Genomic DNA, 72,089 nt, shown 5'->3' with positions numbered 1-72,089 from the left:
TTAAGTATCATCAAAAAATATTTTTAGGTACGTAAATAATTAGAATATCCAAACGGAATTTGGAAAAAAAATAGGAGTGGGAGCTCCCTTATCATCCTCATGCATGCAGATGATCGGGGGGCTTCTGTCTCCATTTTTTTCCCCCAAAATTTTAGATTTATACTTTCCTACCGGTCCTCAATAGAGCTTGTGCATTCTTTTTTCTTTTTTCAAAATTTGGATTCATACCTTCCAATGGGTTTTGATGGAGCTTTTGCATCTTTAAAAAAAAGGGGGGGGGGGGGGGGGAGGGGGGCTCCCTATTATTTGCGTGTGCGTGGATGATGGGGAGGCTCTGATTCCCCCCTTTTAATCTGATAAATATCTACTAAGCTGTATCTCTACTCTCTCTCTCTCTCTCTCTCTCTCTCTCTCTCTCTCTCTCTCTCCAGCCCCCCCCCCCCCCCCCAAATATCTCCACTTATTTTTTTGTGAAATAAAGGTGATGGCCAAAAGCCCTCCCATGGTCCACATGCGCGCGGATGATGGGGGGCTCTTGGCCCTACCTTTTTTTTGCAAGCAGAGAGAGATAGAGAGAAACAAAATGTTATATCAGCCGTGCGCTTTTTTTGCAACCAGAGAGAGAGAGAGAGAGAGAGAGAGAGAGAGAGAGAGAGAGAGGGGGGGGGGGGGGAGTAAATGAAATGCTATATTTAACATCTTCAAAAGGCCAAAATGACCAATGAGACCAACTGATATAATCTTGGTGGATCTAACACAATGTTTGGGTACAAGATAAAAATAAAAATGAACTAAAGTGAATAATGAAAATCATCATCATCATCAATTTTCGAGGTGTTGTCCGAGAAAGTATTGGATCGACCTTTGAAGAGCATCATCAATGTTTGCCTATGTAAATAGTTGGACGGCTCCCATGCTAGGATAGTTCTCATCCTCTGATAAAGCGAGAGAGAAATGCAATGAACACAGAGCAAATAGGAAAACACAATTTCAAAAAAAAAGACAACACTTAGGTTACTTTTTTATTTTAAAAAAAGGGAGGGCCAAGAGCATTCCCACACGCGGACGATGGGGGGGGTCTTGGCCCTCCCTTTTTTTATGCGCTCCAGTTTACAATATTCAACGTGGTGTTTGGAGGCATATTGTGAGTAGGTAGCAGGAGTGGGGGAGATCCAGAGGCGGTAGCTCCATAGGTAACTCCACAGACGGTAGCTCCATAGGTAACTCCACAGAGAGCACGAACATCAGACTCCATAGGTTAACAATGGTGGTGGGTAGCAGCAATTGGACGGCACTAGCGGCCATCGACGTATAGTGGAGGTCGGGGGCAGGCTTCAAAAACCTACAAGGCAATGACAATGTCCTTTAGCAACTGTAGTAGGCGGCACAAGGCAGTGCAAAGACAGCATGGTAGCAGATGACGGTTTAGCACTTTGTAGGGAACGACGGCAGTGCTGCAGGGTGTTATAGGTATCCAGGGTGACGCTTGTGGATGCAACAATGATGGGCGGCAAAAACCTTCAAGCGCTAGTGCAAACAGGGAGGTGACCATGGCGAGCGACACTTGACAGTGAAGGGAGATGACCAGAGTAGTGGGTGTGCCAACGACAAGGAGAGAGAGAGAGAGAGAGAGAGCTTGAGTGTCCGATTAAAAGACTTCTCCCTTCATGCTATGGTGCTTCTCCCCTCTTCAACTCGATCTTCCTAGGCAGATTCCCCTTATCCTCGACATAATAATTGGGTGGATTAAAGTAGAAGTGGCACATTCACATGTGAAATGCGACCAAAATAATTGATACAAATGCTACATCTAAGTAATGCTACTACGGGCATGCTACCACTAGAGCGTTACGTCATTATGCTCACCACCCAGTCTATGAGAGAATGAGTGCCCGTCATCCCCATACTCGTATTTATAGTGTGGCCTGCCTATCCACATATGTTTGACCATCTAAGCACTATGGTCGGGTAGTCTCCCCTTGAAGCACGCCTTTCCGGCTCTACAATTGGAAGGCGGTCGATCTAGACATAGTCATTACAGGCTATATGACACTTTCTCTCTCTTTCTCTGAGTTTGTGTGAGAAATTCTCTCTCTCTCTCTCTCTCTCTCTCTCTCTCTCTCTCTCTCTCTCACACACACACACACACATACACACATACACGTTGTTAGCGGGTCGCCATGCGATGGACGTCCACAGTATAGCTTTTTGGTACTAACATAATGTAAATATGCAAGGAATCAACTCGAGATGGGGCACGGAGACTTAATGAGAGTGTCAATCTCACCAAAGTCAACTTAGACGGCTATTCATACAACGACAAAAGTAAATCAACCACTTTCTAGTCAAAAAATCAGTCTATGTCCGATCTCACCGCTCTAGGTTATCATGCCTTTTTGGCATCCAAATGAATTCGGAATGCAACAAAACTTAAGGAGAGGTATTACAACACCTAAGGATACAATCCTACCAAGCTCTACAGACATCTGGGAAGGTACATAAATCACAATCCACCACAAAAAATGTGCAAAATATTGAAATAGAACTATACGAAAAGGTCTCCCTTAAGCATAGAAAAACTTATCCAAGGTCAAAACATAAAAAAACAACCATTTAGACCTCAAATCAATACATTTAACTCACAAGAAAGACTTCGTGAACCACAGCAAAATCGAGAATGATTACACTTAGATTGTAGAGCAAGAGACAATGAACACAATGTGCTATTCAGAAATGAATTCTAATTACCAGACAAGGAGAAAAGTGGATTACAAATTGTAGCAACAAGAGGTTCTCATAGTGGATGTCTTATACTCCTCCAAGCTAATGATATTGTTTTTAACTAAGGGTTTTGACTTAAGAGCTAAGGGGACTTTCTCGCGGCCATTCGGCCACTTACAAGGGGTGTAGACTAAGAGAGACTAAGAGGGCATGACAAAATATATTACAATTGCGAATCCTCATTAGCTAGATTACACCCCTTCTTTCAAAAAATAAGCGAGTACTACAAGGTTTGGTGTACATTCGCCTTTTGCATGTCATTCCACTGTGTCCATCAAACATTCCCCCCTTCTTATTCGTTGCACGTCCTCGTGAAATCTGTCTTTGAGTGTCTTCTAGTAGTTGATCGGTCTTTTTTCTAGCATTGCAATGAGGTGCCTGAACTTTTGTGCCCTTGCCTCGATCTCCACTTTTGTCGCCAACTCTTTGAAAGAATTATTGCTGAGAGTGCTCTAATAGGCTATATGTCAAGCTAGCAGATCTTTGGTCATGGGATTATATATGGAGGAGTCTACCTCAAAGAATCCGGTCATGAATGCCTCCTCAAAAGTCTGCATGTAGTGGGAGGATAGGAACATGACTCTCGCATAGAATCCCATGATGACATTTTTGCTTCGAATTTTTGTCTCCATATTCTAGCAGAGCCCTATTGTGCCTTCCACAAAACCTGCCAGGGATGCTCTGCTGCCTCTATATCATTGAATGTCGTTATGTAGGTGATTAGCATCTTGGTTATTTTCACGAGCATTTGGCATGCAAGATCTGGGATCTCCTTCATCATGTTGACGACCCCTTTGAGCGTTTGAACCATGTTCTTCTCTGATGGAGTTGTTATTGATTGGCTTTGTTATAACCGGGTAGTTCAATACTATCGGTCTTTTGCTTTTCCAAGAGTAAAAGATGTCCCAGGATCGTCGTCTGTTTGATAGGACAGTAAGTTGGGTCGATCCTGAGATGCTGCGGAGCATTCCTATACTATGTTTCATCTGTTGGTTGTTTCTCAAATCATTTCTTTTTCCAGAGGGGTTGATTGTCAATGATATTATGAATTTGTATTGCAGTGACAGGAACATCTCTATAGTCCCTTCTATCGTTTGGCTCAGGATAGGTAGCATTTTTTGTTTCCATAATCTGGCCTCTTGCCGCATCAGTGGCAGTGCGATCATCTCATGGCCAAGGTTTTGCACTACTTCATCTGGAGTGATCATGAGCAAAGTAGCCGATTCCAACACTTTCACTTCATATTGTAGATATTCTTTGTGTGAAGGGTCTTTGACTTCTGAGATCTAGTGCTAAATTTCTTCCTTGGCAGAATTCGATATGGATGTCATGGTTGGATCTTCAGATTCCTACGTTACTTTTCTTGTGCTTGTACTTGGCACATCTGTATCGTGAGCTTCAAAAGTGTAATGCCCATATCCTCTTGTTTGCTCAAATTCCATTGGGGCTATTTGTTCAAGCTTTGCTTGGGTTGCCCTTAGAGCCTCCAAATATCCCAGGGCCTCTCCCAACTGCTTTCTCAAATCTTCAATCTCCTCGTCTTTGGCTTTTTGTAGTGCTCTATGACCTGCTATCATGAATTGTCTGTCATATTTTCCTGAGCAAGGGCCTCCTTTAGATCTTGGAACTCTTTGTTCAGGGAGGTTGAGAGGTTGATCTAGCTGTCAATCTTGAGGAGATCAATGTCTCTTGTAGGGCTAAAAGCTCGGTCAGAGTCTTGTTGACCATTGCATAGGACTCTTGCATCTTTTCCCTCTGCTCTCTTTCTCTAGTTATCTCCTCCTCTTGTCGTTTTTTCTCAATCGACTTGCAGAGTAGTGTTGGCCTCATTAAATTGTTGGACTTCTTTGTAGTAATAGGCTGCCATTTTCTTGTTCTCTTTGCAACTCTGATTGGAGTTGTAGCTGAACTTTTTGCAACTCCTCTATTTTGTCTTGTAGTTGTAGAGTGTTTTTGCCTCCTTCTTGGTGTCTTCTAGCTCTAGCTTGCGCAAGTTGCAAAGAATTTTTTGGCATTGGAATTGGATCTTAATATGTTCTAAATAGGCATCAATGTCGAATGACCTGATCATTTTCTCCCTCCTCTACCATAGCTTGCGAACGAGGAAATCTTGGCTTTCTCTGACTTGTTTGGCCTTGATCCGATGTTCCACCCTCTTCAGTCGTTCTTTCCTTTGTTTTTAGTACTTTAGTAGCAGCTGGAACTGTAGTAGTTTATGGCTATGCTATCTCTTTTTCTTGATCCGCCTTCTCTTGTGACATCACCTTAGCTGCCCCTTGTTGTGGAAGGTCTACAGCTTCTTCTCTTTTTTTTGTTCCAACCTCTAAAGGTACCTCTTTGTCTTTTGGAGATTCAAAATCATAACCTTGCTGGTCTACTGTGCTCCACTCTCCCTTGTCTTATTCGTTATCATCTTCTTTCTTGGCCTTCATAGATTCGTCGTCGGATGATTCAAAATCATTGACGCGTGGCCGCTTTGCCTCTTCTCTTTCTCTTTGCTCCATCTTTCGTTTGAGCTCATTCTAAATCCGTTGTTGCATGTTGCTAGCAATATTCAGATTCTCCTCCGCTTTTTGTCTTTTACGTTGTTTGATCCGTTCAAGGGTTGTTGCCTGCTTGCATAGCAAAGGGATGTCTTCTTCTTGCTCTTTCTCTTTTTCATTGTACACTTCTGCTCCCTGATTTCTTTTCTCTTTGTGCTTCTGTTGTTGGATTCTTTCTCTTAGCACTTGCACTTCTTCCATTGTTCTTATGGCTTGGGTAATTGGGATGGAATCTGCCGCCCAAGCTGTTCTCTTTTTTAGTCATGTATATCTCATGGAAAACTCACTCCCCTGCTTCTCATATGAAGACTGGTATTCTAAAGGGGTATCTCTTTCCTTAGACCCCGCTTCTTCGCTATTCGGTGCATCCGACTCTGTCTTCTCACTGCCAGTGTCCGTTCTTCTCTGCCTTGTTTGTTTAACCTCTGGTCTTGGCCTTGTGGATGGTCCTGCTCTACTGGTTTTACTGCTCTTTTGGATTTTTGGATCAAATCTATTCGTGCTTCTGCAGTGGTACATCTTTAATCATTCCCAATGCTTGGTAGGGATTCAAGTTAGCACTGGTCCTGCATTCATGTAGGTCTTGCTCTTTTGGCTCCCCTTAAGATTTTCTTCTACTATGTGGTCGAGGAGATAGTTGCCGAAGTCACATCTGGCCACTCTTCTTTCGGTTAAGCCCATTGCCACTACTACTGCCATGTGCAATAGCGGTTCAGTGTATCTTGGTGTCTTCTATACGTTGATATGTTGTGATATGAGGTGCAACGGCAATTTTGTTTTTTAGTAGATCAAATCTTGATATGTTAGCTTGTGTCCTCTTTGCTTCAGAAAGGCTTCGACTCCATCTAGTGTAGGTTGTTCCTGGCCACATGGGGATGCTACTGTACAACTTTTTTTGGTTTTAGGGTTTGAGGAACATGGATCGCAATCCATGTTCCACCACCTTTTACACATGTTTTTGTACCCATTGATTTTTCGAGTTACCAGGGATCTGCTGATGAAAAGTTTTTGGTTTTGGATGAGTTTTGAAGTTCCTCATTGGCCTTGACAGTTTGCAGATTTTGCGACTTTGATTTGCTATGATCTGTTGTTTTTGTATTGTTTGTGCAATATGGGGCATACACAAATGTTCTTGTAGGGTTAATGATCATACATGTTGAATCTGATGTAGTAAGAGCTACTGAGGTAGTCACAGCAGGCAAAAACAAAACGGAAAACCCTATGCTTCTGTGGCTCTCTCTGTCTCTCTTTCTAAATGCAAATGAGCTTATGTTGTCCCATTTGGCTATATGTTCCCAATCTACCCGGAATGCCCCATTCATACTTACGTCCATTGATCATATCTTGCTATTCATACCACCTACAGTTTGAATCATTCTTCATTTGGATATTCAATCGACAAATGGCCTTCAATCTGTATTTTTGATCCTTTAGAAGTTGGCTCAAAATCCGTCATGTGCCGAATCGTTCCATATTTGTCATGTTCGAAGCCCTTGCTTTGAAGTTTTGGCGTTTGCTATCAAAAGTCAATTCCGACTTTCCTGGCTCAACTTATTAATTTTTGTTGATTATTTGTCATTTTTAGCTTTTTAGTAAAGAAAAATTAGTTGTAATTATTATTAGTTGGCCAAAATTTTACCAAAATTAGTGTAATCTCTCATACATACATATTCTTAATCTGGCATTTAGATGGTTTCAATATGGCTCGTGATTATGCCTGCTAAGAGTTAAAAAGTTTTGAAAATTTGTTAAAGGAAAAGAAAAGAAAAATAATGATGCTAATATGTGCAAAATGATGATCTTGCTGCATTTTCCCCCCTTCCTAGAGTGAGTCACCCCAAACGAACATGTGTCAGAGTGCATGGGAACGAAGTATGTGTCTATGCGTAGCCACATATTGTGGCTCTATGATGCGAATTGAGGATATGCATGCGGTAACCAAATGTTGTACAAGAGATGGGTTTTGAACAATAAGTTCAGTGGTTTTTGATGGGGTGAGGTTATGTTGAAGCTGCGTGGTCCAAACATAAGTAATTGTAGAAAACGCACCAGTTGTTGGATAGTGGCCTTTAGAAGTTGTGACCCTACCTTGTCTTGTGATTGAGGGCTCTGTTTTGGTCGCCACTAAAATTTCTTGGATGTGGTCTTCATTGTCAAGGCATCAGTGAGCTAGTCTATTTTGGTTTCCATACCCACTTGACTTTTTTTGGTTGTCAATGTTGAGATTGGATTAGCCTAGGTTTCTTGACAAAAGCCTTGGGTGGTTTGGTGAGGTCGGGTTTCTCTTGATGCACTGTAGGTGGGCTAGCATTGCCGTGTCGCTTGGGTATCCATAATTTCTTCGGACTGGTTTGCGTTATGGACTTTTTTTCCCATATTGTTTTTACTATCATTGGAGAACATCTGTGGATTGGATCAGGTGTTGATTGAAGAGGTTTCGATACATAGTTTTTTGTAGTCCGTGCATTATTTTTCTGTGTTGCCTTTGCTTCCACCCATTTAGTCATGTAATATGTTGCTACTATGATGTGTTATCCGTGCAACCTATATGAAGGAGGTATAATGGGGCCAATAAAGTTGATGCCGCATTTGGCAAAAGTGCGTACTCCCATCATTGGCCTTAATGGCATTTCATCTCTTTTGTAGGGGTGGTTTTGTGCATTGACATTCATCACATCATTTGACATAGGCCAACATCCCCAAATAGGGTTGGCCACCATATGCCTGAGTGAAGTACTAGCTTCACCATTTTATCAGCAGAGAAATGTCCCCCTAGCTGGCCCAAGTGTGCTTGTTCTAGGATAACGTAATATTCGCTTTTCATAGCACACAATCATAGTTGTTCATCCTTTCCCTGCCTATACAGTTGGTTTGTGATTAGCAGATAATGTTTTGCTTCTTCTTCTATAATTCTCATTCTTGCCTAGCCTCATCCCTCTAGGAAGGTATTGTTTCTTAAGTGAGTACTCCATTTGGGTGCTTGTGCTACTCGAAACAGGTTCGCATGTTCCACTAGAGGTTGTTTTGTACAGATATTACATAATTTTACATAAGTATGGATATGTGTTCCATGTTTTTCCAATAGACTCCTAGTCTCTTTAGCCTTTGGTATGATTGTGTTTCCCCATTGTGAAACCCCGAATGTTGTATGTGAGCCTGTTTGAGGTAGTATCCGTATTCGTTTGGTTGTACACATAGTCTCAAAATACCATCCTTAACATGCTTGTACAGTCATCGTGCTAAAAGCTGGAGATTTCTTGTTTGGTGTATTATTGGTGGTTGTCTTTCCACGTGTAATGATTTGATCATGAGTAAAGGGATGACCTCTTAACTCCACCTTGGAACCATTTCAATGTTAAACAGACATGAATCTGGAATATCATCGTCAATACCTTGAGGTGCTTCCCCATGGAACATTCTCAAAAGATGCTCAGCTCATGTGTGTGTGTGTGTGTGTGTGTGTGTGTGTGTGTAGTCCCCTTTTTTATGTCTACTGTAAAATCAAAGTCAAGCAATAGTATAAAACAGTGAACAATCCTTCCAGTGTTGCAAGGTTTGTTTACCAGATATAACAATGCTTGGTGATCTATGAAGAAAACAAACTTGTTTGCAAGAAGGTAGTGTCTAAATTTTTTGATAGTATATATCATTCCTAGACCTTCTCTTTCCGTAGTGGTATAATTTTTCTCCACGTTTTTCAGCTGCCGACTAGAGTAGCAAATAGGAAAATCCATTTTCTTCTCTCCGGGCTGGGCTAATATGCATCCTATGGCATAGGCTGATGCGTCAACATGAACGTGGAAGATCTTGCTCCAATTGCGGGCTTGCAAAATTGGAGCAAAAATTAGTTGCTGCTTCAATTTATGAAAAGCCTACTCGCATTCTTCAGTCCATTTAAACTTAGCAATGAGGGCATACAAAGGCTTAGCTATTACAGCATACATGTATATGAAGTGCTTGCAGTACCCACAGTGCCCCATAAATGCCTGCACTTCTTTAATTTCCATTGGTCTCGGTAGTGCGGCAATTATTTGTATCTTTTCTTGATCAGTGGAACTCCCGTTTTTGGACACAACGTGGCCCAAAATTTTACCTTGACTTACCATGAAGACACATTTTTCAGGGTTTAAGCAAATACGATAAATTTTGCACTTTTCGAAGACTTTTCCTAGATGCGTTATGTGATCACTTTTCATGTGAGAATGAACACAAACACCATCCATGTATATCTCTAAAAATTGTATGAGATATTCCTTTCATGCATGACTCATTTAGTCTCTAAAAAGTGGCAGGTGCATTGGTCAGGCCGAAAGGCATTACCTTGTATGCAAATATACCCCACTCTGTTGCAAAAGTTGTCTTGTTTGATCTTCTTCTTTGCAAAAGTTGCCGGAGAACCCATCTAAAAAACTATAGACCTCTTTTCTCGATACTCTCTCAATAACATGGTTCATTATTGGTAGTGGATAGTTGTCTCAGATGGTGGCATTATTTACTTCTTTGAGGTTTACACAGACACACAATTTGCCATTCTTTTTGGGTATCGAGGACACCCAATCGATGTGTTCAATCTCGTAGATAAACTCCGCATCCTTCAGTTTTTCTATCTCTTCCTTAATTCTCTTGGCAAAAGTCTCATTGTATGTATAAGGACGTTGTCTACGTGGTCTGGCATCACTTTTAAGGGGTATCGTGTGCTGACAGATCTCTGGATCTATCCCCTTTAGGTATTTGTATGACCAAGCAAACACATCTTTATACCTTCTGAGTGTATCTATCAGAAGCCTCTCTTCTTGTTTGGTGAGGTCCATTGGCAATATATGCTGGTTTAGGTTTTTTGCCTGGTTCTGCTAAGGTTTTATGCATTTGGCCTTTTCAGGCCCATCATATGAAGTTCCATGCTCTTTTGGGTCGCGTTTTGTTTTCTACACCACAATTTTTCTATATTGAATAGTGTACTTCTTCTAGTGGGAAGGTGCATCAAATTTATCATCGTTTGATTCCTCATCAACTTCCATTTCTATTGTCCAAACTTCCTTCAAAGCGCATTTCAATTCATTGTACTTGTTTTTGCGCTCGATTTTGGACAACTCCGTTGCTTTTTCGGTAATACTCTCCGTTTGTGGTTTTTGTGTGTTCTTCTTTTTCATTTTTGTTTTGGTTGAGTCAAGTTTCATGTACCTCTTTGATATCCATCTTTAAGGAAATCATTTGCTTCAACCAACCTTAAGTACTGCATTTTTGTTTTTTGTTAACATAGGTACTAAGTATTCTTCTATCTTGTTTCATTTGTTCATGCATTTATTCCGATACCTATGTTTCCTTCAAGGATTTTGGTTTGGAAAATCATAGTAGATCACTTGTCGATCCTTCCGTTTGATGTTCTAATTTGAGCTACTAGAAAGCTCATCATCTGCGTTGTCCTCTAACAGCTTATTCGTGGAGTCTTGGAATGCTTCTTCATCCGTTTGGTTAAGGTCCCTTATTGAAATCTCATCCACTATGCGTCAACAATCTGCAACTTCTTCCCTGTCAGGGACTTTCAATTCTGATTTTGGATTTAGGCTGACACTCATCATTTGGAATGGAATGATATCATATTCTTCCTCATCACAGAATTTGGTCAGGGTCACCTCATCCACGCATACATCAAGTGTGGCCAGTATTTGTTGCCATCCAAAAGGTTCGAATATCTCTTCTGGAAAAGGCTCAGGTACATATGCCTCGTCTTGTGTTGACCTATCACGAATGCAATCCTCTTTTTTTTAAACTATCGACCTTAGAAGTTTGACCTGTCCAATTGTGAGCTTTATTTCATAGCCAAGCCGGTATTTCTTATTCTTGGTCAGTTGTGGAGTTTAGTTTCTCTCCTGGGGTTCGTTCCACATCTCTATAGCTATGGTTTGTGACACTAATCTTCGTAGTGAAATCCTTGTTTCTTAGGTAGATGTAGTCGTAACGCAAATCTTGTACCATTTTGAGCTGACGCATAAATAGTCTGCCCAATATGATATCTAAATTGCTGCTCTCATCAAAATTCATACGTGTGCTCATATGCAATTCCGCAAGAGGTTACTACTACGATTTGCTCCAAAATGCCAATAGGTCTCTTCAGATATCCTTCAGCTAATTGGAGTTTCATTCTAGTTTTCTAAAGAGTAGGTTTTTCCCATTTTTTCCACATTGCTTTGGTGGCTATGGCTATTCGGCTCCACTATCCAATATTGCTATTGACTTCATGTCTTTGTACTCCACGGGCAGGGTAGTATTTCCTTCTTCCCCTTCGAAATAATCTCCTACCTTGCTCATTGGAACTGGCTCATGTTTAGCTTGTTTTGAGATTTGGGTATTCAGTGTTTTTGGAGAAGCATTTGTGGCAAAATTACCATTCCTATTTTCCTCCACCTCTATCCAAAGATGAGGTCTTATCTACAGTAACTATGATAGAGTTAGCGTACAACGGATAGGGGATGACATCAGCTCATGAAGAGTTTTGATATCCATCATCTTAGGATTAGCCTTCCATTGAGATGGTACTTTCTTTACCTCTGATTTGGTTTCATGGTAGCCAATAAATGAAGGTAAAGTCTTCAATGACTGAGGTTTGATGTCCTTCGATATCTCCACACCTGCATCACCATACAGTGATCGGATATCATTTAAGTAGAGCTCGTGCTCAAGGTGGATCTCCGTGATCAATGATGACTGAAGCATTGCACTTCCATCTTTTTTGTTTCTGATATGTTCCCACAAATCCTGTGGCCATTGGTCTTCCACCTCAAGAATTGGTAGAGGTGCTTGCAAATACATTCCATCTGTCATATTGGCTTCTATTAAGGGCGTTTCCTTTACAGAATCTATTTGGTCTCCATCTCCGATTCCATGTTCCTTTAACTCTTGAATTTTTTTGCGAATTAACACCTCAGGTTTTGGAGCAGTTGGAACTGGTGGTTCCATAAGCAGTTGAGCAGCTTGGATGAGCTCCTTGCACATATTTAACCTCTCTTTTTCATACCCTAGGTGAGGGTACGTTAGCCACCTATCCTCTTGGGTTTTGTTAGGCTTTAACCTAGCATCGTAAGCTTTTAAGATCGTGTCCAAGGGTTTGAAGAACTTTTCCACCAAGAAAGATCCTCCCAGCGGTATTGCTGATGGCTTTGCTACATCACCTTTTTCCTTAAGGTCTCTTTCCATCCTCAATTGTTCCTCTGTTTGTAGTAATTTGGTTTCCAAACCCGTTTTTTCTTTCTCTCTTTCGGATTTTATCTTGTCTCGTTTTTCCTTCCAGGATTTCCTAGAGGTTTTGACAGAAAAAATTTCTATCTCTGTTTGGGCTGGGGTGTTCCTTGCAGCCTCATGTGCTTGGGCTCTCATTACCACGTTTATCGGAATGGTTGGTTCTATTTCTAATCCACTTGAGCTTGGCACGATTTTGATTTTGTTCATGATTGCTTTCCCTTTGTTATCAGGGTTTTTTGGACAATGTGAAATGAGATGGTCATTTGTACATCCTTCACAGAACCCAAAAAGTTTCATTCGTTCTCTTTTGTGTGGACAAACCCTTGCCCAATGATCACCACCGCATTCATAGCATGGTCCTATAGGTGGTGGAGAAGCTTGTGGAGTCCCCCATCGATTGTCCTATTCTAGGAGGATATCCCCTAGGTTTGTAGTTCTGGTTTTCCATGAACATAAGCATATTTTCATCGACCAAGTAGTGGTTTTTGTTGGTTGTGCTATGTAAGAGGGCTCTAGCATCTCTTTAGGGACCATCCATGGAATTTGTCCCTCTGAAGCATATGCGTTCCCATCAAACCCTCTCTCATAGGTATTGTCTAAATCTTCTTGGTACGAAACTACCTGGACCATACTCTGATCGGAAGCTGCTTCTATAGGTTGAGAAATCCTTACCATGGCCATGTTTTCCTGGGATAAAAGAGGTTGATGCCCCAACACAGGTTGAGGTTTTTTCTATCCTTGGATTGCATTATTTGGCTCTACTTGGTATCTTGGAGGGGGTGAAGAATGCTAGCCTCCATGTGGCCCGTATTGTCTCTCTCTAACATAGTTTCTATTATAGGAACATTCATGGGTTTCATGGTTTATCCATTTTTGTTCAGTAGCACACCACTTCAATACACGCGGCACATTTACTCCTGGAATCTGTTGAAGGTTGCACCATTGAATTGGATCATCTCCTCCACAAGTGTCACATTTTTCCGGTGGGTGGTTGTCGTGTGTTTGGGTTCGTCCTGTTTCCTTGGTTCATCCTTCTCATCACTTCCTCGATTATTTGATCAATGTCCGGCACAATTGGGTTTTGCCCACCCAGTTTCATTGTGGACTCACTAGTGGTTGAAGAGGGGCTACTCGTCCCTTGGTCTGTGTCTTATGTCACCTCTCCATATGCCTTGCAATTGTCTACCAAATACAACGCCTCTTTTGTGGCTTGCTCAAAAGTAACACATGTTTTTAAGTGCAAGTCTTTTTTGAGAGTGTCATTTCACAATCCTTCTATGAAAAGGACTGACAGACTCTCATCCTAAGGTAGTTCTCTAGCAGGGCATCTTTCTATGTATCGCTTGAAACGAAGCAAGGCTTCCTTCACCTTTTCCTTCTCCTTTTGTCTAAATGCATAGATCTGGGAGACAACATCATGCTTAATTCCTGTCTTTGAGAATTCCTCAACAAATTCTCGGAGAAGTTGCTCAATACTTGGGAATTCCAAGATGCTTAAAGGTTGAAACCAAGTCAAAGCAGTCCCTTCTAAAGTCAACCCAAAAAACCTTCATATTGAGTATGGAAATCAGTTACCTGTTTCGCCGTCAACACTTGTTTGAAGATCGAAACATGGTCATATGGATCTCTCGATCCACTACACTTTTTGGGTACACATTTTTCCACTTGACATGGTCGCATGCGTCTAGACTCAGCAACCATCCTCACTACCCCTGCGCCTCCTGGTGTGGTCTCTCTAGGTTCATAATCTCTCCTTGGCACTATAATTGGTATCCTAACCGCTATACGTTCATCAAGTTGATCTCGTGTAATAGTCGGAGGGATTCTAGTGGTGTAAGTCACATCAAGTACTGCACTGTCCCTGTGTGTGTTCATAGAAGCCCTAGATCCCGTTGATCCCATAGGCCTTGTGTTTGGAAATCGTTCATGTCCAAAAGAATCTTCCACTCTGATTCTCGTTGGACTTACATGCCCAATTTCTAGTCGCGTGTGAGTAGTCGTGGTTTTCACTTCTTCTATATTTACCTAGTATTGGTGGAGTGGTTCCTGAAAATATGTATATCGTTCTAACTCCTTATGATCCTACTTGTCATACTTGTCCATTATGACTCCCCTAAATACTTCTCCCCTCTGTGTAAGTGAAAACATATAGTCTTTTGCGTTTAATCAGTTCCTTGATGCGGAGTTCATCACATCTATAATAGAGTGTTTGTTCTCCATTATTGAATTTATATAGCCCAACATAAGTGTTGTGTGTATTAAACCACTCTGTCTCATTGGTGCGTCTGAGCAGTGCATTTTGCTTATCCAACAATCTTGATTTCTTAAAGATTCATATTCATTATCTAGGTCACATTATATCCACAGAGGAAACATGGATGGAACTTGACAAAGTGGAAGCTTTTTCAGGTGGCCAGCACCAAAAGATCTCGAAGAACATTAGATTTTTCTTGGTATGTTGAGCTTTTACTACTGACAATACGTAAAGTACTAGGCAAAGATCACAGTCCCATTGACATGCCAATTGAGGTCAAAAAGCAAGATCAAATATAAGCTAGGGGGAAGACCAATAGAAAATCTTTGAAAGGCTTAAGGTGGCTATAGCAGTCGCATCTGTTTTGACTATAGTAGATCCAAATGAGCCATTTGTTTTGGAGACGGATGCAAGTAATGAGGTTGTAGGAGGTGTGTAGGAGACATGCTTATTAAAATGTAACGCCCAATTGCATTTGAATGAAAAAATTTAGATTGTGCACAACGTAACTACTCGGCCTATGAGCAAGAGTTATTGGCTATATTACATGCACTTAAAAAGTGGAGACACTATTTATATGGTGCCACTTTTGAGTTCTAAATAGACCATGTAATTTTGAAATGGCTTTCAAGTCAAAATGAATTAAAGGGTAGGAAGGCTCAATAGGCGTACATTATATAGGGTTTTGACATTGTACCTATTGATGTGCAAAGGGCTTTGGCACTTAATAGAGCCGCATGAGGATACATTTGCAGTATTCACTATGGCTGCAAATCAAAAGGCACTAAGAGTTATTGCACAATCACTTGGTGATGATGATACTTCATATATTTACAGTATGAAATATGTTAAAGAAGCCTGGGATGTGTTAAACAAATAATTTGGCATGGAATCAAAACGCACAAAAACCAATTTGCTCATGAAATTCTACAAATTGCAGAAAAGAGATGATGAGTCCCTTGTAGCCCATCCCAATAGGCTCAAAGCACTCGTAGTGGCTACGAGGATTCATAAGAATATACCCAATGACGAAGAAATTGCAATATTTCTCAATAGTGTGAACAAGCCACCATTCAACACTTGGTGTCCAAATTACAAAATTTGGACAAGAAACTGGAAGAAGTTGAAGCAGCGCTTCTAAATTTTGATTCAAAGCATCAAGCTGATCCAGAAGAAACACCGACCAGAGAGAGAGTATTTTTCATTAGAGGAGGCTTTAGAGGAGGCCGAAACAAGACATTTCGTGGACAAGGACGAGGAGAAGGCAGAGGAAGGGATCACATCAACAAGAAAATGTAGCAGTTGTACAAGAAGAAGAAGAAATTAATAGTCATTTATTCTAATTTAACCAGGCATATAGGACATGCAAGTGCAAAGATTGAATCTTTGAGGGGGGTGTTGAAGTCTCAGTTTGTAGTGAGTTTAGTAGAGAGTGAAGAAGAGAGAGGGGCAATAATCCCAAGTGCAATGTATTGGTGAAGGGACAAGTATAAAAGTAGGCCTTTAGTTCAATGGAAAGTATCCAAGTTTGTGTTCCTTTGTTGAAATGCTCTACTCATGAACTTGTCATCACCTTGTATATACTCAAGGTCGTGTTTATGAGCCCAAGCTTCCATCTTGGGACCTAATTTTCTTGAATAACATTGTTTGACTGTACGCACACGTGCACGCACACACACACATGCATCTTGCCAAGCATTAGAATGCATCGACCCTAGCTCTAGGTGATCTTTGTGTTTTAACATTTTGCAATATGCGACTAATGCAAAAACTAGCAAGGAGAGCAACACGAGCTAAAGAGCAAAGCTTCAAATGTTTTCAAACCCACAAGGCCATTGTAGGTGAAGCCCACTCTGATGATGAAATTGAATGGGATTTAGAAGATGTGGATCCATACTATTCAGATGTGGAGGAAGTGAATGATATGGTGTCTGTGATTGATGCTCCAGATGATGTATAAGCACTACATTTGTTATAATGACTAACATTTTTGTATATGCTGGCTCAAAGATGCACTCTATTTTTGTAATGACTATAGAGCTATATGTGGGTGAGAAATACAACATACCTTTAATCAAGTAATTTTTTGGTGTCAGATCTCTCTCTCTCTCTCTCTCTCTCTCTCTCTCTCTAATACATACATCAAGTAATTTCATTGATTTGGTTACAAAAAGAGGATTTTACAGTTAGAAAAAGAGGCCTTTACATCAAAAAGTAGTTTAGGTCTTGTAATCTCCTATGATCTCTAATAGACAAGAATCGTGTGTTCCCATGGGCTCGCTTGTCCCTACTTCTAATATATCCTCTTCCAAGGAACTAGACTTCACCTTGTATCTTGCTAGTTTTTTCTTCAATCCAACATTCTTAGCTTCTAGTGCCTTGCAACAAATGCACAATGATTGTGCAACCTCTCCTTGGTTGGCCAATTCTACGCCTTGAGTTTCTAGTTTGCTAAAGGATTTCTATCTCCTCGGGGAGATAAGTGAAGCCCTTCTTGCATGGAGGGTCTCTTGATTTGAACTCATTCTGATGGGTGTCCCTTGCCTACCCCTCTAGTGATACAAATATCATTCCAATCTACTTTTCATCCTAAAACATAATAATAGTAGCATTGTTGCACAAAGTAAATGCTTATTTGGTTGGTGTTTGGGTTTTTCCTGTACATTTTTAAGAATCTAGCGTGTTGTTAAGCCGAGGGAATTTTGGATGTTTTACCTTAGTGGAATTTTGGAGTATCAACTTTTGTACTTTTGGGATTCCAAGGGGTGTTCTTGGGAAAGGGTGTTGCCCATTAGTATTCTCGAACTATGTAACTGTCGATCAGTGTCTTTTTGGGAATGTGAAGGTGGAAGTTATGGCGGAATTTAGTATGTTTTTGTGTTATGTTCCAGCTCCATTCTGATTCTTGTGTGTGTTTGTTCTGAATGTCTGTGCCTATAACACTTGGTGATCAGAGTGTAGGTGTGATGTAGCATGGACGAATTCAAGTTTCTCTTGTAGGAGCGAGTGTTGAAGCGGTGAAAGGTTTAGCTGAATGGAGGGAAGACGTTCAAAATAGTGCAAGTTGGTATGGTTGTTTGGCTGCACTTTCGAAATTGCAAGGAAGTTTGGATTATAGTGGGATGCACCAAGTTTCTATAGGAGAGGATTCTGATGATAGTGTGGAAGATTTGGATGGCGCAAAGGATTATTTGAGTGATAGGTGGGAAGAAGAGGTAGAGAATGAAGAACCGGATATATTTCCGCGGCTGTTGGCGGTTGCAGTTTTTCAGCATGCATTAGTGGCGAGAAGGAGATTGATTTTTGATCCGTTGGGAAGTACCAGTGCAGGAAATCTTGTACAACCAGGTGGACTTACAAATATGGCAGTGGCTAGGCAGGATATGCACGTCAATTTCCGGACCTTTTTGGGAAAGTCGAAAGAAGACCTTGCTTGCCACATATCTCAATACGAGACAAGATGGCAGGCCAGAGGATTTGCCGGAGTGTACGATGCCCAGGCTAAGATGCGCCAATTTGAGGCTACATTGGATGGGAAGGCTATGCAATGGTTTAGTAATTTTCGAGCAGGACATTCTGCTGATTATAATGGCTTGAAAGCAGCATTTTTGAATAGGTTCAGAAGGGAAAAGACTCCACATGATGTGTTGACCAAGCTTAGGGAAGTGAAACAAAGGAAAATGTTCGTTGAGGATTATGCACAAAAGTTTAACCAATATGTGAGAAGGCTGAGTGCTCAAGAAAGGCCAACTGATGAAATGATTGCTGGGTATTTTTTGAATGGATTAAGGAAGGAATTGAAGAATGTTGTTGCTGGAGTTGATGTTGCAGGTGGATTACAAGCATTAGTGGAAACATCTCAAAGAGCAGAGAAAAGGTTTCGGGTCTCTCATGGGAAAGCAGCCAAGAGGTCATCTAAAGAAAAGAAGAAAAGCAGGTCGAAGACAAAGAAGAGGTCTGATGATTCAGATTTGGACACTGATTTGGATTCGGAAAATGATACTGATTCAGATATGGAAATGGATTCTGATAATGAAGAGGATTCGAGTAATGATTTGGATTCAAAAGGAGATGAGGATAAGACGAAGAAAAGCAAGAAGAAGTTGAAGAGAAAGTCTAAGGATAAAGGGAAAGATGATAGAGTGGAAAAATTGGTGGAGAAGAAATTGAAGAAGTTGGGAGCGCAGAAAGTTGTGGAATCAAAATCCCCTCATTGTGAAATTTGGGTTAAGGATGGGCATTGGACAAAGGAATGTTGGTTTAATCCGAATTTCAGGGGTGCTGTATAAGGATTTAGCAGAAGATTCGGCAACAAGGACCTCAAACTCATGGGGTGTTTCCAGAGACATTAGGAAGGTAGAGGATGTTCAATAATCAAGGTTGGCAAAGGCAACAACCGTATTCTGGGTGGAGACCACAGTTTAATCAAGGGGGACCATCATTCAGAGGAAATTTCAATGCTGGAGGAGGACCAAGATATGGAGGATGGTAGAGTTCAAGACCCCCATGGGGGGAAAATTGGGATCAGCAGAGCAGCATTGGCAGAATTGGCAGCCACAACCACAAGGATGGAATCAGCCGATTTAGAATTATCAAGGGGGGAATCAGCAACAGCCAAAGGGGCAAGTGCTGCAGTTGCCAGCACCACCAGCACAATCAGCCAAAGCAAAAAAATAACCGCAAAGTAGTTTGATAGTAATAGAATCGTTTCAGGATCAGGGGTGAATGAAGTGGCTATGGATTGTCAGTTGGAATGTGATTGTTCTCAATGCTTGCAAGAGGAAGTAGATGTATTACTGACAACAAGTTCAAAGTCAAGGTTGAAACCTCCACTGGATTGGGAGGAGCAGAAGGAGATTCGGGATGAGGTAACTAGAGATCTGATGGAAAAGGATCAACAACAGATCAAGCTGAAATCGAAGGAGAAAGGCGTAAAGAAGGAGGATAAGGAAAGAGAAAGGACGGATGCCTTGTTTGAAGAGTTAACTAATTCCTCTATACATTTTACCTTGGATCAGTTGCTGTCATTAGTTCCAATTTTCAAGGATAAATTATATACAGTGATGTGGAGGTCAAAGACTGCTCCGAGTATGAATGAGGTGCAGCAGACAGTTCATAGTTGCCAGATTAGCCCGGAGGATGTGGATTTTTCAGTACCAACACTGTCGTTGGAATTTAATAACCGTAAATTTTCCGATGTTCTATTGGATGGTGGACCAAGTTTCAACATACTTTCGGAATCGGAATTTCTAAGGATGCAAGATGTCAGGTTGGAACCAGCTCCATTTTAAGTGCGCATGGCTGATCAGAGCAGAGTTCAACCTGTGGGGATGTTAAGGAGGCAGGGTATTATCATTCATGGATTGCAGTTTCTGGTAAACTTTGTAGTCATCAGGATGAAGGATTCAAAAAATACTTATTCTATGTTGTTGGGGAGGCCATGGTTTCGCACGGCTAAGCTAAAACGGGACTAGGAAAAAAATGAAGTGACGGTTAAGAAAGGAAGGAGAGAAGTTACATTACCAATGGGGCCGAAGAAGGAATTGTTGAAATCAACAACGCCAATGTTGGCACAAGCAATTAACATGTCTGAAGGATTAGAGGATGATGAAGAGGCATATTTCCTAGCAGCAAATTCAACAATTATTCCGGTATTCGAGGTTGATGTGGAGCGGATCATTGACAAATATGTAGTGAAAGAGGACAGTTTGGGAGTTGATCAGTTGGAGAAGAATACAGATGGTATGGAACACGAAAATTCAGAATTAAAGAGGGAAGAGAGGAAAATCCAAGAAGAAACTGTGATGGAGGATTCGGAGTTGGATCCAACGGAGGCAATTCAGAGAGCGGATGCTTTGTATGATAAGATGATAAATAAAGTTTCTCGAGTTGAGGAGGATGATTTACAGGATCTGAATTTGGGGACGGAGGATCATCCAAAGATGGTAAGAGTTAGTGTTCATTTGGAGGATGGTTTCAAGGACTTGAAGGAATTACTATTGGAGTATATTGATGTCTTTGCATGGGATTATGCTGATTTGAAAGGCATGGATCCTCAAGTTTACAAACATCATATAAATTTGAGAACGGATGTTGTTCCAGTGATTCAACAAAGATATAGGATGAATCCAAATTACGCCAAGCAGGTGAAAGAGGAATTGGACAAATTGCTGAATGCAGGATTCATTGTGCCAGTGGATCAGGCAAAATGGTTGTCACCAATTGTGGTGGTACCTAAGAAGTCTAGGAAGTTAAGAGTTTGTGTGGATTACAGAAAATTGAATGCAGCAACAGTTTCAGATCCATCTCCATTACCTTTTATTGATTTAGTTCTGGATGATGTAGCGGGACATGAGATGTACACTTTCCTTGATGGATTTTCAGGTTATAATCAAATACCAATGGTAGAGGAGGATATTGAAAAAACTGCTTTTATCACAGAATGGGGAGCTTTTGCATATACAATGATGAGATTTGGTTTGAAGAACGGACCACCATCGTTCTCGAAGGTAGCATTTAAAACCTTTGAGCACATTTGACAGATTTTATGAGGATTTTTATGGATGATTTTTTGGTTTTTGGGGAAAAAGTCAGACATCTGGAATATTTGTGGAAGTGTTTTGAAAGATGTAGGATGTTTTGGATGTCACCTAATCCTTAGAAGTGTGCAATAGAAATGCAGAAGGGAAAGTTGTTGGGACATATCATCTCTCAAGAATGAATGTCGATTGATGGGGACAAGATTAGTGCAATTCAGAAAGCTGTAGCTCTAGACAGTTTGAAGGCAATGATGCGGTTTGTTGGACAAATCAAATGGCATGGTAGGTATTTGCGGTATTTGGCGGATGTAAGTGCACCACTTAGTCATTTGACCAAGAAGGAAGTGGAATTTTTTTGGGGAGAAGCGCAGGAAAAGGCTTTTCAGCTTACCAAAAAGATGTTGGTGGTTTCATCTATACTTCAATCACAAATTGGGAATTGCCGTTCATGTGTATGTAGATGCTTCCAACATGGCAGTAGGAGCTGTTTTAATGCAGGAGAAGATCAAGGGATGGTTTCGACCAGTTTATTATGCTAGTAGAATGTTGAGAGCACCGGAGAAGAATTACACAGTTACTGAAAGGGAAGCTGTTTTAATGCAGGAGAAGATCAAGGGATGGTTTCGACCAGTTTATTATGCTAGTAGAATGTTGAGAGCACCGGAGAAGAATTACACAGTTACGGAAAGGGAAGCTCTTGGAATGATTTTTGCTTTGGAAAAATTCCGACATTATTTGTTGGGGAATAAGGTGGTTTTCCATGTGGATCATCAGGCTTTATTGTTTCTGGTAAAGAAGCCAAAATTGGAAGGCAAATTAGCAAGGTGGATGCTCATGTTGCAAGAATTTGATTATATAGTTGTCCATACTCCAGGAACTCAGTATGCAGTGGCTAATTACCTCAGCAGATTGGAACATAAGGAGGAATTACCAGGAGTATCGGATAAATTGCCTGATGCGAATTTGTTCTGTGTCGAGGATAATTTTTTTATAATTGGTATGATCAGATGGTTCAGTTTCTGGTGGTGGATGGAGTTTTACCTTTGATAATGTCTCCGGATCAGAGGAATAAGTTTGCATTGAGGAGCATACCATTTTTTATTATAGCTGGAGCATTATATAGAAGAGGAGCAGATCAGATTATACGCCAATGTGTTCCGGATGAAGAGAAAAAAGCAGTGTTGCAGGAGGCACATTGGGGATCAGCTGGAGGACATTTCTCAGGGGAAATTACAGGTCGGAAAATTTTACAAGCTGGACTTTGGTGGCCTTTGTTATTGAAAGATCCACATAGTTTTGCCAAGGAACATGTTCAATGTCAGAAGATGGGGCAGCCTACACAAGGGGATAGGATGCACGATCATCGTGTTTTGCCATTGGAACCATTTCAGAAGTGGGGAATGGATTTTGTAGGCCCAATAAAACCACGGGCAAAGAGGACGGGTTCCAGATACATTCTTGTTTCAATCGATTATGCTACCAAATGGGTGGAAGCGATAGCTTTGAGAGATAATAAAGCAGCAAGTGTGGCACGGTTTCTATATAAAAACATTATGACAAGATTTGGATGTCCTATTGAGTTGGTGTCGAATCAGGGAACACACTTTTTGAATTCTGTGATTCAGGAGTTGACATTCAGACATATGATTTTGCATAAGAAATCTACTCCATATCATCTGCAAGAAAATGGACAGGAAGAAAGATCCAATAAAGTGCTAGTGTGAATTTTGAAGAAGATTGTGTTGGAAAACAAATCACATTGGGAAGACAAGCTGGATTCAGCACTATGGGCTTTTCGAACGGCTTTTAAGGTGGCGACTGGAATGACACCTTTCAGATTGGTATTTGGAATTGAAGTTGTGGTGCCAATGGAATATGTAATTCCAAGCTTGAGGTTTTCAGTTCAGTATAAGTTGAGTCCGGAGGAATCAATTTCTCATAGACAGAAAGAGCTGCTTAAATTGGAAGAGGATAGAATTCAGAGTGCCTACTTGGTGGAAGTTGGGCAGAAGAGGAGACAAGCATGGATGTCCACGCAGGTGAGATTCAAAATTTTTCGAGAGGGAGATTGGGTGATGTTATATAATTCTAAGTTGGGACCACATCCGGGTAAGTTTAAGTTGAGATATTTGGGACCTTATCATATTGAATCAGAACAAGGCCAAGGAACATTTTTGTTGAAAGATGTCTTCGGAACCAAGATTTGAAACCTGTGAATGGGTTCGGATTGAAGAAATTTTATGGAAAGGTTCCTGAGGCTCCCAAGTGGATGGTCAATAAGGCTGAGGATATTGGAAGTAAATTGTTAACAGTTAATGTTTTACGGATTGCAGCGGAATTTTTGGAGGTAGCATTGGCAACTTGTTGTTGCAATTCAAAACCTGTAAAGGGATCTGGAATTCGAAATTCAAATGGCGACTGGATGTGGGAATTCGGACTGTGGGATTGGAAGTCCAGAAAGAGGAAAGTTGGAGGAATGGAATTGGGCAAAAGGCTCATTAGTGGGGGTACTCACTTTAGGCTAAAAACTCGTTTAGTGCTGATGTGACTCATTTAAGGACGAATATTTTTTGGGTGAATCTTGCATGGCGTGCCCGAATCGAGGAGAAAACTCATCATTATAAGATTCAGGTGGTGAGAAGTGTTGGAGATCACATCCAAGTGTGCGAACATCGCAGTTCATTGACTGTTAAGTCGGAGAAGAAGGGCAAAATTTTTTTTGAAGATATCAAGGGAAAGCTGATGGCGGGGATGCAGGACGATGCTTCAGAATCAATGCCGAACACCAGGTCGATGAAGATGGCAATGGAGGAGCTGTTCAAGGCGAGGCAGCAGGAAGATCACATTGAGGTGGAGAGTGATGAAGCTGAGTCTATCAGTGATCAGGGGAGTGTGGAATGAAGCGGAGGAAGTTTTTGTGGGGTATCCAACAGTTGAAAAAATCAAATCACCTTTTAAAGTTTCTTGGAAGGGTTTGGAGGAGTCTGAATAAAAGTTGAACATTTTCACCATGGAGTCAGAGTCTAAGAAGTCGGAGTCCAAAGGTAAGAAGGTCACACTGTTTATGAAAGGAATGGGTGGAGCTGCGGAGAAGAGTGTTCCAGAGAGTGTGAAGGTTAAGACAGGGAGCACTACCAGTTATGAGGCCAAGGGGATTTTCTCTGTGGAGGAGGCTGCTAAACTGTTTGGTTGATTTGAATGAGTTCCTGCAGAATCAGGATGCGGCGTTTAGGGTGATGGAAAGTGAGAAGATGGAACATAAGTGTAGTGCTATTCCAGAATGGGAAATACAGAAAGTCAGGATGCAATTATTTCAAGAGAGGTCGGATAAGGAAAGATTGCAGGAGGAGGCCGGTTAAGAGGAATACAGTTGAGGCTATGGCAAGGAATGTTGAAGTTTTGAGTGTAGCTGAGGATTTCACGCGGTGAGCAGATGGACTGAAGACTACAGTGGATGAGAAATTCAAAGAATTGGGGGACAAGTGGTTGATTTGACCACTGAAAATGTTTTTTTGATTGATAGAATAACTCCATTGGCGGATATGGAGAAGGCGGCATTTGCAAAACCACGGAATGACAGGCATCTTGGTAGCTAATTCATATGTGGATGTCTTGAAGCAGGAAGTGCTGGAATATGCGCAGCAGATGTGGAATAGAGAAACTAGGCTTTGGAGGGAGCATATGGAAGTGTCGACGGATCGCTTCAAGAATTGGTTTCAGCTAGCTGGAAAGGAGAGCATTAGGAGGGAGAATGAGGCATTGAAGATGGAGAATGAGAGGCTGGTTGCAGAGATGGAGGAGTTGAAGAACAAAATCAAGGGAATTGAAGTAAGTGCAGCGGGTCTGAGTAAGTGGACAGTGGAGCTGAGCAGTGGCATTTTGGAACCAGATCGAAATTTGGCGGGTGGAGTGGAATCGGAAGTGGAAAAGCAGGTGGAAGCAGAGGTGGAAAAGAAAGCGGATCCGGATTTTGTGGCAAAAAAGGCTTTGGAGAGAGATGCAGAAGGTGCTGCTGGGGAGCAAGACACTTGATCAAGGGATTGTGGGTCCAGGTCAGCCTATGGCTCTAGAGACCAGGCTGTGCCAGGTGTTAAGCCGAGGGAATTTTGGATGTTTTACCTTAGTGGAATTTGGAATATCAACTTTTGTACTTTTGGGATTCCAAGGGGTGTTCTTGGGAAAGGGCATTGCCCATTAGTATTCTTGAACTATGTAACTGTCGATCAGTGTCTTTTTGGGAATGTGAAGGCGGAAGTTATAGCGGAATTTAGTCTATTTCTGTGCTCTGCTTCAGTTCCATTCTGATTCCTGTGTTTGTTTGTTCTGAATGTCTGTGCCTATAACACGTACATATGCTTTATCAATATGGTGTGTTTTCATGTTGGATATCCTTAAAGGAGGGGATCCCCTTTTTCTACCAATGTCTCTAGAAAGCATGTGCCATACAAAATGGTTTGGACAGAACTTTTTGCAATGCTTGTAGCTCAATGGTTCTCCATCATGCTCTGACTCATCCTCTTGAGACCTTGCCCAAACTTTTACATCACCTTTAGCAACCCCAAATCTCCTCCTCCTTGTAGATTTTTTGTGCTAGTTCATGGTTGAGATAGTGATCTTGATTTGCATTTTGATTGTGTTGAGGTGGTATGGCATTGTGTTGAAGTACATCATCATGCTGAGATACGTTCTTCAATTGTACACAAAAAAAACACATGTTAGCGACATCAAATGCACATGCTTTTATATAACCATTGATTTTTTTAAAACCTACTCGAGCTAAAACTGAACTTAAAATAATTTAAAGCTTGCACTTGAAAATTTTTAAAGACCCAACCTGAAAAAGGAATTACACAATTGAAACAACGGCACAAAACATATGATTCATCGAGCATTCAATCATCGGTTGGCATAGGCCAGAGTTAATTACAATATTGTAGGCAGCATTATGGTCTCCATTCATACAAAGTGAGAAATCCCATGCCTTATGCCTATTTAAGGGATTCCTTTCTTTTCCTTGGGCGATATGTTGCAGCACATTGTGCAAAAAAGCTTGTTTCTCATGTTCAAAAGGATTTAAGATAGACAAATCAAGCGTTTAAGGATTCAACATAGGCTATATACATTAGAGGCTTTAGTGAAGGGAGTGTGATTTGTGCTTATATTTTTATGAGTTGTCCATGGATAATCTCTGTCTTGTTGTGCTCTTGCTTGTGGGGATAGCTATAACAACCAAGAGAATGTCTCCTTGGTGTTTGAGACAGATGCCAACATCTACACCTTTTGTGCCAAAGTGTATCAATATGTTGCAAGCATGCAGATCATTGTGTAGGAAGTCATGGCTATTCAAAAAAATTAGTGTGTGTAAGAGGGCATTCATGATTGGCAAGATGTTCTCAATAAATTGCTCTAAAGTTTTAAAGGTATATTGGAACTCTCTTATAGCTAGTATGCTTCCATTATGGTGGCAAGATTGTATCCACTACTCCAAGTGGCCACCATTCCACATTCAAAAAATTTGCATTAGCTTAACGATGTGGCGTACAAGGCCTTTGGCAAGAATCATGCCATGGTGTTGAATAGTCATGGCAATACCCTCTTCTAGCACCATTTTGTATAAGGGACTTGTCGTGTGGCATGAGCTTATATATCTTGGCCATGTACATTGTATTCTTGAATTTTGGATGTGTCACTCTCACCTGCTTCACAACAACAAAGAAAAATTCACCCTATTGGAGAGATAATAGGTGAAAAACTAAAATTTCACTAAACAAGTGAAGGACTAGGGGGTTAGACTTTCATCCAAACAAGTGAAGGACTAGGGTGTTAGGATTTCATCCAAATAAATTGCCTCAATGATAGAGGGACATGTAGATGGTGCATCTGCTATTGGAATTTGGGATACAATTTGAACAATTGTTTCATGAGCAACGTGTACTTCCTCTTCAGTCCCTAGACGTTTGGAGGAGTCTTCTTGTCTATTTTTTCCCTTAAGCTATGAATGTAGCTATAAAATAAGATGCATCTAATCTAGAATCCCTGGAGAAATTTTGATCTCAGAATGTTGGATGCTTTCAAATGTCGACAATTTTTCCTAAGAGCTGCTTCATCACTATATGCATGACTCCATTTGTTAGCATGATTGGGTCAAATGATGTCAAAGAAAATGAGGCTTCTAGCTTGCTAAATAGTTTCTCACACTGCAATGAAGTTCTTGAACTTTAATGCAAGCATATTAAATGCTCGTTGTACATGATCCTCTATAATATGATATAGGTAGAGTACAAGAGCGTCAGAGAAAACTTTACAATGGTCACGATATAGCTTTGCCTCTACCATGTCTAGAATTTTGAATATATATGAAATGAAAGTCAGAGAAGCAAACCTAAATGCTAATGCATGAAAATATCATAATAACTACTAGTGAATATCAAAAAATGATCATAATAAACATCATGATAGAAACATCTAAATTGAAAAACTTAAAGTGATGAAAATGCTTCCTATAGTGCAATGCACAGGTCTACACAATCAAGGACAAGGTCTTTATTTAAACCACTAACCTCCCTACAATGCGATACAGTGGTCTGCTTAGTCAGAGATAAGATGAACATATATATTTATTTGGACTCTGAAGTAAAGTATGTGACCTTGTTCAAAATGATTGATTACAAACTTAGTCATAAATAAAAGATGTACACAATTGACACATTTTGCACTAGTGGCTATGCAACCATTTATGCAAGTTTGTGTGTGTTTAAATATGAGAGATGTGCAAAGTGTGCACAACTTTTATTCCTCATTGATTTTGTAATGAATTGTTTTGGACGAGTGATCAATTACTTCACTACAAGTAAGTGTTTATTACTCCTTAAGCACTCTCTACAGTGCAACATGAAGGAGTACGAGCGAAAGTGCAACGCGAGAGAGAGTGCGAGAAGAAGAGCACGACAATATGGTGAACTCGCTCTACTGTAATGTGTAGAGCATAGTGAGTTCTTATTAGGTTTCTACAAAAGAATATGTGTACATACCAGGCGGCCCGCCCACTTACCTGGGCGACCACATTGGGCTTTATACCCCAACAACCTCCCACTTAAAGTCCAATGTGGTACTTTAAGTGTGAGAGAAGCTACTATACAAGCTAATGTACAAGAGATGTAGAGAAGTGATGTACTACCCTACACCTAACTGCTTGGAAAATGCGCAAAGCTCTCTGAGGGAAGTCCTTTTGTAAGTAGATCAGTAGGATTTTATGTGGTGTGAACTTTGACAAGCTGAAGTTGCTTATCCTTGAGCATTTCCCTGATGAAATGATACCTCACATCCACATGCTTTGTCTTTGAGTGATAAACTGGATTGCGAGCCAATTGTATAGCACTCTGACTATCACAATATAACACAGGCATCTCTTCTTTGATTCCCAAATTTGTTACTAGTCAATTAAGCCAAATTGATTCTTTGCATGCCTCTGATGCTGCAACATATTCAGCCTCTGTAGTAGACTGAGTAACACAATCTTGTAATCTAGAACGCCAGGATACTGCTCCACCAGCCAATGTAAAGACATACCCTGACGTAGACCTTCGGTTGTCTAAGTCACCTGCATAATCTGAGTCTGTAAAACCCTTTACACTTAGCTCCTGACTCCCATAGCATATGCACATACCCTTTGTAGCTTTCAGGTATCTCAATATTCCTTTCACTGCCTCCCAATGTTTCTTGCCTGGGTTTGACATGTATCGACTTACTACTCCCACTGCAAAGGTAATGTCTGGGCAAGTAGCAATCATTGCATACATCAAACTACCTACTGCATACGCATATGGAATCTTATCCATTTCAGCCTATTCATCCTCAGACACCACAGGAAAATCTTGTTTGCTAAGTTTCACATATGGTGGCAATGGAACACTCAATGCCTTTCCCTTCTCCATATTGAAACGTTGCAAAACCTTGTCAATATACTCTGTTTGAGATAACCAAATCAACTTCTTTGATCTGTCTCTCTCAATGCGCATACCAAGTATATGACTTGCCTCACCCATGTCTTTCATGTCAAACGATTTTGCCATCTTTGACTTCAAAGCTGAAATTTCTTCCAAGTGCTTGCCAGCAATCAACATGTCATCCACATACAAAATAAGGATCATCCAACAATTGCCATCCTTAGCCTTCTTTGTATATAGACAGTTGATCAAACTCACTACGTTTGTAGCCTTGAGAAAGCATAAACTTGTGAAACTTATGGTACCATGCCCTCGGTGATTGTTTTAAGCCATAAAGACTCTTTAACAAGTGGCATACCAAATCTTCCTTGCCTTTCTCAACAAACCCTTCTGGCTGCTGCATGTAAATTTCCACATCTAAATCACCATGCAAGAACGCTGTCTTGACATGCATTTGGTGCAACACCAAATCTAATATGGCAACCAATGCAAGAAAGCGTCTCAATGTAGTCATCTTGACCACCGGAGAGAAGACTTCATCAAAGTCAATGCCTTGTTCTTGCTTAAATCCCTTGGCAACAAGCCTTGCTTTGTACTTTGGCTGACTATCATGAGCGGTGATCTTATACCTGTAAACCCATTTACAAGGTAGAGCCTTTTTTCCATGTGGTAATTTAACTAGCTTCTATGTCTAGTTTTTATGTAGAGCTATCATCTCTGACTGCATGGCCAATTGCCAATTCCTGGAGTCCTTCATTTGCACTGCTTCGTTGTAACATGAAGTCTCATTGCAATCAGTCAACATGACATAGTTCATAGATGGAACAAACCTATTAGGAGGTCGCGTGATACGTCCAGATCTACGCAAAATAGGTGGCTCATGCTCAGCCACAACCTGTGGTTCCACTCTATCCTGTCCTTGCTCCTCTTGAGCCCTGACATTTTGTCTTTCACGTGCAGGTCCATCTTCTTGGAAGACAACTCTTCTAATCTCCTCAACCCTCTCTGGTTTAGAATGATATTTGGCTTCATTAAAGTGAACATCATTGCTGTGGATAACCTTTCTGGATTCGGGATCCCAAAGTCTGTACCCCATCTCACCAGAATTACCATAGCCTAGAAAGATGCACTTTCTACTCTTTGGCTGAAGTTTGTTCCTAAATTCCTTTGGAACGTGAGTATATGCCTCACAGCCAAAGACTCTGAGATGCTTTTATGAGGGCATTTTGCCTGACCATACCATCTCTGGCACTGAATCCTTCTGCAAAACCTTGCTAGGAGATCTATTTACAAGATGAACAGCTGTTGATACAGCTTCAGCCCAAAACCCATTTGGCAGCTGTGCATTAGACAACATACTTCTGACCTTCTCTTGTATGGTCCTATTCATCCTCTCAGCAACACCATTTTGAGGAGGATTGTAAGGAGCAGTAAGTTCACGTTTTATACCTTTTGACTCACAAAAGTCCTGAAAGGCCTTTGAAACATACTCTCCACCATTGTCAGTGCGTAAGCATTTAAGCTTCTTGCCACTCTAATTCTCCACAAGTGTCACAAACGTTTTGAAAACACTAAACGCTTCATCCTTGTGCTTGAGAAAGTAAACCCATACTTTCCTCGAGTAATCATCTATAAATGTCATAAAGTAAGAAGCTCCCCCTAGAGATAGGTTAGGCATAGGTCCACACAAATCACTATGAACAAGTGCCAATTGTGTATCTCTTCTACTGCTTCTATGCTTATGTGGCTGCTGTGTTTGCTTACCATACAGACAATGTTCACAGAATTCAAAATCATTAAATGAAAAGCCAGGCAAATAACCAGAACGAGACAAGATTTCCATTCCCTTCTTGGACATATGTCCTAACCGGCTATGCCACAAAGAAATGTTTGGTTTCTCAGTTACATTGATTACATTTTTAGAGACATTTGATACATAAATCATGTAAAGTCCTCCAGACTTTACTCCATGTGCTACTGTCATAGAACCCTTGGATATCTTCCACATGTTCTGTCCAAAAGTGGTGACGTAGCCAGCATCATCAAGTAAACATGTGCTGATCAAGCTCTTTGTAATTGCGGGAACATGTCTCACATTCTTCAGCGTGAAAGAAGAGCCATTCTGAAACTTCAATTGAACATCTCCAACACCTAAGATCTCACATGTCTACCCATTGCCTAGCCGAACATGATCTTTAGTGGTCACATAAGAGGTAAACCACTCCTTGTTTGGAGACACATGAAGTGATGCCCCTGAGTCTATAATCCAGTCACTCAGTGCATTTCCATCAGATGTTGTAAGAAGAGCTGAGTCCATTGTATTTTTCAAGAAGTAGATATCTCCTGACACTAGAATGTCATCCTCTGCAACAGTGTTTGTCACATTTATTTCTTGAATCTTCACTGAGGAATTGTTCTTCTCACCATGGTCTTCTGCTTTCTCTTTGCCTTTTTCTGCTTTCCATTCTCTGCAGTCTCTTTTCATGTGACCCTTCTTGCCACAATGGTAGCATTCTATGTCACTCTTTCCTTTAGCACTGCTGGACTTGCTACGAGACTGATCGCTTTTTCCACCTTTGTACTTTTCTTTGGTCCTTCCCCTGACAACTAAGGTTGTTCCTTTGCCTTTGTCCATTGTCTTTCTGTTGGTTTCTTCTGTGGTTGAGAATGAGAATCTAAAGAGGACGCTTGAGATGAAAACAACACGTTTGATGCTACTTGAAGAGGAAGTCAAGGAATGTAAATGCTCTCTTATGGACTTGAATGCTTTGAAGGAGCGCATGAGCAAAGTAGAGCATGAGCATGTATTGAAAGAGGATAAATTTGACCCACCATGATCCGGGATATATGCGACATGAAAAATGTATGCACAAACAAGTCTTTGATTGATGTAAGTGGTAACAATGTGGTTCCTAATTTGTCACTCATGCAAGCTATGGTTCAAACAAACAATGTGGATGTGGAGGAGTTGAAGGAACGGGAGCGATGTTCCAAGGACATTGTTATTTGTGGAATTCCCAAAGAGAAGTTAGACACACCTCCTTCTCTTGCCATTGTTATCGAAAATTTCTTCAAAACCCACTTTGGCATGTCCGGAGTTATGGTCAATGGAGCACATAGAGTAGATAAACAAGGAGCTCTTCGCTCGGGAGAACGTCCAATTGTATACACGAGACCAAACGAAATATTATCTTTGATAATAGTTAGATCTATTTGAGGGATAGAAAATGTTATGTATGTGACGATCGCACTATTAAGCAACAAAACATGTGTTGCAAGGTATATGAGGACAAAACTTTTAAAAAAAGGAAATCTCTCACGAAGAAAATGTGCTCAAGGAGAAGGCAAGTCCCTTGAGCAAATAGGGATGCGTGACCTATGAGACCGAGTTACAATTGAAAATATGGTTTTGAAATCGTAATGGATACCCATGGAATGTGGAGGTTGTCATTGATGAACTAACAAGCAAATCCGATGTTGTACTTCTTGTTGAGACTTGGGAACATGATACACAAAGGATTAATGGCTTGAAGGATTACAATGTACATTCATTGATGTGGTCAAAGAATCTCAAGCAACAAAGAGGGCAAGGAGGGGTAGAATGTATGGTTAAGAAAGGATTGGAAGATTTTGTATCAATTGTGAAAGATGAAAAGTACAAACGTTATGTATGGCTAAAAATTATGACACAAAATTATGACACAGAAAAGAGCACCCATTTTTGTAGCTGGTTGATGATTCCCCCTTTTATGCTTGCATGGTAGAGATCAACCATTTTTTTGATTTAGAAGAGAACATTGCTTATTTCAAAGGCACAGGTGATGTTATTGTATTTGGGGATATGAATGCTCGTACCAAAACATTGCAACATGAAACTCAATAATTTGATATACCATACATTTCAAGGGAGTTGGAGGAAGTTCACTTATATGTACTTCAATGGATGAGAAAGAGCCAGATCACTATGGAAGTTACTTTTACACATGTGTAATAGCACGGGTATGCTCATTGCCAATGGTGTATCTTTGTGGAGTGGAACCAATGGATTTACATGTAAAAAACATAATGGGGATAGTGTGATTGACTATGTGCTACTCCCCGAAGCCATCATGTATCGCATAAAGAGTCTTATGTTTGACCAATGGACCTCGAAATCAGACCATTAGATCTTATGTATTGACCTTTCATGTGGAGAAGCAACTAAGCATGATAATCCCAGCCAAAGGAAAGAGAAATAATCACTATGTATGGATTTCAAACGGACACCAATGTACATTGAAATGGTTGAGCAAAAGTTAGTCATTTGCATGCATACAAGGCATTGATTCAAAAGAAGAGAAGAAGATCGGAAGTAAAGCAACAACTTTTTCAAGTCCAAGAAAAGGCACATGCATGTGAGAGATTTTGGAGAAACTTGATGGACAAGCGGATTGAGAATTTTGGTAACTTGAGTCTTGTGGATATGTACACACATTGTAGATAATTATATGAGCAAGCAAATGCTGAAAAAATATCATTTTATGGTTCACTCCCATGTATGCCCTCTTTTTTTACTATTTGGGATAGATGCGGTGGGCTTGAAAAGTTGGCCACGCGCAAAGCAGGAAATTTTCAAAGTATCAAGCCGGAGATGATCAAATGGACAGGAAATTTTATCCGTGAGTGGATATGTGATATGTTCAACCTTGCACTTCAACATGGTATGCCTTATGATTGGAGTACTAATTGGGTTAAGCCTTTGCATAAAGGAGGGGATGTAAAGAATGTAAACAATTACTAGACTATAATGATTGGGTCTCTTATGGAAAAGTTGTTCGGGTGCATAATGGAAATGAAATTGTGTGATTGGGTTGAAGATAATGACAAGCCTGCAAAAGAATAAGCGGGTTTTGGTCGATGCCATAGCACCATTGATCATCTTGTCACTTTTCGTGTTCTCATGGAGGAAAGTCGGTTGAAAGGCAAGCAATTGTATTGTTGTTTTGTGGACTTTAAGAAAGCCTTTGATATGATTCCACGTAACAATTTGTGGAGAAGGATGGAAGAACTCCAAGTACCAAGTGAGTTTATGCTTGCGGTTTATCGAATCTATGGGAAGATGATTTGCCAACTGCGCATGGGAAAAAGAATCTCAAAAATTTTTGTAAGCACTACTGGGGTTAAACAAGGATGTCCGCCGTTGTCCACAACTCTCTTTGGTCTACACATCGATCAATTGGAACAAATGGTACTTGACTTTATGCAAGAAGGAGGCATTGAAGAGATCACTATTTGCAATGCGGTAATCATGCTTTTGTTGTATGCGGATGATGTAGTGCTACTAGCACACACTTTAGAAGATGCACAAAAGCTTATGGTTGTCCTTGAGAACTTTTGCTTGCATAGTGGGTTGATTGTGAATGAATCCAAAGCAAAGGTTATGCTTGTGAAAACTAACCATAAGGAGAAGCCATGCATTGTGTACAACAATGAGACACTTTAAGTTGTTGAGAGCTTTAAGTACCTTGGCCTTAAGGTTCTGTCCAATCACAAGTAGCATGAATGTGTCATGCGTCGTTTGGAAGCAGAAAAGAGAGCATTTGAGAACATGTGCAATGTGGGAAACATCAAGTGTTCGGTTCTCAAGAAGCACCTTTTTGATGCATTGGGACACCGGTTCTTCTTTATGGAGTTGAAGTGTGAGACGGGACCATCTCAAAGTCTACTTGGAAAGCATTTGAGAATATCCAAAAGCATTTTCTTACAAACTTTCTCCAACTTAAGACACAAACACCATATATACTCCTACTTCTTGATTTGGGATCTCTTCCAATTGGGGTTATGAGCTTGGAAAGGGTTATGGAGTACATGACAAAGATGCACCAAAATCTCTCACATCGACTTCCTACAATTGCATGGAAGCAAGTAAAAATGTTCAAAAGACACATTAAAGCAAGATCTTGAGCACAGGATGGATGCAAAGACATGAAGAAGTGGTTTGGGAGATGGGATGCATTACACGTGCTACATGATGCTTCGATTGACGCCCAAGTGAATGAAGCTTTTCTACGATGACAATGCATTATAGCTTGGAAGAAATCCGGTGAGTCACGCTTCATACATTACACCACCCATATTGTCCCCAACTACAAAACCAGGTTCTTCACTGAAAGAGGAAACCGCACTCACACTTACATGCTTAAGCCTATCCCCTTGTCGGCGATATGCACTATCGCAGCCATTTGGCTTAGCTCCCATTTCCTTCGATGCGAGATAGGACGTTGGGGCAATGGAGAAGAGTCAAATCAATTGTGCACATTATGCTCACTGCAAGTTCGAGAGTCTAATTACCATACACTACTAGAGTGCTCAGCTTTTGGTCACATCAGAACTTGCTTCTCTCACATTTTCAGCCAAGACTTAGACCTACACACTTTCCTCTCCCAGCCTTTTGAAGCTTCGAGTCACTCATCAACCATTCACATACTACATCACATGTAACTTTGTCCCATATGTCATATTTGACCTCCAGGGACAATAAGAAAATCTATTTGTCTATCTCTCAATGGTTTTGTTCTTCGTAGCTAATACTATTGCAAATCTACGTGCTTTGTCATTGCCCGTTGCTAAGTGATATAGATTAGTGCATTGTTTTTATTGTTGTTGAGGGAATCTTTGAATGAGAAATACCTTTTAATTTTTTTGAAGCCATTTAGTAATACCTTTTAATTCTAATATAAAGTGTGTAATCGATTTTCAGCTAATCGTAAAAATGCAAAATGTACAAACAATGCCTTCCAAGTGGTGGCAAGGAGGAGCCACTGGCCCCGATGAGTCGGGCAGAGACGGAGCAGCCTCATCTCTATCTCGAATTCTCTTGAACCCTCTATTTTCCCTTTAGTGTTTTCTTTTCTATAAAGTATGTAGTCAATTTTAAACTAATCGTGAAAATGCAAAATGTACAAACAATGCCTTCCAAGTGGTGGCAAGGAGGAGCGAGTGGCCCCGACGAGTCGAGCTGAGGCGGGGCAGCCTTGTCTCTATCTGAAATGCTCCCAAACCCTCTCTCTCTCTCTCTCTCTCAACCCAAAGGCGGTGGGCAACTATTTGCCAACTTCTCCCTCTACATAAGAGTTCATGGGGGGAGGTTTATATCTTGGATGTTTGGGTTATTTTTTAGTTGTGCCAATAAATAGATCTCACTATGTGAGCATGCTAAAACAGGAAAACGATTTCTCATTAATCAATGATTTAAAGATATCCACTTAAAACCATCATTAATTCATTTTCAAAGCTTTTAAAAAACCCAATTAAACACTAAGGTCTTTACCACTGAAAGGGGAAAAAAAAGAAAATTTTATAGCTCAAAATGGCACTCAAAATACCAAAAATCAAATGCTTTTCCGACTTGGCGGCAAAAGCTATGCAAAGCATAGAAAACAAAGAGACATGATGATGACTCATTGGAAAAAGAATCGAGAACATGAGAAACAATGCGAGAAGAAATAATGATTCCAAGAACGAACAAAATTTTAAAGGCCATTTGCACCAAAAGTAGGAGCAAGTAATAAAGGTGCAAGTTTAAGGGAAAAGAGACAATTAATGAGATCCGTTTGTACAACACATTTGAGCCATAAAAAGTGGTATCAAAGAGAAAAGATATGCATGTATTTGGAGGCAAATTTACTAAACCCACAAGAAAGTCGATCAATTCCTTGCTAACCCTCTTTTTTTTCACGCTCGGCCTAGTCAATTTGAAATTGTGAAGCTTAGTCCTTACGAGCAAAAAGAAAGAATGGTTTATTGAAAGGGTGTAGAACATAACCACCACCACCCCCCCCCCCCCCCCCCCCCCCCCCACCCTTCTCAAATTGTGTTTCTCCCTTCGAGTTTGATAGTGAAAGAGATGGAACTGTAGCTTTGCTTCTCACAAGGAGTGTATAGAGAAATTCTATTTGTGAAAGAAATCACATTGCATGCGACAGACACATGAATCAAAATTTTCCGTCGAGTGTTATTTCTGAATTTTACACAATCATAATAATTATCAAATAAAGGACTGGCTATTTTGGATAGCGAGCTCAGTCCTGGATAACCTATGCACAGTTTAACCAGTTTCTCATCGAACCTGCGACATCCATCTCATAAACCCATAACCGAACACATACCGCCACACAGCCTTCAAGAACCTCTGCGACCCTTGTGCACTCCATGCAGTCATTTAAAGCCTCTCAATAAACCTGGATGACGCGTGCTCGATGGGGCTTTGAACACGCAGGTGAAAGGGACAAGTAAATAGCAAGCAGGCAACTCAAAAAACATACAACTCCAACAGCACATAAAACTTAAGACTTCCCAAAAATTATGTACAACATTTGGATACTAATCCTGACAAAGAGTATGTCAAGAACTCTCAGCTGCCACCTCCTCACCGCCATTTCTGAAAAGGCCCAAACAATGCTTTCAAGTTTTTCAAAAAAAAACATATCCTTGATTTATCCGAAAGCTCTAAAGAATATTTAATGACAAGAATGCTGCATTGACTCACCAAAACTGCCTGTATAGTCTCTACTCGTATGAATAAATAGGATGAGAGAACTTTGTTCCGTACGCCAACAAAAATGTGAAGCTACCTCGCTCACAATATATGCCCACCAAAATGTCTTATGAGTTGGATGCATCACTTCCACTACCGTGACCTGGACTTTGATCACCACTAGCATTATCTTGAGCTGACAAACTCCCAGAAGAGAAAAGCCGAAACAGCCACTGCACTGGAGGACCATCTCTCGTACCATCTCCTCTAGATGTACCTTGAGCCTCTTGCTCATTTTCTGATTGCCTAGAATGATTTGAACGATCCTCTAGTCGAGTGAATGGGTTCAACCCCGCAGTTGAGAGCCTGGTCGTGTCAAAACCTAGTGCAGGCATGCCCCACAAAGTGAATTGCCCTGAAGCTGCGTTCTCATTGTCAGGTGCCTCCTCAGCGCTGCCATCAGAAGCTCCCAAGGCAGGGACATAGACACCACTACGCTCTGATCCTTGCCTTGCCGTTGTGTTAACATTTGAATTTCCAGGGAAGCTCTGCCTTTTCCTTGCTTCGTAGTCTGCATCGTCAGTGGGCAACTCAAAGCGACAAATTGGGCAAGAATTATGTTGTGCTAGCCAAGGCAGAATACAATCAGGGTGGTAGATGTGCTTGCAAGGCATCTGTTGCACCTCTGCCTGTAGCTCGAAATCATCCTTACAGACAGGACACTGCGACCACAATTCCGACTCCAGATGCTCTTCCCTTATCTTGATCTTTGGTAGCTTCTCCACTTCAGACTTTGCCGCAGGTGGCGTACCATACCTGTTTGGATCATTCTCAGCCAGCAATTGAATCAGCCTATCTAAATCTGGACCCAAAAAGTAATCTCTCATATGGTTGGGCAGCATCTGAGGTCCCATCCCTTGCCCATGATCAACAAAAACCTCGAGAGAGCCGAACCCATTTGGAGCACCCCCATGCAATATCAGTGTTGGGGGTAAGAATAAGGCATGCATATCTTCCTCAACTATTAGCCCACGTATTTCAGGCCTTGCCTCAAATCGAGGGCCGGAATTATCTCTCGCTTCCTGCAATCCTGGGTGTTCTGGCCCAGATGCACAATGTGACGCATATTCCTCCAAATTGCCTGATGCAGAGCGGCTTGCAGGCCCATTCATCTCTTCAAGAACTTGCATCATGGCTTGCAGGCCCATTCATCTCTTCAAGAACTTGCATCCAGACAAAATACGGGGCCGATGACCTTGCCGGTCGGATTGATTTCTGCCAGAAGGAGTCTGCTGTTGGGGCTGCCACTCAGGTGGTGATGATGATGGTATGTCTGTGACAGATCTATCTCGCATGATCCCAACAGAGCTAGGGGACGGCCTTCTAAGAAAGCTACTGAAAGGCAGAGGGAGAGTGGAGAAGGCCACACCTGGTTCGACCTCGGTGCTGTGAAGCTCTTCAATGAAGCCCTGCTTGCAGAACGTGCAAAGGACATCCTCCTCGCCAAGAGAAGGCTGTGTTTCCACATTGCATTGATGACACCAATATACAACGGGACCTGCAGCAGAAGACATGGCGGGCTGTGCTGTTCCAAGAAAACCCTATTCTTGCGACTGGATTGGGAGATGGTCCGAAAACGCAGAGGTGCCGCAATCTCTGGAGATGAATATTGAGAAGTCCACCCAGAGACAGAGAGCCTGCAAGCTATCAAGTAACACGTTGCGCGCAGACGTTGCAGACGGGCTTTAGGCGTGGCAAATTGACAATAGACCTCCTCACTGCCCTTGCATTTGAAACCTGGCCTACGCAACCTGGCCTACGCAATAGAAGGAGCTAGAAGTTTATAGCATTGTTGGATTTGGACACGTGGCAAATTCTGAAAGTTAAAAGGGAAAATAACTCATTGGCTGGTGGCAAAAAGAAATTTCTGGGGCCCGCGTGCGATGCGGCAGGTTTGTAAAGTTAAAAGACGGGGAAACAAGGCGTCGAAGGGATGAGTGGCATCGTCCCAACAAGAGTGGCAATGCCCAAGCATCAAAACATGATGATTCACAAAGCTATGTTATCTTATTGTTGTATAATTGCATGAAAACCTAAGTCTTTGCACTGTCCATAGGGCTAAATTGGTCTATACAAACAAACAACAAGTCATGTTTATCTGTCTCCAAAAATACTTGGGACCAAGTTCTAGAAATTTTTGGTACTTTACATAGCTATAGGCCTTATACACATTTATATGTGGACCACCCAAGCTCCGCAGTTGCTATCACACAAGGCTTTGATATACAAGAAGCTCGATGTTCTCAACAAATTGCTTTAGGACAAACAATTACCCCTGGCTCGCAACAATGCATGAATTGTCTTCTTGTGTTGGCTTTTTGCAAATGGTCACTCTCTTGCGAAGTTGGTTAAGGGATTGAGGTTGCTCCTCTAAAGTGTGATGAGGTCAAGTTTTCGTTTTTGTTCAATGAATTGGTGGCTCCCACCTCGACTTAGCCTTGCCTTCCACACCCTAGTGTAACAGGGGCCTTAGTTTTGTGCGTTTGTAATATAAACCAATGGTGCAAAGATTAGGATCGACAAATAGATAGAGACACTCATAGGAGACAAAACAAAGGAGTGAGATGCTTTACTTTGAAGTCGATATGTCTGTCTTACCAAAAAAAAAAGGAAGATGCTCGACTAGATTCTCTTTGTCTCTTTCTCAATTATTCTCTCTCTCTCTCTCTCTCTCTCTCTCTCTCTCTCTCTCTCTCTCTCTCTCTGCTCGCAGTGTCCGCATGTTGTCTATGCAACCCTTGTCCAGTCTGTGCAACCTGAAGATTCTTGAGCTTTGGAGGGGGGTTGTGTGCAGGCTGGGGTGCAAGGAGGAGGTGGGATATGGTGAGCTTTGGAGAGTGTTGGGCACAAGCAACACATGGAGCTCGTTGTGAGGGAAAGGGAGGGGACTACAACACCAAGTATCATACAATATACATCACTACAACACCAAGAATTTCAGGTTTTTCATATCGCTCTTCTTCCCCATGTGTATGCAATAGATTGGGCTTTACACTTGACTATGGGAGTGTTGGCTTCGTGAAATCTTTCCAACATTTTCAATACAACTTTGATTAATTAAGTCAAAATAAATTTAGCAAAACGATTGATTGAATAATCACAACACATAAAAAGAGCAACATAAACAAGAATTAAAACACAAGACATCATATTGGGTATCAACCATCCCCCTCAATCAAGATGATTGACTATTGCCTTCCACCTCTTTATTCATCTCATGGAGTATGAATTACAATAGTATAAATATATGCAAGATAAGAGAGCAAGAGCTACGCAATTGAGAGTGTGTATGTCATGATTAAGAGAGAGAAATAGCATAAAAGAGGGCAAAAGTGTATATTTTAGCTTTGCTCTGATGGAGATTCTGATGGCTCTGTAGCTTCAAAACGGGGGTAAAACACGAGGTTGCCTAGTCAGGATGCTCTCGGAGCGCTCATCTTCCTCGTGAAGAGCCAAGAAGCTGATTCCTACTGAAAAAGTGCGGTGCGTACGAAGATATGATTTCGGGATTCTCTTTCTCTCTTCATGCATGCACCCAAAAATAGAAGTGGTTGCCTTTTAATTAAACTCTAAGAATAGTAGGTAAAGCAGAGTTCTATTTACACTGCTTCTTTTGAATGGCTTTTTGAGAACTAAACATAAGCAAAATTGATAAATGTCCAAAGTAGTAATAGTGATAGCAGTCCTCCTCGATAAGGAAGCAACTGCCCTCATTTGCAAAAAATAGAAAAAACTAGAAATTTTCAAAATTTGTGTGGAGACACAGATCTCCACATGATATATATTGAATCAAGTAAATTACTCACAGGGGACTTCCCATTGCTCATCATAATATCCTGGAAAAGGAAACCAAAAAGGTGAGTGCAATCCACATATCCAAATATCTATGAAACTAAAGGAGATCTTTGTTAGCGGGCCCTCTAACAAAGACAAGAAGAGCATGAAAAATGTGAAAATCAATCACCTTTCACATTGTCAAAGGGTGACACCTCGATCAAGGATTGCTTTAAATGATGCACTAAATAGTTTCTCAAAGGGCGAACCTAAGATATCAAATACCATAGACTTATAGTCAAAGGGCAAACCTCAGCACCAGATTATCAAAGAATGCAAAGGGAAAACCTCAAGTATGAAATACCACAGTCATCAGTCAAAGGACGAATCTCAGTTAAGAAATAAAAATACCACAGTCATCAGTCAAAGGACGAACTTCAGTTAAGAAATAAAAACTTTCCGCTTCTAGATGTTTGATATGCTTTCAGGATACTAGGATGAGAGTGGAAAAACTTCTCTGACATCCACTTGGCGCTTTCAAGGCCATGATTTTTATACTTAATCAAATACTTGTGATGCAACATACCACTACATGTCAAGGTGTCGTGATGGTCTATAATGGTCTTAAGTATAACGATTTCAGAATTTTCTTTTGAAAAAGGTGGATCATCATTGATCAATGATAGGGAGTGATGGTAGAGAACCTTTGAAAGAACAAAGAAAACTTGTGCAAAACGTGTTGTGAATTTTCAAGGAGTCAGGGAGAGCTAGTTGAAAAGAATTAGCATTAATACAATGAGTAATTTTGAAGGACCATAATGTTGTGGTGCTAGCTTGACAGCAAGATCGGTCTGTACTCTCTTTGGACGTCTCTTTTCATTGCGAAGCATCACAAAATCTCTCTCTTTGAATTCCATGGGTTGTCTCTTTTTATTTGCTTGTTTCATGTATGCATATTGTGCTTTGTGAATTTCTTGTTTTGCTTGCTCTAAGGTTTGGGTGTGTTGTCGAGCAATCATCAACATGTGGTACCTCATGAGAAATGTGAGACAAAGAAGTAGGCAATGAGTACCCATATACAATTTGAAATGGTGATTTTCCCGTGGATGAATGAGGAGTGTTTTTTGCAAATTGAAGCAACTGAATCTTTGTGTCCAAAGTTCCCATCCTCTCATAAGTGTAAGTTCGTAAAAGTTCTAGAATGGTGTCAATGGTCACTTTTGTTTGTCCATTAGATTCTGAATGAAATGCAGAAGTGAATTCTATTTGAGTGCCTAAATTTGTGAAAAGTGTCACCCAGAAGTCATTGCAAAAACTTCTATCTCGATCAAATATGATAGATTTAGGCATTCCATGATTATTAAGAAACAGATCTGCTTCCTTAGCTAAGAGGGTCTTCTTACAAGGGAGAAAGTAAGTCTGCTTGCTAAATCTGTCTACAATGGTCCAAATCATATCGTTTTTTTGCATGAGTGTATGGCAATCCAGTAATAAAATCCATAGAAATGTGTTGCCAAGGAAATTTAGGAATAGGTAAAGGCATCAACAAACCATATTTCTTACCATGGTGATGCTTAATTTGTTGACAAATAAAACATTGTGCAACATATGTAACAACATCTTTTCAAAGGGAGGGCCAATAAAATTGAGATTCTACTATGTGAATAGTCGTGACAATCCCACAATGGCCCTTATAAGGTGGTTCATGGCACTCATTAAGGAAAAGTTGACGAAATGCAAGGGTTACACACAATCATTTTACAAAGAACACATACCCATCATGAAAAGAGTATTGTGCATGAACAAAAGATGTTTGGTTACAAAAGTAAGCATAAATGTCAGCAAAGACAGAGTCATGAACATATATATCAATCTTATTTGAAAAAGTTTCAATAAACACGATAGAAAGATTATCAATCGATGATATGAAACTTAGTGCATCTGCAACCTTATTTTCAAGCCCTGGTTGATAGTGAATGAGTGGATGAAAACTTTGAATGAGTGATTCCCACTTAATGTGATGATCAAAGATAGTTGGTTGTGAAAGAAAATGACAAATGCTTTCTTGATCAGTTTTAATCAAGAATTGGATCCCATTACGTAATGTTTCCACAATATCAAAGTATGCACAACAACTAGCAATTCTATGTCATAAGTGCCACAATTGAGCTCATTGGGTTTCATATGCCATGGGATGATCATCTTGCATTAATAAAACACCAATACCACTCCCAGTAGCATTAGTCGTAAAAAAAATGAAGGGTCTTTTGAAATAAAGAATTTGTAAAACAAGGGCATGTCTGAGTGCATATTTGAGTGTGTCAAAATATTTTTGATGTTGGTCATTCCAAGTGAAAGATGTGTTCTTTTCCAAAAGTTTTGTGAGTGGTAAAGCCAAGTACACAAAATTTCATATGAATTTTTTGTAATAACTACACAAACCAAGCCTAAGAACGAATCTCATGAATAGCTTGAGGTTTGCTGAATTCCTTGACGTATTGAGTCTTCTTAGAATCCACTCGAATTCCTTCACCAGAGACAATGTGACCTAAGCATTCAATATCAATTTTGAGAATGAGCTTTTCTCAAGATTCAAATTAAGTTGGTTTTCATGCAACAATTTAAAAACCAAATCCAAATGCGCACAATCGTCTTTTTCATTCTTACTAGAAACCAAAAAGTCATCAAAGAAAACCACAACACAATTTTGATGCTTCAAAAAGATGTGATTCATCTTGCATGAGAATGCTTTTGGAAATAGGGTTACAGGAAAACACACACACAACTTGGAGAAGATAAGGAAGCTCAAGGCACACAACAAAGAGTATTATTTCTTAGTGCTAGACTGATGGGCATATAAACAATGCACGATGGAAAAAACCTCCTAGTGAATTAAAAAAATCCCTAGCGATCCTAAGTGTGTTCATACACATCATTGAACGAGAGCTGGTACATAGTGTATAGGGAAGTTCCATGCTATGAGTGCATGATCAATCCACAAAAGAGAGTAATCCCAAAGCTTTGCAAAAAGCTTCAAAGTTCTCACGAGCCAATGCCTTTGTGAACAAATATGGAAGGTTGTCCTGTGTTGGCACATAAGCCAAGCTGATATCTCCAGCTAAGAGTCTCTCCCTAACATAGTGATAATGCACCTCAATGTGCTTTGTGCGAGCATGAAAAATTGGGTTCCTCGCAACTGACATGCACTCTGGGTGTCAATGTAGATGATGTTGGCACTATCATGTCCAACACAAAAATTAGCCATAAGGCGTTTGAGCCATACACAATCAACAGTAGCTGTGGAGACTGCCCTGTACTCAAACTCACAATTGGAAGTGGCCACAATAGATTGCTTCTTTCTCAACCATGATATGCATGAACTATCGAGCATGAAACAAAAACCACTCGTGGACGCTTGCATGGCATAACAATCAGCCCAATCCAAGTCCAAAAAAGCATGTAAATATGGTGGCAATGATCCCCCTTGGATTAAAACAAGCCAACATGTAAAGTGCCAATCAAGTAGCAAAAAATCCTCTTGACAACCTTCCAATGCTTAGACCCTGGGTTATGCATAAATTTGTTTTGTGAGATAGCAAACTGAATATCAAGCCTTGCATTGGATACATAAATAAGGCATCCAATACATCACCCTCACGCTTTACATACTAAGTGCTTTCTGTTGGATTGTTAAGAAAGCATCCTCTAACCAAATGAGTGTCAACTTTCTCATACCAAGCATGAGGAGATTGCTTCAACCCCATACAAAGCTTTCTTATATTTGCACACTTTATCTTCTTGTCCTTTTATGACAAAACTGCGAGGGTGCATTACGTAAACTTCCTCAAATATTTCACCATTCAAAAGAGCAGTAACAATATCTGATTGATGTACATCCCATCCAAAATGAGCTGTCAATGCACATAGAAAATGCAACGTAGTCATACGACAAGTGGGAGTAAAAGTCTCTTCATAATCTATGCCTTTGTGTTGTGCATAACCATTTGCAACAAGTCAAGCCTTATAGCAATCAATCTCACCATCCGGCTTATGTTTCAACTTGTAAACCCAAATTGTACCAATGTCCTTTTTTCTAGGAGGCAAATCACATAAAGTCCATGTATCATTTTCTATAAGTACATCATATTCTCATTGCATGGCTGCCATACAATTTTCAGAATTTTGTGCCTCATCAAAAGACAGAGATTTGGCCTCCGCATCACATAAACTAGTGAGGCGGTCTGGGGCGGGCAACAAGAAGAGTGGCCTCCAAGCACTCTTTTAGGCTCCCATGCTGCTCAATTGGGTTGGGGTTGGAAAAAAGCAACAACACACACACAAACCCGCAACCTAACCCTACACAAATTTGGGGCACCACCTAGTTTAAGAGCGAACTAGGATGCAAAAGAGGAGAATCGTTAGAGCAACCCACAAACAAGCAAGGAATTTACACTAACCCTAACACCCATGGAACACTCTCACACACTAAAACACGAGAGAGAGAGAGAGAGAGAGAGAGAGAGAGAGAGAGAGAGAGAGAGAGAGAGAGAGAGAGAGAGAGAGAGAGATAGTGCTCGGGCTGCTTTGAAACGTATCGGCAATGATCAAGCAAACAAAACTATATATTTAAGAAAGAGAGAGAAAGGGGGAGGGGGTGCTTGTTGCATTAATACCTTCTTACAAATCTGTCATGACAAATCAAAGTGAAATTAGTATTTGTTCAACATAGCTTGCGTAAATTTCACTGCAACACATCACAAGAAAAGCCACCCCAATCACTGTCTTAAAGCCAGGGGAGTCCTCTCCACCCTGTCGCCCTCTTACAGTATGTGGGATTTATGGCTAGATTGATGACAACACCAGAGACAAGCTATCAAGAACTTAACAAAAAACACCAAGACACTTACGCATCATTGTTGTCCATTACTTCACGTTGGAAGGGAGACAAAATATCCAAGCTTAGTCCAAATCCACCCTCCTTGATTCAGCAAATGTTGGGCTTACACTAGTAGGAGAAATGATAGATTTCCTACTCTCAATTGAATGATCACTCTCTATCTTACAATGGCATAGAGTTCCCTTGCTAATCTCCTATTACAACACATGCACATGCATAAGACAATGAGCTTCCACTCAAGAGCTCCTTCTAGAGAGGTTGAGCTTGGCTTCTCAAGCTATAGCATAGTGCTCTTGCTTATGGCTCCTCTGTGCTAGCTACACCCTCCTTTTATAGCAATTTTGAAGGCTAGGGTTACTCCTCTAACCATGGTTGGGTTAGATTTTCAGCAATTTATCTAATTTTTTTTGCTTGGAATTATCAAGAAGTTGGTGGGGAAAGAGAGAGGAGAGAAATGGAGGTGATAGGACTTTTCATAGTGGGTTAGTGTTAGTAGAGTTAGTATTAATTTAAAAATGGAATTGGATATTTACAATGGGAGTATCCATGTAGGATACAAATAAGGAAGAAAAACTCTTAAGAGGTAAGAAAAGGTAGATTTCTTACAAGGTTGATGCTCCAAGTGTCTTGAGTAGGGCCGATTTTGACGCTTGTTGACGGTCCACTAGCTTTGACGGTACATTTTTTCTCCACTCTTGACCTTCCTTGAGAGACAAGGTAATTGAAGCTGAGTAATCAACCACCATGATGCTGTCTTTCAAGAGAAGAGGCTGAATTTTGTGGTTTTTTTATAGATATGGGTAATTGGGAGGAGGAAAAATGAGACTAGGTGGTCAATTTTGGAATGGAATTGTGTGTGGGAGGTATGAGTTCACAATGGTTTCTCTTATTCTTCAAGGTTGAGGAGAAGGTGAGTAGGGTGCAGAGAGGAGTGGTGAGAGAGGTGGGGATGATGAGTGGAGAAGTGTGTGTGAAAGAGGAAAATGATAAAGTGGAAGAGAGAGTTTGGCTGCATAACATGGGAAAACTGGGGTCCACTAATAAAATCATAGCTCACAGCTCGTAGCTCAAAAAAATATGAAAAAATTTGAGGCAAAAGTTCAGCCCACGAGCTACAACTTTTGTTTGTATCACCTTTTCAAATTCGAAGAGCAAGTGAACTTTAAAAATTCAGCAAAACCGATCGTTTTTTTCCACTGCACAAGGTCTTTGTGGGGTCCTTCTTTGGATGATTCTTTTGAATACCTCCAAGAGTGAGCCCTCCATAGTGCATGTATGCATGCCACCTACCCTTGATCTTATTTGGTAGGTCTATAATTGAAGATATTGTTGAGATCATGATATAAGTGAATAGTATAACTAAGAAAATCAAATATTGAGGGGTCTAAAAAATATGTACATGTCAAATATAAATAATATAAGTGGAAAAAATATAAAGGGGTCAAAAGAAATCTCTCTCATTATGAGGCTACCATAAAAAGATAAATATTTTGGTGTTCTAATTTTTTAGAAAAAAAAACAAAATAGATGTAGGAAGGGAAAAATCACAATAGTGAAAAATATACACATAAATAAAACTAGTTTTTTTGGATTTTTGTTGGGGTGGAGTTACACCAAATATAAGAGAAGCTTACATGAAAATATTTCTATATGGAATAAAGAGTATGAAAAATGGTAAGAAAAATTGTGGTAATGGTGAGGCAATGTACAGAGCATAAATAACACACACCTAGGTAGAATATTTAAATAAATACCAAAATAATTATGAAAAAATCTTTTATTTAGGCCCTATATACAAAGAAATATTTACATACGCATGGACCATAATATACTTATATTTTTTAATTTTTTTATTTTTTTGGCTCAACTAGTCCAATGACTAGCTAATTGAGGGTTTTTTAAGAAGATATGGAAAAAGTCCCGTGACTCACGCACGCCTATGTACAGTGAAATGGTAGACGGCTATCATTAGCCCTCCCCCTGGATGATGGTATATTCATGTACCATCATAGAGCATCTTTTCCAAAGTGAGTGCTTCAGAGTCCTTGACAAGATCTTCATTGTTTGGCCCCTTGGAATTTTGGTTTGTGTTACACTCATGCTTCATGGAACAATACTTACATGGGATAGTTGCCTTTTGCTCTGGTAGATCCTTTGGTAGAAGGCGACTCAAGTAAGGCTTCAAGTGATAGCCGTTTACCTTCCTGGAGTGCTCTTTCCCATTCAAGTCCATAAGTTGATAGTAACTTGAATTGAAAGCCTTCTTGACTATGTATGGCCCCTGCCATCTTGTTTCAAATTTGGCATCAAAATGATTATCGAGTCGATTGTCATACCTTAGCACAAGATCTCCTTCATTGATGCCTTTGTCCTTCAGTTTCTTGTCAAGCTTCTCCTTTGTCTGTGTGGCTTTTCTCTTATAGCACTCGTATGCTGCTTCTCTTTTCCACTCAAGCTCAGCTAAGGTAAGAAGTCGATCCATCCATGCTTCTTGATCATCTTGTGCTGATTTGCCATGAAGTCGCATTGTTGGAATGTCTAGCTCAATTGGCTGTAAAGCCTCTTGACCATAGACCAAGTGAAATGGTGTGAACTCCGTGGCTTCCCTATATGTGGTTCGATACGCCCACAAGGCACCATCCAAGAAGTCATCCCACAACTTTGTCTTGTTTTTCACCATCTTTCTAATGATGCCTGCAATGACACCATTAGCTTTTTCTACCAAACCATTTGATTGGGGATAGTAGGGTGTATTGTGATGATGTAGAATGTGAAGTTCTTCACAGACTTCTGTGAGCAATCCCTTTCTAAACCCTGGACCATTATCAGAAACAATCTCCAAAGGTGTGCCAAATCTACAACAAATGTGAGTGTAGACGAATTTGCTCACTGTCTTCTCATTTACCTTTGCCACACTTTGTGCTTCCACCCACCTAGTTATATAGTCTACAGCCACTAGAATGTAGAGTTTACCATTTTTTGTCCTAGGCAGAGGACCCATAGCATCAATGCCCCACTTTTCAAATGGTCCATTTGCAAGCACGATTTGCCTTGGGCCATGTACCAATCTTCTATTTCCATTTATCTAACAATTGTGACAGCTTTTACACCAATGTTGAACATCCACATGCAAGCTTGGCCAAACATACCCCGCAAGCAAAATCTTCTTCACAGTTGATTCTTGGGCAAAATGACCACCGCATGCCTCTTCATGCAAACCTTTTAGAATGGCTGGAATTTCCTCGATAGTTGGTACTCTTCTGCACACTTGATCCTTCCCTCTTTGATAGAGGGAGCCTTCTAGGAAGAGATATGCGCTTTCCTTCTTCATGAGTCTCCTCTTCTGAGCCTTCGTGAAGTCTTGTGGAAACTCGCCCTCCAAAATGTAGCTAATAATGGGAGTCAATGACTCCAATCCCTGGTATCTCGGTTGCTTGACAGTTGCTGCCACCATGATGACCTGCACTTCTTTCTCAACACATGTAACTGCTTGTTGTGCAAGTAAATCGGCATCTTCATTTTGTTTCCTCGGAATATGATATAGTTGCACTTCTTCAAACTGATTAAACATCTTACGAATGGCATGAACTTTTGTCCTTAAGCTTTCATTCTTGCATGCCCAAATGCCTAAAATCTGTTTAACAATGAGAAGTGCATCTCCCTTTACCATGAGACGTTTTATCCCTTGGCCAATGCACATCTTCAAACCATGAAGTAGTGTGTCGTATTCTGCTTCATTGTTGCTAGTTGAACCTGGTAGATTGGCCTTCTCTTTCATGACCACCTCTCCACTTGGGTTGAGCAACACTAGCCCTCCCCCTGCTTTCCCTGTGGCTCGTCGAAAAGCTCCATCAAAGAACAAGGTAAAAGCATTGGGAATACTTTTTGGTGGTGGCAATGGTAGGGTCTTTACTTGAGGCACCTTAATTTCCTTCTCATGTACCCTATAAGTGAGAATCCCTGCCAATTGTGCACGCACACTATCTTCTACCTTGAAAGAGTATTGAAACTCTTGCAACTCCATAATCCACTTTGAGATCCTAGTACTAAGATTCATTTGAGATGACACCCAAGGGAACAAATTCTCTGCGGTGAGGATTACAAAAGGTTTTGGTAGCAGGTAGGATCTAAACTTTCTCACCGCAAACATGAGAGAAAGCATCATGAGTTCTGCTTCTGTGTAGTCTCTCTCCAAAGCATTCATGACCCTACTAGCGAAGTAGATGGGTCGCATCCTTGTACTGTGGGGATCTTGTTGTAGCAACACTGCACCAATTGTTTCCTTCCCAACACTAGAGCTAACAAAGAATGTGTACTCCCAACATGGAGGCATGAGTGTTGGTAGCTCTGACAAAATGACTTTAATGTTACAAAAGTACTCTTCAAGCTCATCAGACCATGCAAATTCTACTTGTTGTGTCAACTTTTGCAAAGGATGAAGCAACTCCGAGGCTAAGTGAATGAAGCGTGACATATACTTCACCTTCTGAATGAAAGAGATGACCTCCTTAAGACTCTTCGGTGATGGGAGCTCAATAAGAGCCTTTGCCTTTGAAGGATCCACCTCAATGCCTTTATAGGAAACCTTGTGACCGAGCAAGATCACTTCATCCTCACCTATGTGGCACTTGTCGGGGTTGAGTTGACCTCCCATATCGTAGAGCTTCTTTAAACCTTCTTCTACCCTTTGTAGATGCAATGATTTTGAGCTATAAATACAGAAATCATCAATGAACACCCTAATTGACTTTCCAAAGAATGCTTGAAACACCATGTTCATGAAACGTTGGAATGTTGCAGGAGCATTTGTCAGACCAAATGGCATGACTCTAAAAGCATAACAACCCCAAGGAGTGATAAAGGTTGTTTTCAATTGATCCTCCAATGCAATCCCTATTTGAAAGTAACCTGAGTAGCCATCACACACAGTGTACTTCTCATGACCAGCTACCTCATTTAGTATCTCATCCTGAAATGGGAGGGGAAAATGATCTCTTTTTGTTGCCTCATTGAGTGGACGGTAATCCACACACACCCTCCAATTTTGTTTTTCTTAGGAGTGACAACAACGGGAGAGACCCACTCTGAATTCTCCACTGGATAAATGAAACCTGCTGCTAGAAGCTTTCTTACCTCCTTGAGTAAAGCCTGCTCCTTGATGACTCCTAGCCTTCGTAGCTTCTGAGTCTTAGGTATGGCCTCTGGCTTCAACTCAATTTTGTGTTGAACAGCATCTACTCCACGCACATCGGTGTAGTCTTTAGCAAAAAGCCTAGGAAACTTCCTTAGCACACATTTGAACTCCTCTCTTTCATCCTTTGTAAGTGTTGTTGATAGCATACCTTCCAGCATCCCTTCATCTTGAACACCTTCGTTCTCTTGAGGACCTACCTCCTCCAAGCCTTGACAAGAGGTCTCTTGGTTGCTTGGCTTAAACCTTACCCCCATGACTTCGATCAGTAATGCTGCTGCTACTTTATTCTTCTGAAGTGCTATCGGTCCAACCTTCTTCCGTCTCACTTTGAGATGATTCTTCATGGAGCTCCTCTTGGCGTTGCTCCTTCATGTCAAAGACAACCTTCTTATGATTGTCATTCCTGCAAATTAATTTCCGCTCTCCCAATCCTGCAAAGCTCGCATTTTCATTAGCCATGGTCTTCCTAGGATAAATGGATAACCACTTCCCTTGGTCGACATAACATAAAAATCCACTGCCTTCTTAATGCCAAAGGCCTCCACAAAAACATTTTTACAAATGCCTACGCACCTAGCCTTGCTATTGTTTGCCATCTTGACTTTGATTTCAGGTGTCTCATGGATGTGCATGCCTAGTCTTTGCATGAGTTCCTCTCTCATGATGCAAATTTGTGCACCCCCATCCACTAGACCTTTCCTAACCAATCTTCCTTTGATGTAACAGTCTAGCACCGGTGTAATGTCCTCATTCATTTCAGCTTGTGCAATTTTTACAACAGGCACACTCTCTTTTACCTTTCTCCTAGTGCTAACTGCCCTTGTTAAATCCCTCCTTACTTGTGGACATAATGCAAGAAATTGAGGCCATGAAATATCAGGACCCTTACCTCTCATGTCTTCCAACAAGTTGTACGGAGCCATACCATGTCCAAGAGGGAAGTCTTGGAGGTTGATACGACGTCGAGTCCTCTTGGTTTCTTTTGCCTTCTTGCCTTGTCCATGGTCACTCTGTGATGTGACTCCTTCTTTCTCTTTACCTTTTCCTCGGCCACGCTTAATGCCATTGGCTTCCATGTCAACCTCATTTGAATTTGTCACCTCTACCACATGCACATTTGGATCTGGCAAAGATGGAACTCCTTCTACCCCTTGTGGAGGTGGTCTTGGTCCATTTGGCCTTTGTAGAAGCCTTGGTTGTTGACCAGCTCCTTCTCCTGCATTCATCACTGGGTAATTCAAGTTAGGTCTCCCTGGCTCTCCACGGGGCCAAGGACAATTATACATCCCATGTCCAGACTCTCCGCAATTCCAACATTGCAAGACTCTCCTAGTTCGTGGCTCTCTCTCTTCTGACTTCTTTGCTTGTCCCTTCGGACCTACAGCTTGTGCAAGGTGAATTGACAGGCTGCTTAAAGATTCATTTAACTTCTCAATCACTTCAGCCGTTACCTCAGGAAGCTCCCTAGATGTTGATGCTTGTGACTTACCTTTGGGTCTAAGACCTTCTATTGGAACCTCTCCGGTTAAGCCCTTGAGTTTCCTATACTTCTCAGCAGCCCTAGTTTCAGCTGCATCAAAAGTAGCAGGTGCACCTGCCTCAACTTTTACCTTAAGGTCAGGAAAGAGTCCGGCTATGAACCTCTCCTTCTTTAGAAATTCTGCACCATCACCAGGGTTAGCAACATTTCTTATCCATAGAGCCCAAAGACGTAGAAACTCTTGCTTGTACAAGTAGTAGTCATCTAAGTCTTTTTGCTTATGAGAAACAATGTCTTGCCATAATTTTTGAGTGTTTTGGGGATCAAAGAAGTATTTCTTGAAACGATTCAAAACTTCTGTGTAATTCCCCTTAACTTCCTCAGGCAAAGAGTCAAACCAAGTGCTAGCATCTTTCCTAAGGACCACCTCAAACATTTCTACACGTTCTTGATCAGTTATTATCCTCTTGATACGGCAAGACATCTTGAAATTCGCTAAAAATAATTCTGCATCCTCTCCAGGCTCTCCAAAGAAAAGAGGATACCCATACATTTGGCGTTGGCTTTCCATTGAATTGATTTCAAAGTGACACCCGTTTTTGTTTTTCTTTCTTAAAAAGATTTACACTAATGTTTTCTAGCTTGCAATCTATTCTACAACAAAATAAAGATATTCACATCAAACGACCTATGATAATCAATAAGAGGTAGGATGACAGGGTTTGGTGATGCGAGAATTTCTCCTACTCTTTGGGCACCAAACATGAACACCATACGTTGTTGAAAATGGATTTTCCTACTAATTGCAATGTTTATTCTAATGTGTGGAGTGAAATGGAAGGGGAAAACCTCTATTCCTGGGCCATTATCCATGGTCTATGCATGACCTAATGCTTAAAACAAAACAAAAATATAGACGTCCAAACTAAGGTCGTACCTAATGAGAGGCAAAATAAAAGGATTTACTGAAGCGTTTATCTCGGCCAACCTAAGAGGACCTAAAATTCTACGAATGACACGTTGAAATTGCAACTGAGTACTAACAATTATGTGTACCTTTTGCCTTGCAATGGGAATGAAGGGATCATACAAATTTTCGTGATTCATGCAAACTACTTGACTATGCTAAAAGTTGATTCTACACAAAAATACACAAGCCGTCCTCAGTGGGGGCACCAATTTCAGGCGATCTGGGGCGGGCAACAAGAAGAGTGGCCTCCAAGCACTCTTTTAGGCTCCCATGCTGCTCAATTGGGTTGGGGTTGGAAAAAAGCAACAACACACACACAAACCCGCAACCTAACCCTACACAAATTTGGGGCACCACCTAGTTTAAGAGCGAACTAGGACGCAAAAGAGGAGAATCGTTAGAGCAACCCACAAACAAGCAAGGAATTTACACTAACCCTAACACCCATGGAACACTCTCACACACTAAAATACGAGAGAGAGAGAGAGAGAGATAGTGCTCGGGCTGCTTTGAAACGTATCGGCAATGATCAAGCAAACACAACTATATATTTAAGAAAGAGAGAGAAAGGGGGAGGGGGTGCTTGTTGCATTAATACCTTCTTACAAATCTGTCATGACAAATCAAAGTGAAATTAGTATTTGTTCAACATAGCTTGCGTAAATTTCACTGCAACACATCACAAGAAAAGCCACCCCAATCACTGTCTTAAAGCCAGGGGAGTCCTCTCCACCCTGTCGCCCTCTTACAGTATGTGGGATTTATGGCTAGATTGATGACAACACCAGAGACAAGCTATCAAGAACTTAACAAAAAACACCAAGACACTTACGCATCATTGTTGTCCATTACTTCACGTTGGAAGGGAGACAAAATATCCAAGCTTAGTCCAAATCCACCCTCCTTGATTCAGCAAATGTTGGGCTTACACTAGTAGGAGAAATGATAGATTTCCTACTCTCAATTGAATGATCACTCTCTATCTTACAATGGCATAGAGTTCCCTTGCTAATCTCCTATTACAACACATGCACATGCATAAGACAATGAGCTTCCACTCAAGAGCTCCTTCTAGAGAGGTTGAGCTTGGCTTCTCAAGCTATAGCATAGTGCTCTTGCTTATGGCTCCTCTGTGCTAGCTACACCCTCCTTTTATAGCAATTTTGAAGGCTAGGGTTACTCCTCTAACCATGGTTGGGTTAGATTTTCAGCAATTTATCTAATTTTTTTTGCTTGGAATTATCAAGAAGTTGGTGGGGAAAGAGAGAGGAGAGAAATGGAGGTGATAGGACTTTTCATAGTGGGTTAGTGTTAGTAGAGTTAGTATTAATTTAAAAATGGAACTGGATATTTACAATGGGAGTATCCATGTAGGATACAAATAAGGAAGAAAAACTCTTAAGAGGTAAGAAAAGGTGGATTTCTTACAAGGTTGATGCTCCAAGTGTCTTGAGTAGGGCCGATTTTGACGCTTGTTGACGGTCCACTAGCTTTGACGGTACATTTTTTCTCCACTCTTGACCTTCCTTGAGAGACAAGGTAATTGAAGCTGAGTAATCAACCACCATGATGCTGTCTTTTAAGAGAAGAGGCTGAATTTTGTGGTTTTTTTATAGATATGGGTAATTGGGAGGAGGAAAAATGAGACTAGGTGGTCAATTTTGGAATGGAATTGTGTGTGGGAGGTATGAGTTCACCATGGTTTCTCTTATTCTTCAAGGTTGAGGAGAAGGTGAGTAGGGTGCAGAGAGGAGTGGTGAGAGAGGTGGGGATGATGAGTGGAGAAGTGTGTGTGAAAGAGGAAAATGATAAAGTGGAAGAGAGAGTGTGGCTGCATAACATGGGAAAACTGGGGTCCTCTAATAAAATCATAGCTCACAGCTCGTAGCTCAAAAAAATATGAAAAAATTTGAGGCAAAAGTTCAGCCCACGAGCTACAACTTTTGCTTGTGTCACCTTTTCAAATTCGAAGAGCAAGTGAACTTTAAAAATTCAGCAAAACCGACCGTTTTTTTCCACTGCACAAGGTCTTTGTGGGGTCCTTCTTTGGATGATTCTTTTGAATACCTCCAAGAGTGGGCCCTCCATAGTGCATGTATGCATGCCACCTACCCTTGACCTTATTTGGTAGGTCTATAATTGAAGATATTGTTGAGATCGTGATATAAGTGAATAGTATAACTAAGAAAATCAAATATTGAGGGGTCTAAAAAATATGTACATGTCAAATATAAATAATATAAGTGGAAAAAATATAAAGGGGTCAAAAGAAATCTCTCTCATTATGAGGCTACCATAAAAAGATAAATATTTTGGTGTTCTAATTTTTTAGAAAAAAAAACAAAATAGATGTAGGAAGGGAAAAATCACAATAGTGAAAAATATACACATAAATAAAACTAGTTTTTTTGGATTTTTGTTGGGGTGGAGTTACACCAAATATAAGAGAAGCTTACATGAAAATATTTCTATATGGAATAAAGAGTATGAAAAATGGTAAGAAAAATTGTGGTAATGGTGAGGCAATGTACAGAGCATAAATAACACACACCTAGGTAGAATATTTAAATAAATACCAAAATAATTATGAAAAAATCTTTTATTTAGGCCCTATATACAAAGAAATATTTACATACGCATGGGCCATAATATACTTATATTTTTTATTTTTTTTATTTTTTTGGCTCAACTAGCCCAATGACTAGCTAATTGAGGGTTTTTTAAGAAGATATGGGAAAAGTCCCGTGACTCACGCACGCCTACGTACAGTGAAATGGTAGGGATAGCCATAGTGTTTGGGTGATTTTGGTAGGGTGAGGTAACTCACTATGGCAATTACAAAGAGCCGAAAAACGGCTATCACTAGAAACAACCAAATCATAACAATCTGATACATAATATGCATGGCGAGAACCTGAACAAGTACGACCAGACAAAGGTGCATCCAATTTACAGCACACAAAGTATGCACCAGACATTTTGGCATATCTCTAGTTTGCTCATTCTCAGCCCTTTTCACATCAAGTACTCTGCATCAGTAGTAGGATAATCTGTAGTTTTTTTTGAAACCCCCATATGTTGTACATTTGCCTCATTGGAATTTACATTCAAGTTTCCACCACTAAAAAGAGGCAACAAACTGTCATAAATATCCTGTGAGCTTACATTACTATCTCTAGTACAAGACAACAAGGGCTGAACAAAATCTTCCACAAACACAACACCTCGTGAAACCAAGATACATTTTGTTTACAGATGGTACAACTTGTTTCCTTTGCTTTCACTATTGTATCCAACAATAATGCATTCAATAGCCTTATCGTCTAATTTTTTGCATTGCGTTTGTGGCACCAAAGCATAAGCCATACCAAAAATGTGCATGTTATCAATAGATGGCTTCTTATCATGCCATGATTCATAAGGAGTCATAGATTGCAAAGCTAGGACACCTGCTAAGTACATTAGTAGCATACATGATAGCCTCAAGCCAAAATGAATGTGACAATGCTTGACTTTTGACCATACATCGTGCCATCTCCGTAAGCAATCTGTTTTTCCTTTCAGCAACACCATTTTGCTAAGGTGTATATGATACTATATATTGGTGTTTTTTCCTAGGACTAGCCAAAATGCATTAAACTCATGAGACATATAACCCCCCACCCCCACCCCCCCATCGATGTGAACGGAGGGTGCCCATAGTACATTTAGAGACATTTTCAGCCATAGCCAAAAATTTCTTGAAGCACATAAAGACTTTGGACTTAGCTTTAAGTTGATACACCCATGCATGCTTGGAGTAATCATCAATGAATGTCATGAAGTAAATGTAATTGCCCAAGGACAGAGTCTGCATAGGCCCACAAACACCACTATGCACAAGTTGCAATCTGCATGTAGCCCTAATTGAACCATCCTCTGGAAACTTTGAATGTTGCATCTTACCCAAAATACAACCTTCACAAACATGATTCATAGGTGCTTCAAGTGGCGGCAAAGAAGCAACCATATCATATTTTTGCAAACGTAGCAAACTGGAAAAAATCAGATGCCCAAAATATGCATGCCAAAGTTTTGCATCTAAAACAGCCTTTGAATCCACTAGCAGACTTCTACCCGCACTTGTCAGATGCAACAATTTCATTATCAATATTGAGATCATAAACTATACATCTATCATCCAGACATTTCACAACCAGACTAAGTCTACAAAGTGCAGATATAGACACAAGACTCTTTTTTATCCTAGTTACATAAAGTGCATAAACAAGTGTGAAAGAATTTCCATTTGTAGTAGTTAGCACAAACTTTTCCACTCCCTTGACTGGATAAGAGGCATTGTTGGCACAAGTGATTGTATTTCCATGAGGGACAGACTCGAGAGGAGTAAATAAGTCATGATATGAGGTAATGTGCTTTGTAGCACCACTATCAAAGTACCACACATGTGAATCTGCAGCAACTGATATACATGCATTATGGACAAAAGGATCATAAGTGCATTGTGCACTAAAGGCCCACTCTACGTCTACATCAGCATCACAATCTTCTTTCACAAAAGATTCTACAATAGTTGCACTTGTAGTGGAACCAGCCTCCTTCTTCCTGGCCTCTTTTGCCTTCAATTTAGGACACTGCTTAATCAAGTGATCGTTGGACTTGCAATAATGGCAACGCATCTAATTTTTTTGCTTTTCACTAGAATTCCCAGACGAAGTGCTACCATCAAAAGCATTAGGACCATGTGATTTTCCACATGCGGAAGAACCATGAGAAGTGGCTACATTGTTGTTACCAATTGAGCAGCAACAAAAGCATGTTGTTCAGCCGTGTTCTTTCTTGAAAGTGACTCTTGCAGTATCAATGTGCATAATGCATCAATATTGACAACATCAGGATTTCCTTGGGTCATAAGTCTCCAAGTACTAGCAAAAGTCTAGTAAGAATCTGACAATGTATCAAGAATAGTCTTCACAAGTGGACTATCATAAATGACTTCGCCTATAGAAATGAGTTGCTCAACCATTAATATCCTTGACACCAGCAAAAAAAGTTTCCATGTCATCTTCCTCATGTACAATCTTTGACTCTAGCTCTTTATACAGCAATGCAATTTTAACCCCATTGTGACTTCCATAAAGACCAGCCATAATATCCCAAGCCTGTTTAGCTAATTTAATTGAGTGAATGTGAGGAGTAATATTGCACTTCATAGATAATAAATTAATGCATGAGCCTGCACATCTCTAATATCCCAATGAGATTGCTCAGCCATAGGAAAAATAGATCTAGCAGCAGCAATCGTGCCACCAAAACCTACAACATTCTCAACAACTCCTGTATCCATAGAATCCTCGCGTATTGTCCTGTACAACATTTTGAAAACCCTATGACACAAGCATCCTGCATCATATGTAAGCCCACATTGGATAATTGTACCCATCTAGTTGATCATCATCAGCAAACATCTTGAACACATCGGTGTTGTTGTCAGCCATGGCAAGTGTCTGCATCTATTGTTAAAACTGCACAAAAAGAGAAGAAATGAAGCGGGACTAACATAGGCTATATAGCACAACCCAAAGAAGACTATAAGGACCTCTTATGCAGAAAACAACACTGACAAACAATTTGCACAAAAGGATGGAATTGTCTGTTCAGTACTGCCTGTAGGTGGAAATGGAGATCAAAATGAGCCCGAATGAAAATTATGAGCAAATCAAGCCTAATGAGCTATCCCAAAGTATTTTTCAACATGTTGGAGCTCACCAAAGCTCACCCAAAACAGAAAAAATGAGCAAACGGGTTTTGTCGACACTGATGACTATGACCGAGAGGATACAACCTGCAATGATACCAAACAGGGTTACAGGAAAACATACACATAGCTTGGAGAAGATGAAGAAGCTCAAGGTACACAACAAAGAGTAGTATTACTTAGTGCACACAATGGAAAGATAAGTTAGCCCTAGAGTGATGGGCGTATATACAATGCACGGGGGGAAAACCCTCCTAGTGAGGAAAAAAATGCATCAGCGGTCCTAAGTGTGTTCACACACATCACTATCACATATGTATGGTAATTTTCATAATAATCAATACCTAATTCTCCTAAATTTTCTCATGTTAAACTGATCATTTAATATGGGGTAGTGCTAGGGGAGAAAAAGCTAGAATATTGGTTAAGTTCGCAGACCGGCCACAGTAGGGATCCAAAGGAGGAAAAATAGGGATCCAAAGGGGGGGCCATCTGCAAAAGAGCTATGTGAAACAATGGCCTCCAAAGACCTTAGGGTTCATCCCATTAAGACTTCCAAAATGCTAAGGTTCCAAAATTCAAAGGTTGTGTCCAAAGGTCAAAAGCCTAGGGAAATTGGATGCTTGATGTGTGTCCCAACAGTCTTCAACCATCCCTACATAGGAGGGGGCGAGCCCTAGAAGTAGGAGATGAGAGAGAAACTCACACACACACACACACACATGCACACACACACAAGATCTCCCTTTACACAAAGGGAATGAGGGACACATATCAGCTCCCTAGACTAGATGCTCACAAGGTGTACTCAATTCCTATTGGATGGTCTTGGAGGTGAACCAATGAGAATTAGGCTAGAGTAAATTTAGTTTAATTAATTTAAAAACACTCAATAAAAGAACAAATAAGAATTAATCTCTCTAGAAGACTATTGGACAGTCTACCAAGGGGTCCAATGAGCATTCAACAATGGCTTGCCTGATTCCTATTGGCTAGGAGGCAAAGGGGTCCAATCAGAGTTTAGTTGAATTAAGTAATTACTAAAATCTCTCACCAAAGGAGAAAGGGGGACACATGTCAGAAGACCATCACTTATGGTGCTTCATTTCCATTGGCTAGGCCTAGGGAGGTCCAATGAGGTGTGAGGATGAGCAAATAGCAAGAGGGGTCGACCAAGAGAGAGAGGGGGCTGATTTTTGCAAGGCATTATCACACACACACTCACACAATCTCATGTGTGAAGCAAAGAAGACTCTCTCTCCTTCTAAAGCTTTAATGGAAAGCTTACCACCTACTCCAAGCTTATGAGGAGGGAGGCCAACACCAACAACTCTTGGCTTTGTGATGCAAATCCAACCAAGAGCCAAGCTTCAATGCGTGCTCATATCCTCTACCATGCTAATTACTGAGCTAACCTATGCTAATATGAGTGATTATGTGAGGATATGTACATCTTTCTCGTAAGAATATTCCTTCTTCCTCTCAATCTACTCTCATACCCCTCTAGCTCTCACCATCTTCGAAGGTGTGTGAGGTCTTGGGTTTGAGACCGTGAGGGAATTGATGTTGTGTTTGATAAGTGTTTTGCTTAGTGCATGAAGTTTCCATCTTCATTGCACTAGCTAGTATTGAGGGAACACAAAGAATTGTATTGTAAATTGTCTCTCTTGATGGGAGAAACAATAATACAAAGCCTTTTGGAGGGGGGACCGTGGAGGGGGGACCGGCTCCATGCAAATCCGGTCCTCAAATGTTGTCAATTGCTTAATTTCTCTCTCTTTTGAAGTATTGTTTATGCTATCTAACTAGGTGTTATACTTTTTGTTGCTCTCTCCACCCAAGCACTCTTGTTATTCTCATCATGAAGCTATTCTAATGAAATGCTCACTATGTTCATGCTATTTTCCACTACACACAAGTTACTAGACCATTAAATGTTACATTGGTATCAGAGCACAAGGTTTCTCTTTTCTTTCTCAAGAAGGGAGGTGCTCAAGCTAGCTATAAATGGTTGGTACTATTAATTGCATGTGAGTAAGTAGAATAGGGATTTTTCAGCCTTGCAGTGCACCTGCCTTTGTGCAGTTGAAGGGGAAGGGCATCACCATCGAGAGCTATGGTCTTAATAGTGGAGTCCTACGGGGCTTGCCTAAGGCTTAACCACTATTGAGCTATTAGAAGCTTGACAAGAGCCGGTGTTGTTTTGGTGTTGAACGACCCTCTCTTCTATTCCTTGCAATTAATGGTATTCGAGACATGGGTACAATAGCTTGAGTTCTTTTTCTAAAAGGGTAAACTCAAGACGGTCGAGAGTGAATGTGGTTTCCATAGCAACGCACAATGATCTATCTTCTATGATAGATGAGTATGCTATTGATCCTGATTTTAGAGATGTGATTTCAGCCCTTGCACTAGGGAAGAAAGAGGAACCATTCACTTTACAAGATGGTTATCGTCTCTATGGAAATAGACTATGCGTTACTAGCTCACTACGTGAGAAAGTAATGTGTGAATCTCATGCTCCTCCTTATGCAGGGCATAGAGGGATTCAGTCTACCCTAAAGGGGATTGAAACATATTTCTACTAGCCTACCATGAAAGCAAACATACAAGAGTATGTTTCTAAATGTGTGGTATGCCAAAAGACGAAGTTTGATAGAGGGAAGCAACCTGGATTTCTTCAACCTTTGCCAATCCCTAATTCACCATGGGAGAGCATATCCATGGATTTTATCTTTGGATTGCCTAAGTCTATCCATGGGAATACGGGAATATGGACGATAGCCTGTCAAAAAGACTATCAAAGCCCATCAAATGGCAACCCTCTTCATTTCACAATCTTCAAGTACCATGGCTTGCAATGTCCATAGTGTCGGATAGAGATCCTAGAATGACCAATAATTTTTGGAAGGGTCTCTTTGAGAATTTAGGAACAAGGCTAAACTTCTCTTTGGCCTATCACCCGCAAACGGATGGCCAAAGTGAAATAGCTAACCTAACAATTCTCAATCTACTAAAAGCCTATGTAACGGAAGTAGATCAAAGATCCCAATGGGAGAATTACTTACCCTTAGTGGAGTATGCTTACAATAACAATATACATACTTCCACGGGAAAAGCACCATTTGAGGTAATTGATGGAAGATCAAAAATTCCCTTGCTACTTAAGGTACATGAGAGATCTTCGCTGCAGATGAGTATAGACGAGACCTACAAGAATCTTTCCAAAAGATTAAGGATGCTGTCTCTATCTCACAGTAAAGGCCAAAGGCTGCTGCTGACAAGCACAGAAGAGCCCAAGCCTTTAAAGAAAATGATTGGGTCTTACTCAAATTTCCCAAGGCTCGATTAAGGCACACAATGGGCAAGAATCCTACGGGACACCGAAAGTACTATGCTAAGTTAGCAAAAGGTACTTTGGTCCCTTCCAGATTCTTAGGCCAATCAATGAGATGGCCTATCAGCTCAAGTTGCCCAGCCATTGGCTCATACATAATGCTTTCATGTGAGCCTATTAAATCCTTACAAAGGAGATCCACCTCAAGAACCTACTATTGAAGACCCACCGGAGATCGAGGACCAAGAAGAGGTGCTGCAGCTCGAGTCCATTCTCCGACATGAAGAGAAGGTACTAAGAGGCAGTAAGACTATCTGACAATATCTTATTAAGTTTAAGAATTATCCTTTTGAAGATGCTAGATGGATGCAAGGCATACAATTAAAGGATAACCTAAACCTTGTCAATGCTTACAATGCTTCCCTAGAGTAAGCAAATGTACAAATGTGCACAAAAATGAAATAGTATGCATGCTTAGATCAAGTATTGCGAAAACGACGTCTCCCAAACACCAAGTAGAGCTTGTCACTCTACTATGGAAGATTGATAGGACTAATGTGCAGACATGCAAGTGCAGCTTAGGCTCTCAAGCCCCAAATGGACTAGTCATCCATTCTGGAACGATGTCATAGGATAAAGTAGGGATCCTATACCCGCTAGGAAAAGGACTAATGAATCTGCTTTATCTTCTCTACCCCATAGTCGAGGACGAATATGATTTCAAGAGAGAGGTAATGTCATAATAATCAATACCTAATTCTCCTAAGTGATTTTCTCATGTTAAAATGATCATTTTATATGGGGAAGTGCCAGGGGAGAGAAAGCTAGAATATTGGTTAAGTTAGCAGACTGGCCACAGTAGGGATCCAAAGGAGGGAAAATAGGGATCCAAAGGGGGGGGCATCTGCAAAAGAGCTATGTGCAACAATGGCCTCCAAAGACCTTAGGGTTCATCCCATTAAGACTTCCAAAATGCTAAGGTTCCAAAATTTAAAGGTTGTGTCCAAAGGTCAAAAGCCTAGGGAAATTGGATGCTTGGTGTCTGTCCCAACAGTCTTCAACCATCCCTACATAGGAGGGGACAAGCCCTAGAAGTAGGAGATGAGACAGAAACTCACACACACAGACACACACACACACAAGCTTCCTTTACACAAAGGGATTGAGGGACACATGTTAGCTCCCTAGCCTAGATGCCCACAAGGTGTACTCAATTCCTATTGGATGGCCTTGGAGGTGAACCAATGAGAATTAAGCTAGAGTAAATCTAATTTAATTAATTTAAAAACACTTAATAAAAGAACCAATAAGAATTAAGCTCTCTAGAAAACTATTGGACAGTCTCCCAAGGGGTCCAATGAGCATTCAGTAACCCAATGGCTTGCCTGACTCCTATTGGCCAGGAGACAAAGGGGTCCAATGAGAGTTTAGTTGAATTAAGTAATTACCTAAAACTCTCACAAAAGGGGAAAGGGGGACACATGTCAGAAGACTATCACTTATGGTGCTTCGGCTAGGCATGGGGAGGTTCAATGAGGTGTGAGGATGAGCAAATAGCAAGAGGGTTGACCAAGAGAGAGAGGGGGCTGATTTTTGCAAGGCATTATCACACACATACTCACACAATCTCATTTGTGAAGCAAAGAAGACTCTCTCTCCTTCTCAAGCTTTAATGGAAAGCTCACCACCTACTCCAAGCTTGTGAGAAGGGAGGCCTACACCAACAACTCTTGGCTTTGTGATGCAAATCCAACCAAGAGCCAAGCTTCAATGAATGCTCATCTCCTCTACCATGCTAATTACTAAGCTAAGCTATGCTAATATGAGTGATTACGTAAGGAGATGTACATCTTTCTCGTAAGAATATTCCTTCTTCCTCTCAATCTACTCTCATACCCCGCTAGCTCTCACCATCTTTGAAGGTGTGTGAGGTCTTGGGTCTGAGACCGTGAGGGAATTGATGTTGTGTTTGATAAGTGTTTTGCTTAGTGCATGAAGTTTCCATATTCATTGTAGTAGCTAGTATTGAAGGAACACAAAGAATTGTATTGTAAAATTTCTCTCTTGGTGGGAGAAACCATAATACAAAGCCTTTTGGAGGAGGGACCGGCTCCATGCAAATCCGGTCCTCAACTGTTTCCAATTGCTTAATTTCTCTCTCTTTTGAAGTATTGTTCATGCTATCTAACTAGGTGTTATAATTTTTGTTGCTCTCTCCACCCAAGCACTCTTGTTATTCTCATTAGGAAGCTATTGTTATAAAATGCTCACTATGTTCATGCTATTTTCTGCTACACACAAGTTACTAGACCATTAAATGTTACATTAACAAAGGTAGCAAATGCATTTGTTAAACCAAAGGCCTTACAAAAAATTTATAATGACCAAATTGTGTTTTAAATGCAGTTTTATGAACATCACTTTTCATCATACGCACTCGATGATATCCAGATTTAAGATCTATCTAACTTACTTTTGCAAAGATTTGCCATAACTTTTGATTGGAAAAAAAATCGATCATTTACTTTCACAATCTAAGGATTTATTTTGATTGTTTTCATAAATTTTTAAAATTTGACCCGAGACACTTATTGGGAGCCAGGTTTGAGGATACTAGGGTTAAAATTTGAAAAGGTTTTGTAAAGACTTGTTGAGCTTTCATCAAGTCCTTGGGTTCCTCTTCTTCGTTTTCAATGTTGAGGATTGACATCATTTGGATGGAAATTATGTCGTAGCCATCTGCATTGCAAGATTGATTAGGCATAGACGTATTCACACATACATCCATTGTCGCTAAAATTTGAGTCCATCGAATGGCTCAAATAAATGCTCCGGAAAGGGTTCAGGTACGTAGGCCACAATTCCTGAAGCTTCTGATCCACAATCCCCGTACAAGGATTGTAAATCCATGTTCATATCAAAAGGTAGGTTATCCAACCAGACTTCCTCTATAGGAGCTGACTTTAAAGCTAGGCTCCCATCATTGATCTCTCACTTTTTTCCATAAGTGTCTTGGCCAGTTTTCCTCAACGAATGGAATTCCGTCTAAGGCATCTTTGCTATCAGGCACTATAAGCGCTGGTTCATTTGTTTCAAGGTGGGATTCTACCACCACATCGGATTTTGCTTTCGTTTCTTCTACCGCAAGCTCTTCAGGTTTTGCAATACTTTCAAGCTTGGGTTTTTGTTCTTCTAGCATTTCTTGCATGATTCTTACCAAGTTTTGATAAGCTTCCAGCTTTGCTGCTTTGTTGCTTCCATGTCTGGAGATGGATAGTTTTTACACTTGGTTTTCATGTTTTGGCCTGCTTTAAGTCCTACTTGGTAGGCTTCCAAGGTAGCATTAATAGGTTCAAAAATTTTATCAACCAGAATGGATCCTCCCGATTTCTTGGTTGTTTCCTTGAATTCACTACCAATTTCTTTCATCTTGTCCTGGTCTAGCATTTTTGCTTTCTGTTAGATTTCAACTTGTTATTTTTGTTTTCTCATCTCATATCTTTTGCTTCTGCTCCTTTTGATTCTTTGAGAAGAAACTTTCGTGTTCTCTGAATCATCAGAGGAGTTGTGTTTCTTTTTCTTTGCCTGGGCTCTAGTGATTACCTTGATTGGAAAAATCGGTTTACTCTCTGATGAGCTATTAGGCATCACTTGGACTATGTTTACTACAGTTTTACCCTTGTTCAAAGGATTCTTAGGAAAATCTTCCGAAAAATGTCCTCCCTTTTTGCAACATTGTATGAAATAGGATTCAATTGGTTTGAGGTTTTTGTCAGGCTCTGGACATTCGTCTTCCAATGGTCATCAGCACCACAATTATGACAGTTTTCTATTCTCGGCTTCATCATGGGTCTTTCCATGGGAGGTCTGACACCTTGATTAGCTACATAATACATCGATGCTAGCTCTGGTGGAGCATAAGTCACGGTTTCTTCCATTGGTGGTGGATGTGGACTATAACAATCTCCTTCTACCATTACTGTAGATGGACTAGGCTATGCATAGGGTGTAACATGCACTAATACTTGTTCATCTATGACTCCTTCATAGTGCATGTACTTTACATGCACTGCATTATGTTCTAGATATGGAGGTTGTTGTCCCGATACAGGTTGAGGTCTTTCCATACCCATTGGTGGTCTTTGAGCTTGGGTCATATTAAGCTGATATCTGTACATGGGTTGTCCTTGTGGCCTCATAGGCACGTACTGAACATTCCCATCATACTTTGGTCTGAAGTAGCACTCATGGGTCTCATGGTTGGTCCATTTTCTCTCGATTTCACACCATTTTTGTGGCCTAATTGGTTGTCCCTGTGGAGGTATCCCTTGTCCTGGTTCTCTCATAGGTGCTTTTTGCATATTGTTCATAATGTCGTTCGTCCTTTTTAGCATATCTTCTATGGCTGAGAGTGGTGCCACAGCAGCAGTTCGCACTTGTGCTGGTTTTGTGGAAGTTGTCTTCTCGCTTTGGTTATCCTTAGGGACATATTCTTGATTGAAGATCTCGCAATTGTCTCCTAGGTCAATAGCATCAGACACACACACTTCTAGGGTTGTATGATTTTTACTATAGAGTATAGCATGAAGTTCTTTGTTTAGCAATCCCTCCAAAAACAAAGATACAAGTCGTTATTCTGTAGGTATCTCCATCTCTAGGCATCTGGCAATGTATTGTTTCATTCGAGTTGCACAATCCCTAACAGACTCACCATGTTTCTGTTTAAAGCTGTAGCTTGAGCTACCATATTATGTTTGATCCCTGTTTTGGAACAAGCAGCTACTAATCCTTGAGCTAATGTGTTCAAGTCCATGATTGACCTTGGTGGAATGTTTTGGAACCATGTAAATGCTTTTCCTTCTAATGCCATTCTAAACCCCTCGAATTGAGTATGGAAATCGAATATACGCTCTGCTCTTAGCACTTGCTTAAAGCTTGCTAAGTGGTCGTACGGATCCCCTGATCCACTGTATTTTCTGACCCATTTTTGAAAATCAGCTGGTCTGACACGTCTGTTGGGTTCAACTCCAGGTCTTTTGGGAGTTCGTCGTGTTCCGAATCCTTCAAACCAGTCTATTGGAAATAGTGACTCATGTAGCCCTGCACTGGCCTTAGTGTCACCCGATTTTTTATGTGATGAGGTGGTTTCTGGTTTCTTTACATTACTCTCAGATGATCTCTCACGGTGTTCATCTCTTGGAATTGTTTCTGGTCCTTGCCCCAATATCCAATCCCGTATAGAATACCCTTGGTATTTTGGTTTGTTCAACCTCCTCAGGAGTCATCATAACAAAGTTGTTGTTATAACAATCCCTAAACAGGTAGGTTGGTAGGTCTGTTGATCCCTTATCTTTGATCTTGAAGATATAGATGATCTTCATGGTTGTGAGGTCCCCACCCCGCCGTATCAAACGGAGGATCTGATGGTGAACGTGGTGTCCACTAGATCTATAGCGGAAGCAAACAAAGTCGTACAGGGTTCAACTAGCGAACGATCTCTCATCACAAAGTGAGTCGAGTTCGAGCCTACTAGTGACGGAAGCAAAGCGGACCCCGAACCCCGACGGCCTCTAAAACGCCGGGGGCCGAATGGCTCGCCTTGAGCCTGCCATGGTAAAGCGAACAGGGGGCACCACCTAGCTTTGAGCGTCTAGGACGCAAAGCCCACGGTGATATGAACACCGCAAGCCTACACCGAGAGAGATAAAAGGGGAGAGAGAGAGAGAGAGAGAGAGAGAGAGAGAGAGAGAGAGAGAGAGAGAGAGAGAGAGAGAGAGAGAGAGAGAGAGAGAGAGAGAGAGAGAGAGAGAGAGAGAGAGAGAGAGAGAGAGAGAGAGAGAGAATACTTGCAATTGATGAAAACAACCTCAGGGGTGTGAGGGTGAGTTATTTCTGCAATATTTACAAGGTGGCATGCCGTGATGTTAGAGAGGTAGGGAGAGGAGATGGTGCAACCTACTTGGTGCGTTCTCTAGGGCGACTCAATGACGGTGAATACTCATTGCCAAGAGCGTGCATACGTGTGTGCATCGACCATTGGAGTCGAGAGGTGGATGTGGTTCCCTTCGCATGGTGCAATTTCCAAGGCAAACCCAACACACAAGACCCCCTCCCCGAGATGGTGATGGTGTCAATTCCTCCTACTACACTCTACCCAATGCTTGGTTCCACATAAGTTGCCCCCCCTTTGATAGTGACCTCTTAGTGCCAATTTATAGGTGTTGGTTGCTTGGATTATGGTAATCCCAGTGTGGTTAGGGTAATCTTAATCGGGGAGACAAAGCAAGTGGTGGGCCCGGTGTGGTTGACCCTTGCTTTGTTTTGGGGAAGGTTATTAAAAGATGGGAATCTCTAGGTGGGCCTTTGTCACCATCACCCAGAGAGAGGATATTTACAAAATGGAAATTTACAATGGCTCGGGTGAAAAAATGAAGATAATGGTAAAATAACCTAAAAATTACTGGGATGGCGTCATGGTTGCGTGTTGCCGGCGAATGGCGTGCTGCGGGTGCGTCGGTGTCGAGCGTACTTCTTTTCGGAGTCGGCCGCAGCATGCCTTCAGGGCATTTCTGTTTTTTGTTGTTGGCGACGCGTGCTTTGGATCCTTCTTCTTTTTGTTTGTTCATGTCGTAGCCTTTTCCTTCATATTGCGGTGCGGTGCGTATATACGTGTGTATATGTATTTGTGCATGAGGCGGGTGTGTGTGTGTTTTGTATAGGTATGTATGTGCGAAAGCATGCGTGGGAAGGGGGGCTATATCTATATATATATATATATATTTATTTATTTATTTATTAATTATTTTTTTTCCCTTCTGCGGATGGGCGGTGGCTTACTCTTCTGCGCAAGGCGGAAAGGGAGGGGGGGGGGGGTAGGATAGGGGGTGTGAGTGTGTGTGGGTGGGTGAGTGTGTGTTTGTGTGTGTATCGAATGTAGCGCATGGCGCACAGCGCATGGGGAGAGAGAGGAGGGAGGGGGGGGGGGGGGGTGTTGTGGAGTGTGTGTGTGTGAGTGAGAGGGAGTGTGTGTGTGAGTGTGGGACTGCAGCGCTGCCCGAGAGAGAGAGAGAGAGAGAGAGAGAGAGGGAGCTTGGCGTGGCCGTGAGAGGGAGAATGAGGGAGAGGGGGAGGGGATAGGGGTGAGGGGATAAGAGATAGAGAGAGTGTGTGAGGGAGAGTGAGGGGAGAGGGGGAATGGCGGGGTATGGGAGATGTGTGGGTGAGAGGGAGAGGGGGGGGGGGGGGGGGGTGTTGTCTTGTATGGGGCTTGAGGACGAAGGGGAAATAAGTCAATGGGGGGGGGGGGGGGGGGGGGGGGGGGGGTTGTGAATGAGCCGAGGGAGGGTGAGGCGAGTGGGTGGGGAAGAGGGAGGAGGGGTCGGGGGGGAGGGAATATTGGCGGGCCAAAAAGAGGGGGGGGGGGGGGGTTCCCACGCGGCTCACAGCGAGGGAGCACGAGAGAGGGGTTGGGGGTTCCTTCTCTGAGTTTCTGCCTGGCCGGGGAGGGTGAATCGGGAGGAGAGAGATATTAGGGAAGAGGGTATATAGGGAAAATGGGGGGGAGAGAGTGCGAGGGTTTTATCCGATGCCCGTAGGGCGGGAGGGGAAAAAAATAAGTTACGGTGGGGGGGTACTGAGAGTGGGGGGGGTGTAATGAGTTTTTTTTCTTTTTTTTTCTACTTGATTTCCGAAAGTCAGCTATCATTAGCCCTCTCTCTTTTGGCTAGAGGCATTCATGCTTCTAGCCCTTCTTCAGTTTCTTCAGCTGTAAAGTTAGGGGGTTCTCCCTCTTCTGGAATGTCTAGCAAGAATTCTGGGTCAAACCTAAGGAAATACCTCTTCAGTCTCCATCCATTGACTCTAGTCTTGTGAATTCTCCCATCTGCTTCCATCAGATTATAACTGCCATTGTTGTAGCACTTCTTGATGATGAATGGCCCTTCCCATCTGGGTTGAAATTTCTTATCCTTCCTGGTATCAAATCTGTTGTCGTATCGCAGCACTAGCATGCCTTTTTCCAGTCCCTTCTCTTTAAGCCCTTGATTGAAAGTGAGTCGGCGTCGTTCTGCCTGTGTTGCATAGTGATTGATTGCTATTCCCTATCCAGTTAGAGTCTCTCTAGATCCAAGATGTGGTTTCAAAGGTTTACGATTGGACGGTGGGTCTAGCTGGCCAAGACTCGTAAGCTGGCTATTTGTACCTCAATGGGTAGAATTGCCTCCTTCCCATAAACTAGATGGAAAGGGGTGAAACCTAGTGATGTTCGGAATGTTGTTCTGTAGGCCCAAAGAGCTGCCATGAGATGTTTATCCCAATCTCCTGTATTGTTGTTCACCTGTTTTGTGATGATCTTGCAAATCATTCCATTTACCTTCTCTACCAAACCATTGCATTGTGGATAGTATGGTGTGGAATGCCGACGTGTGATGCCTAACTTCTTCATCAATTATCCTACCACATCACCTTTGAATCCTGGTCCTCTATCTGATATTATCTCAAGAGGAGTGCCAAAACGGCAAACGATATGCTCAAAAATGAACTTTGCCACCTCTTGGGCTGTAATGCGGGTGGTGGCCGTTGCTTCTGCCCATCGCGTCATGTAGTCTACACCCACTATGATGTATAGTTTACCTGATTGGGCCCTTGGTAAGGGACCAATTGCATCTATTCCCCATTTCTCAAACGGACCATATGAAATGATAGGGGTTTGTGGCTCGTAGGTTAGCGTACGATCACTGGCCACTTGACAAGCCCTACATGTTTTACACCAATGGTGTACATCTCTGTTCAAACTAGGCCAAA

General features: G+C 41.1%; 2 protein-coding genes across 2 annotated transcripts; both read right to left on the bottom strand.

Moving 5' to 3' along the window:
* Window positions 1-37,602: 37,602 nt before the first annotated feature.
* LOC147458937 (uncharacterized) lies at window positions 37,603-39,025 on the bottom strand. The gene is made up of 2 exons (XM_086509730.1): window positions 37,830-39,025; window positions 37,603-37,721 (listed from the first exon to the last, which is right to left on the bottom strand). Exon 1 carries the CDS (start codon window positions 39,023-39,025, stop codon window positions 37,946-37,948), a length of 1,080 nt encoding a protein of 359 aa, XP_086365856.1. The 3' UTR covers window positions 37,603-37,721; window positions 37,830-37,945.
* LOC147458936 (uncharacterized) lies at window positions 39,026-39,620 on the bottom strand. The gene has a single exon (XM_086509731.1). The coding sequence runs from the start codon at window positions 39,389-39,391 to the stop codon at window positions 39,026-39,028; it is 366 nt and encodes a 121-aa protein (XP_086365857.1). The 5' UTR covers window positions 39,392-39,620.
* Window positions 39,621-72,089: the final 32,469 nt, after the last annotated feature.

This window comes from Adiantum capillus-veneris, chromosome 4 (assembly GCF_014529385.1).
Source record: "Adiantum capillus-veneris isolate H3 chromosome 4, ASM1452938v2, whole genome shotgun sequence".
Lineage (NCBI taxonomy): Eukaryota > Viridiplantae > Streptophyta > Polypodiopsida > Polypodiales > Pteridaceae > Adiantum > Adiantum capillus-veneris.
Note: the sequence above shows the minus strand (reverse complement) of the source record. Positions and strands in the feature narration are given on the sequence as shown.

What these genes read in the sequence shown, in the direction of transcription:
- LOC147458937 (XM_086509730.1), bottom strand. Translation starts at nt 39,025, where the DNA reads ATGGGCCTGCAAGCCATGATGCAAGTTCTTGAAGAGATGAATGGGCCT.
- LOC147458936 (XM_086509731.1), bottom strand. Translation starts at nt 39,391, where the DNA reads ATGTCTTCTGCTGCAGGTCCCGTTGTATATTGGTGTCATCAATGCAAT.